This window comes from Lithobates pipiens, unplaced genomic scaffold (assembly GCF_037356315.1).
Source record: "Lithobates pipiens isolate NorthernLeopardFrog02 unplaced genomic scaffold, aLitPip1_a1.2 Scaffold_23, whole genome shotgun sequence".
Classification (NCBI taxonomy): Eukaryota; Metazoa; Chordata; class Amphibia; order Anura; family Ranidae; genus Lithobates; species Lithobates pipiens.
Genome location: NW_027507785.1, coordinates 119,476,546 through 119,547,133, shown reverse-complemented (window position 1 = coordinate 119,547,133; position 70,588 = coordinate 119,476,546). Strand labels below are relative to the sequence as shown.

General features: G+C 44.5%; 1 protein-coding gene across 2 annotated transcripts; it reads right to left on the bottom strand.

Moving 5' to 3' along the window:
• Nucleotides 1-10,709: 10,709 nt before the first annotated feature.
• EIF3D (eukaryotic translation initiation factor 3 subunit D) lies at nucleotides 10,710-54,030 on the bottom strand. Of its 2 annotated transcripts, XM_077452264.1 has the most exons (17): nucleotides 53,870-54,030; nucleotides 48,294-48,415; nucleotides 35,933-36,065; nucleotides 35,633-35,678; nucleotides 34,887-35,023; nucleotides 32,776-32,861; nucleotides 32,625-32,697; nucleotides 32,423-32,544; nucleotides 29,975-30,107; nucleotides 29,706-29,853; nucleotides 24,848-24,978; nucleotides 24,674-24,759; nucleotides 20,019-20,148; nucleotides 19,751-19,893; nucleotides 19,346-19,542; nucleotides 18,192-18,278; nucleotides 10,710-10,831 (listed from the first exon to the last, which is right to left on the bottom strand). In XM_077452264.1, coding segments are annotated over exons 2-17 (1,668 nt in total). In that variant the 5' UTR covers nucleotides 48,296-48,415; nucleotides 53,870-54,030; the 3' UTR covers nucleotides 10,710-10,817. The 2 variants fall into 2 exon arrangements, with proteins under 2 accessions (XP_077308390.1, XP_077308391.1); XM_077452265.1 differs by lacking the exon at nucleotides 48,294-48,415 and having other exon boundaries at nucleotides 53,870-54,007.
• Between the last annotated feature and the right edge of the window lie 16,558 nt (nucleotides 54,031-70,588).

Genomic DNA, 70,588 nt, shown 5'->3' with positions numbered 1-70,588 from the left:
TGGTAAAAAAAAATACACAGGGGCTGCAGTGTTGAAAAGAATTGTAAACATTTCATGCTCACTCTAACCAGTCACTCCTTCTCAGGGGAGGATGCTATTTGTAGAGTTGAGTAGGCTTACCAGAGCTAGAGGTGGACTCCTTTTAGCTCTATTTCTGGGGGTGTTTTAACCCCCCCTTCTGACCTTCGCCCGATGCACAAAGAGGAACCATCAGAAGAAATCACATGCACTGCTTGAGCAATAGTTCAGCTTCAACACCGCTATTAAGGCTCAGCCTGATGCAGCAGTAAATGTGTCAGAGGAAAAAACCTGTGCCACCAAATCTTAAATGCTACTTTTGCTCGTGTCACTCCATAGTTTTACAAAATACAAATGGAGGTTCTTTGAAAAACAAACCCTCCCACGCTGGACAACAATGCTGCACAAAACCCCGCCCCTGCTTCAACTACAGCCCTCCCTTTCACAAAGAGCCTTTTTCCCGTGTGAGATATCGATCCTGTGGGATCCCCTGGAGGAGGGAGAAATGGTGGGGGGTCCCTAAGCCGCGAGCGGCATGCCGTTCTGCTTTTTTGGGGGTTTTTGTGTTGTTGTTTTTTTTACAAAACAATTGCAGAGCTTCCTTCCCCAAAGTAGAGGGGAAGAAATTTTGGCACAGGGGGGCATCTGTAGAGAGAGACAACCCCCAGACTTACCAGAGGTCTGTCATTCAGCTGGAGGAAGAAGCATCTGCTTCAAAACACAGTGTGGCTCTGAGAAGCATGAAATGTGAGTACTCAATACAGCCCCCAGTGGTGACACAGGCATGACAGCATTTACTAAATTTAAAGGAGACATTTCATAAGAAATGTTTTTTTTTATTTCTTAGAAAACTCCACTTACCTTTCCCACCGCAGGGTTTTCTGTGGAAAACCAACAGACCTAATCTTCACCCTTCACGGTGGGCTCCGTTAAACCTTCAGGAGTAGGGGATCCTAAAAGGAAAACCCACAATCCTGGGTCTGCAATAGCACCTGGCCAGTAAAAACGTTATGGCCTTAATACCAAAAAGTACTGCATCTCAGGGTCCAGCTTCCCAAATGAGAGCATTCACAGGCAAAAACCTTGTTTCTTTGGATATGAGGCCTGGGTACCATTCAATGCAGCCAAGATTAGACACTCTGAATGGATCCGTCTGCATAGCAAGTCCCAGCAAGGATTGCTCCAGTGGAGCTCAGCACATCTTTATTTGTGACCAACACCTTAGACATAGTTACATAGTTAGTAAGGTTGAATATGGACACCAGTCCATCCAGTTCAACCTGAGTGAGTGATGGTGCGTGTCTACAATTGTCCCTATCCCTGTACATTGTGTATCATTAAGATGCTCATTTTTTTAATATATATATTTAAAGGTACCCATATAGCACTGAAGACACTGGCGGAAAAACTGAGGTGATCCCACCAGTGGGAGGGGTTATATAGTGAGTGCACTTTTTAATTTAGGGCGTGCCAGTGTCCATCACCTGAAGGTGGCCTATAATCCACATAGTAACTTCTATGGCTCTGTGTCCTCTTTTTTGTTTATTCTCTTTTTATTCATATACATTATTTAAGGTTTACAGCATTATCAAGTATACAGTGCCTTGCAAAAGTATTCGGGCCCCCTTGAACTTTTCAACCTTTTGCCACATTACAGGCTTCAAACATAAAGATATAAAAATTTTATTTTTTGTGAAGAATCACCAACAAGTGGGACACAATTGTGAAGTGGAACAAAATCTATTGGATTTTTGAAACTTTAACTAATAAAAAAATGAAAAGTGGGGCATGCAAAATTATTCGGCACCCTTGCGTTAATACTTTGTAGAGCCACCTTTTGCTGCGATTACAGCTGCAAGTCGCTTGGGGTATGTCTCTATCAGTTTTGCACATCGAGAGACTGAAATTCTTGCCCATTCTTCCTTGCAAAGCAGCTCAAGCTCAGTGAGGTTGGATGGAGAGCATTTGTGAACAGCAGTTTTCAGCTCTTTCCACAGATTCTCGATTGGATTCAGGTCTGGACTTTGACTTGGCCATTCTAACACCTGGATACGTTTATTTGTGAACCATTCCTTTGTAGATTTTGCTGTATGTTTGGGATCATTGTCTTGTTGGAAGATAAATCTCCGTCCCAGTTTCAGGTCTTTTGCAGACTCCAACAGGTTTTCATCCAGAATGGTCCTGTATTTGGCTGCATCCATCTTCCCCTCATCTTCCTGTCTGATCCACCTATCCATCCGCCATTGAGGGCCTTGAGATCCAGGATCGGACGGACCCCTTCCTTCTTTGGGACTACAAACAGATTGGAGTAGAATCCCTGAAACCTTTACGGCGTCCTCACAGGTACTATCACCCCGGGCAGCAGCAGTGCTGACCCCACCACCGTAAACATGGACCGGGCAACCGTCTCTGCCCTTCGGCAGGGTCCTTGAAAGCAGGGGCCCCTTCCACTGGAATCATGGTTAACCTGGATACCCGGGGGGGGGGGGCAGGGGGTCAATGGCCAAAGATTTAAATTTTTTCAGGAAACTATTCTCAAAAGGGGTAACGCACAGACATCAGTCTCTGGCCTGAAAAGGCACGCTGCAGGCTTCCACACTCCTTGTAAATAAACTTATCAAAAAAGTTAGGTAGGAAAACACCTTAGCAGTGTGGACTGGCTTGTGGGACCCAAAAGAGACAGACACCTCTGCAGATGCCCCCGCCGTATCCTCTATCTTTAGGGTATCCCGCACCGCTGTGACCCAGACACGGAGTCATCCTCACTGTCCGAACGGTCCTGGTCCACATCTTCTGAACGGCATAACCAGGGCCGCCTGCCACAGCGGGACCAGAGTCTGAATCAGAGCCTTCCCCAGACGGTGGGGGGGGGCTTCCCCCCCCCCCCTGCACCCGAATGCCGCTTCCACCCTGGCAACCTGACTCCAGGACTACCGACAGAGCGTCCATAGGCACTGCAGGTGCAGGGGAACTGGTTGCAATAACAGGGATGTCTGGGGAAGAAGCTTCTGATGCCATGCTGACCCACTCTCGACTGTCACCACTAGGGATCTTAGGCAAGCCACATAAAATGCCCGCCCTCCTAGCTGCCACACACTGAGGGACCCCCCCCTCCCCCAGAATTCACCACTCTGACCCAGGTACTGCGCTGTACTGCCATCTGCTCTCCCTGTGCCAGCCATGAGGTGTTCTGTGTCAAAACTGAGGCTACTAAAAAACAGCTGCCAGCCACCTCAGCAAAAAACCTCAGAGCACCGGGAAAATGGCCACACGGCTACAAGAAAATGGCTGTGGCCATTTTCCCCACATGGCACGCATACGCAAAAAAATGGCCTAAAAACAGGGAGAAAAGAAAAAAGAGCGGACCACCAACGGCCCAGCGCAGCTCCCTGCTAGGACCCAGAGCCCCCCCCCCGGTCAGGTACGTACACCGCACCCCCTATGCCCAGTCACACAGAGGCCCCTTAGCATGGAGAGGGAAAGGGACAGGGAGGGAAGAAAGGGAAAAGGAGAGAGCCCCTAGTAGACCTCCCAGGGAATGCCCAGCTGCTCCATCCTGCCGAGACAGGTAGAACCATACTTACCCCTCCTGCAGGGACTGCTGGACGCGTTCCATGGACAGACCCATCACCTGAGCAGTATGAGGTGGCTGTCTGCCACGGCACACTGACACGGACAGCAGTAGCCCGGTCATATGTGTACCCTGGAGCATATAGCTCGCCAGCCACTCCTGGATCAGACGGTGCATGGCATGGCCGACTCAGCACGTAGCTAAAGTCTGCACACACTCGATAGCCAGGCTGGGGAGACTACCAGGATCTAGATTATCCAGCCTGTCTGTTGATTGTAGATCACAGGAATCAAAAAGCAGGAAAAAAAAAGAAAAAAGGGAAAAATTCCAAGGACCAATGGTCCCCAAAGGGAGTCCGGTCCTTCTCCTATACTAGGCAGGGGGAAAAAAAACAGAGCTGCTGGAGGCAGAGGGGGTTATAGACAGTAGGACCGCCCGCTGGTACTGTGCAGTTTTGCTGTTTTTACATGTTCTGCCTAGTCTTCTCCTGAAGGTGGCGATATAACCCTAAGGTCAAGATTAAAAGGTGCTGTGTCCATCAATGAACAAAAGAGAAAATGTCTGCCCCCTGTCTATTCCAGGATGGAAGACACTTATTAACAAAGCCATCCCGTTATACAAGGCTACATATGCATGAGGCATACCACAGAAGTTTAATAAAGTGTGGGATAATTGGATAAATAGTACACCCAAGTGATGCAATGTATAATATGTCCGGAGATACTGCCGGTCTTTCTTTGAGTGGGACTGTTGGTTTATTTGATGATCTGTGGTTCAAACTAGGTGGGTAAAGCCAGTATTTGCCCTTTTGTGACGTTTTATATACCATGTATATAGGCCATTGAATCCATTTGTACTATTCACATGTTCAGTTTCAGGGTTATACGGCGAGTCCAGTGCTGAAGAACTTTCATGTTTTAGTGTGTTATTTTCTGTTTACTTTGCAATTGTTGTTACAAAACTTAACATTCCCAAAACTTAACAGTCCAACTTTTATTTTAAGGTTAAAATGGTTGAAGAAAAAAAAAAAAAAACCTTCTTAGCAATATACACTTGCCCTGAATGAATGAAATACTTGTATAGCGCACAATGCAAACTGAATCGCCTCTAGGCGCTGTGGCGAGCTTTGATCATCTGCTAAAAGAGGAAGGTCTTGAGTTTTTTCCTAAAAGCCAGGCGATTTTCTTCCAGGCGGATGTTGATTGGTAGAGCATTCCATAGCCGAGGTCCTTGGACAGCGAATCTCTGATCCCCCTTGGATTTATACCGGGCTTTGGGCACGAGGAGGAGGTTTTTGTTGGCTGATCGAAGACTGCGGTTTGGTGTGTAATGCTTTATTTTCTCCATTAGGTATTGCGGAGCTTCTCTATGCACGCATTTGTGGGTGAGGCAAAGGGTCTTGAACGTGATCCGATTTTTTTATGGTTAGCCAATGTAAGCTCCTCAGCAAAGGAGAGATGGATTCCCAGGGTTTTTTTCCTGTTATCAGCCTTGCCGCCGTGTTTTGGATCAGTTGTAATCGCGCAAGTTGATATTGTGGTAATCCCATGTAAAGCGAGTTTGCGTAGTCCAGTTGTGAATTAATGATTGTTACAACTACCACTGCTTTGTCATTCTTTGGGATAAAAGGGATGAGTCTGCGAAGCATGCACAGCAGATGGTGAGATCCACTGACTACTGCTCCTATTTGCGCTTCCATTGACATTTGTGCGTCTAAAATAACCCCAAGACTCTTCGCTTTGGTCTTTGGGGAGATGGTCTGCCCAAAGACGGTTGGTGGAGACCAGGTTTTGGTTGCGGGCTTATGATTTGGGTGTAAGATAAGAAGCTCTGTCTTTGGTTGAGTTGGAGGGAGTTAGTAGTCATCCAGTCCTCTATTGATTTGAGGCAGTTTTCAAGTTGTTGTTGGTGATCTTTTTTTCCATTGACCCGGAAATAAAGTTGCGTGTCGTCAGTGTAAGGGTGGAAGCAGAGATCTGAGCATCTGATGATTTGAAGGAGTGGGCGAATGTAAATGTTGAAGAGAACGGGTGACAAAAGGAGAGCCTTGAGGGACTCCGCAGGTGACTGCCCGAGTTTCGGAGAGGAATGCTGCTTCGAGGGCATCGTCCCAAATTTTAAGGAGAACTGTTTCTGTTCCATGACCTGGGCGGAAGCCTGATTGCAGCGGGTCCAGGAGTTTGTGAATATCCAGGTGAAGTTGTAGCTGATGTACTACAGCTTTCTTCATGATCTTAGAAATGGTGTTGAGGCTTGTAATTGGCCTACGGTTGTTTGGCTCCTGAGGGTCCAGGTTTGGTTTCTTGAGTAGAGATTTGACGATGCCTTGTTTGAGGATGCTGGGAACAATCCCTTTGTGGAATGATCGGTTTATGAGGTGGGTTATGGTTGGAGCCACGATGTCAGAGCATTCTTTCAGTAGTTTTGTGGGGATGATGTCAATAGGTGAGGTACTAGCACGCAGTTTATTTATGTTTTTTGCGGTGTCTACGGTAATTGGGGATAGTGAAAATTTTGGCGGTTGCGGTATGTTGGTGCAGACATCCTCTTTATGCATTTGCTGGCTGAGGTCGGATGTTTTCCATGCCTGACAGTTCACCGTGACCAGTCATTACTCTCATGGGGAGGATGCCATCTTACTAAGAGACTCTAGAAGCCTAGATCCTTCTAGAGCCCTTTGAAGGGTTCCCCCCCCCTTAATACCATAGCAGAGGTCTTACAAGGAGGAATGCATATACTGCTTGAGCACAGTTGCTGCTATATGCCCAGCCTGATGCAGCAGTAAAACTGTGCCAAAGGAAATGCCTGTCACCAAACCTGTTAATGCCACCGATTTGATCGTGTCCCTCCACAGCCTGCAGTAACACAATGTTCTTTTAAAAACTTGCCTCCTCGTGTTTGGGTGTCAGAGAACACCGACGCTAAGCCCCCCTCAGTAACTACGCTGAAAAGGTTCAGCATGGTTACTTGCAGAGGGAAAAAAAAGAGGTCCCTGTGACAAAAGGTCTTATCTGCAGGGAAGTCTCAGAGGAGGCTGTTCTGTCCACTGCAGTAACACGAACCATGGTCTCTTGGGCCAAAACGGTGCTACTAAGATTAAACATGTCTCTTCCGCTAGAACTCTTGGGATGAGGTGAAGCAGAGGAAGCACATAAGCCAAGCTGAAGGTCCATAGAATCTGTAGGGAGTCTACTGCCAAAAGCTGATATCCTGAGCATAGCGAGCAAAAACTGGGAACTTTTGCATTCTCTGTTTGCAAATAGGTCCACTACTGGTTTTCACCAATGAGCTGCTATGTCAGGTGTCTTTAAACTATGGCCCTCCAGTTGTTCAGAAACTACAATTCCCATCATGCCTAGTCATGTCTGAATGTCAAAGTTTTACAATGCCTCATGGGATGCATAGTTCCACAACAGCTGGAAGGCCGTAGTTTGAGGATCCCTGCGCTATGTGGTTGTACACTTCCGGATGCAGAGACCATTCTTGATTTGAAACTAGTTGTCGACTCAAGAAGTCTGCAGTGTTGCTCAGCTCCCCTTTCAGGTGTATTGCAGAGATGCATTCTAGACTGGATTCTGCCCACTGAAATATGTGCCTGGCCACCAACATTAATCTGGTGCCTCCTTGCTTGTTTATATAGACTACAGCCCTCATATTTTCTGAGCAGACTTGTAGATGGTGACCCCGTAGAGTGTTCTAAAAGGCTAGTAGAGCTCTGAGGATAGCTGTTAACTCCTTCCAATTGGAGGTGAAATGTTTCTCCTCTGGCGTCCACCTGCCCTGATTGCTCCCCAACCCAAGCTGCTCCCATCTGTAGTCAGTGTGGTCCAGAGACCCACTTTGAGGTCCAAGATCCAGAGACCCCCTTTGTTTAAATTCTCTGCGTCTTTCCACCACCAGAGAGAGCATTTTACTTTGTTGGGGATCAGTACTTCTTCCAGATCCCTGTCTTAACTGTTCCAAAAAGAACCTCTGAAGGTCTCTTTGGTGGAACCTGGCCCATTGGAATTGCTGCAGTCATAAGCCCTAATACTGACATCACTTCCTTCACTGAACATTTGGGGCTGCTTTGAAGGAAACATTTTCTGCCACAGATTCAATATCTTTTTTCCGGCAGGACAATTCTCTGATCTACAGATAAAATATTCTGTATTTAGGTTACAGGATCCTGTGTTGGGGCAGTTTTGGACTTTTCCAGACTGATTACTGATCAGGCTGAGCGGAGTTAACCAAGTCCTGTAGTCGGGTAGGCCGAGAGGAGCAAATCATCTAGATATGGAATGATCGAGTGACTGAAGTCTTAACTGAACTAGTGCCTCCCGAAAACCTTGGTAAAGTTTCTCAGGGAGGATGACAGTCCGAAGGGAAGTGCTCTGCACTGAAAATAATAATTTTTTGTGTCCATCTGAATCGCCATCCGAAGAAATTTTGTGGCATGCCTTCCTTATTGGGATATGCAGTTAGGCATCCCTTAAATCCAGGGTAGCCATAAATGCCTCTTTTTGGAGAAGATTCCGCATAGAGCAAATGGACTACATCCGAATATTTTTTCTTTTTATTTTCTTTAAATCGGATAGAGGTTCGTGATTAGTCTGAACTTCCTGACGGCTTTCACCACAAAGATGTGCAAGTAAAAACCATCCCCCTGTTCTTGAATAGGGACTGGTGTCAATACCTCTTGATCCACCATCTGGCCTTTTCTGAGTGTCTTGGAAGTTTTGTCACAAGAAACTTTGGGGGTGGATCGCTGTGAAATTCCAGTGCATAACCTTATGTTTAGGACAAACTCGTTTGAGGTCATCTTTTCCCACTGTGGGAGAAAATTCTTTAACACCCTCCTCCCACAGGGACCCTTGCTGTCACTGGGGCTTAGGGTTTTGATTGGGCCGGTTAAAAATATGCCCCCCCATTTCCTTTTTGTCCTGTCCAGTATTTTTTGGGTTTGGACTTCTGACTTGGAGGGTTCCTTTGAGGGACAAAAAAAATTTCCTTTGAAATTTTTTTTCCCATCCACCGTCCCAAATTTCTGGCCATACCGGAAGCGGCTAGAGCTGGTTTCAAGCCCGCCATAGAAGCATCCCAGGCCCTCTAAGCCTACGTCTGTTCTCCTGTCCATTGGGTCTTTTAAATGACCCATATCCTAAAAAGAAAGGTCAGACTGTTTAGAGACTTTGGACAGAGGGGGATCTAGTTTAGGATTTTTTTTCCAGACCGTCTCTGGGCTCTCAAAGTGGAATCTCCTCTTAAGGGAATTGGGAAAGAAAAAAACGTTCTTATCCGGTTCCACCCAAGGTCAGAAAGCACGCTATGAATAGGAAATACTTTTGCTTTCTTTTTCCCCAGAGCCTCATACATCTTATGTCTGGTCAATTGAACTTCTTCCTCATCAATTTCCAGTGTATCATAAATGGCACTCAACAGCTCATCTACTTTGTCAAGAGACCGCTTGTATTTTGCGGCTTTGTTAGCTACAGCCTGATCCTCATCCTGGTCTGAGTCAGAGGATTCAGGGCTAATCAAGGCAGGGCTATGCTCCCTAGCTGTACAGGGCTCCCTGGAGCTGGGTGTTGTAAGGCCTGGTGAGGAGGGAATTGTAACTGCTCTACTGGTGGAAACAGACGTGTTTACATCTGCAGTTAACTCCCAGAGAGATTTAAAGGTTGATGCCATCTCATCTTTAAAGGATCCAAGGAATTTAGCCAAGGGAGAGTCTGCCTCCGATTTAAGTAAGCCTGCAATACACTGTCTGCATAAGGCTTTGGTAGAGCCTGAGGATAAATTTCCACAATTAGGGCACGTTTTGTGGCCCGACTTGTATTGCTTTGGAGCACCCTTAGCATCAAAATCTTTAAAAACACCCATGCTGCAACCACCATTGCATATACCCAGGACCGTGAGGTATCCATCACCATGGGGTACTACAAGTTCCAGCCTTTGCAACTAACCACATGCAAAAAAAAAAAAAAAAATAAAAAAAAAAAAAAAAAAAAAAAAGCAGTACAGGGCTTGCCCAGCAGCCTACCTGGGTTTGGCTGGTGCCTCCATCCGCCGGAGTATCCTGGGGATTAGCCTCCATGGCCACTCTCGAGCTCTGCATCCTGCCGCTAGTCCACTATAGCTGGACGCTGGTTGGAATTTGCAGGCTCAGCGTGGGCTTTCCCCTTTCTCCATGTGCCTCTAGAGACCCGGAACTCTTGGCACACAGAGATGACATGGTCCCGCCGGAAATTATGCAAATGGTGTCTCCAACCCCCACCGCCATTGCAGCAAGCAGCTGTGATGGACGAATCCACTACACCGCTCCTAGGGGGGAACCTGCGTCACCCTGCCACTGGCACACCTCAGCACTGGAAAGAGGGGGGTTAACGGGTCTGCTCTGTAACAGCTGGACGGTACACGAGCCCAAAAATCAAAAAGGCAAGGACAAACCTGGAGCCGCTGGACAGGACCTGGTCCTCCTGTGCAGCTCCGCTCCCTTCAGGCAGCCCCCGAGAGATGTAGTCCTTCTCCTGGTTCCTGGCAACATGTTCCTTGGGAGGAAACACAAATGACTTACCAGGGACCCGAGGGACCGCCCTTTTGAACTGTGACAATGTGTTTCCTGTGCCGATGGGAGGGACTCTCTCTCTCTCTCTCAAGGGCTGTACCAGAAGACAATTGTTGAAACCTTGTTTCTTCAGATACGAGGCCCGGGTACCATTCAACTTGGCCAAAAGAGGCACTTTGAATGGATCTGGTCAGCATGGCTCACCCCAGTGGAGCTCAGCACAGCACATCTTTACTCGTGACCAACACATTAGACACTGGCGAAAAAAACTGAGGTACTCCCACCTTTGGGAGGGGTTATATAGGGAGTGCACTTTATAATTTAGGACGTGCCAGTGTCCATCACCTGAAGGTGGCCTATAACCCACATAGTAACTACTTTGGCTATGTGTCCCGTGATGTACGATGAAAACAAAAAAACAAAATGATTAGCTTAAAGTTCCTATTAAAATTAAACCCAATAAACATACTTGTAGGTTTGTGGTTTCCTATTTCTGTCTGCTAGGACCACATGACACCACAAACAGGCTTTTATAAGTGGATACACTGAGAATAAGAAACACAAGACAAGTGATAAAGGTTTGGTCTGTGTATGATCTTTATTTCATTATAAGGTCTTCTTGAAGGTCCAAAGTAATATGAAGCATACTAAAGAGGGAACTGCTCAGATTCACCCATAAACTCAGCTCTCTTCCTCTGTAATGAGAAAGAAAAGGTTAGACATCAATGAAGTAGACCACATGTAATTTTTTTTCATAAAATCTACAAACACTTAACTGCTTAAAAGTGAACCTGTCACACCACACACTAAAAAAAAAAAAAAAAAATCCTGCAAAATAGCATAAATACTTGCAATGTCTAGTTACCCATTCCCTGAGATGTTGAACCACTTTTTTTTTTTTTTGAAAATGGCAACAGAGGCAAAATCTATGACATGGTAACAACACCTGGCTTAAAAAAAAACAAAAAAACCCCTGCAACATTTTTAAACAAAAAAGGAGATGGAGGCACAGAAGCTACTACAAAAAAAAGGACAAAATAGATTCTTGTATGTGTCGTAAAACTTTTTTGGAAGTTCATTGAGCAACACAGGATTTAGAGTCATAGAAGTCATACCACCACTTACAGAAGCATTTCTACACTGGCAAACCGTGACCAGCTGGTAAAATATTGACCGACCTTGCTACTACCAGCATGCCTGCTTTGTAACAAAGCAGCGCCAAGAAAATAACTACAGAGGGGCGAGGATTTTAAAGGTGAAAACAAATCCTATTTAGTTTTATCAAGGGATACAGGATTCAGAGACATCCAAAAGCAGTCCAACTAAAGAAAAGGCCCACAAAATGCCGCTGAATATCAACTATGAGTCTCTGGCTCAAAGAGCTGCCTGAAGGACCCATTGCCTAAAGCTGGCATCAAATGAGGCCTGAACATCCACCCAGCAGAACTTAAGAAAATGTGTTAACAGAAGACTTGCTGACAGCATTACAAATCCAGAACAGTTGCCTGATGCTTAAAACCCCAGGATGGACTCTCAGATTTAGCAGGATATACTTTTGCAGGTAGAGGTGGAACCCTAATCCTAAGACTAAGTATGAACTAATCTACCTGAGCCACTTAGAAATGGTGGAATGAGAAGCTGGTTCCCCTTTGAAGTGGCTGCAAGATAGATGTGTACAGCACAAACTATACCAGACAATGAAGGGAACTCTTGATAAACTGAAGCGGGACAAAGATGGAAGGACTGAGGGGATGATACAATGTCCTGGTTGATTTGAAAGGCTCAAACCACCTGGCCCTCAAAACTGCTGAGCCTTTATACAAGATCAGAAATGGTTCTTTACAAGACAAGGCTACCAAGCTCAGACATGCACCTCGCAGAAAAACAACCTTGTGAGTAAGCGTAGAAAGGGGAATGTCCCCAACAGGTTCAAAAGGGTATTTTAATAAAGTGCTGAAAGTTTAAAAAATTCAAATGCCATGGAGTATGGGTGCAGAGAGAGTTACACCAGTAATCCCCAATAGAAAAAAAGTCTTAAAAGACTGGCAGGCAGGCAGTTTGTGGAAAAAGATCACAAGTGCCAATATTTGACCCTTGACAGTGCTCTGGGCCAAATGCTAAAAAAAGGTTAGGATATGCCCTACAGAATACTTAATTGAATGAAAACTTTTTTCCTTGTATCAAGCCAAGTATGTCAACCATGTGCAATAGAAGACCTTTCAGGAAGTTGGTTTACTAGCTCTTAGCACTGTTAGAACCACAGATTCAGAGGTCTCTATCCCCAATATAGACCTGTGCTTCAACAGCAGGCAAGCGACCATGCAGCAGGATGGTAAATCTGTTTTTGGAATAGAAAGTCCAGACGATCTGGAAGAGCCCACGGAGCATGTCCATGACTCCTATTAGGTCAAGTACCACATCTACCTGGGTCAATCAGGCGATATGAGGATAACATGAATGCCCACCATCTCGAAGTTTCGGTGGAGGAAAACTGAACATCAGCATGTACTAATCCCAGAGCACACACTGCTTCCACTAGAGAATCTCTATACTTGGCACAAATCTGTCTAGTTTGTTGTTGAACCTGGGAGGTCCATATGCAGGCATTCCCCTGAGAAATAGGTCCTGAAACACATACATGTTTAGGGCCCATACCTCTGGATCCAGGCGCTGTTGACCAAGACAGTCTACCTGCCAATTGTCCATTCCTAGAATATAAAATGGCAAAGCTGGAATGTGAAAGCTGCATTAAACCCAAAAGCAAACCTGTATCATATTGCAGCTTACCAATTAGATGTGATGGCTGCATTAGCTTCTTTTTTAGGCTTTTGAATTTCACCTGTTATCTGTAGATGTAGCAGTTAGAGCAAAAAATAAATAAATAAAAATGTTACACTGACAGGGGTGCTTACAATTGCTCAGTCTGTATGTAAAACCTTTAACCACTTTCAGACCGGACCATTTTGCTGGTAAATGACCAGAGGTCTTTTTACACTTTGGCACTGCGCTGCTTTAACTGGTAATTGCGCGGTCATGCAATGTTGTACCCAAACAAAATTTGCGTCCTTTTCTTCCCACAAATAGAGCTTTCTTTTGATGGTATTTGATTGCCTCTGCGATTTTTATTTTTTGCGATATAAACGTAAAAAGACCGCAAATTTTGAAAAAAAATGATATTTTCTACTTTTTGTTATTAGAAAAATCCAATAAACTCAATTTTAGTCATACATTTAGGCCAAAATGTATTCAGCCACATGTCTTTGGTAAAAAAAAAGTCAATAATTGTATATTTATTGGTTTGCGCAAAAGTTGTCACATCTACAAACTAAGGTACGTTTTCTGGAATTTACGCAGCTTTTAGTTTACGACTGCCTATCTCATTTCTTGAGGTGCTAAAATGGCAGGGCAGTACAAAACCCCCCCAAATGACCCCATTTTGGAAAGTAGACCCCCTAAGGAAATTGATAAGAGGCATGTTGAGCCCATTGAATATTTTATTTTTTTGCCTCAAGCGATTGAATAATGACAAAAAAAAAAATTTTTTTTTTTTTTTTACACAAAGTTGTCACTAAATGATATATTGCTCATGCATGCCATGGGCATATGTGAAATGACACCCCAAAATAAATTCTGCTGCTTCTCCTGAGTATGGGGATACCACATATGTGGGACTTTTTGGGAGCCTAGCCGCGTACGGGGCCCCGAAAACCAAGCACCGCCTTCAGGCTTTCTAAGGGCGTAATTTTTTGATTTTACTCCTCACTACCTATTACAGTTTTGAAGGCCATAAAATGCCAAGATGGCACAAAACCCCCACAAATGACCCCATTTTAGAAAGTAGACACCCCAAGCTATTTGCTGAGAGGCATGTTGAGTCCATGGAATATTTTATATTTTGCCACAAGTTGCGGGAAAATTACAAACTTTTTTTTTTTTTTTTTTTTTCACAAAGTTGTCACTAAATGATATATTGCTCACGCATGCCATGGGCATATGTGAAATGACACCCCAAAATAAATTCTGCTGCTTCTCCTGAGTATGGGGATACCACATATGTGGGACTTTTTGGGAGCCTAGCCGCGTACGGGGCCCCGAAAACCAAGCACCGCCTTCAGGCTTTCTAAGGGCGTTACAGTTTTGAAGGCCATAAAATGCCAAGATGGCACAAACCCCCCCCAAATGACCCCATTTTGGAAAGTAGACACCCCTAAATTTAGGGGTACACTAGTGAGACTAGGTAATAAATGGCGGGTGCCCTGAAACTATAAAAAAATAACTAACCAACCAGCGTCACCTGTAACAGTTATATGGTGATCACTGGTGAAAGGGTTAACTAGGGGGCAATTAGGGGGCTTTATGCGGTAGTATATGGGGGTCCCTGGCGCTATAAAAAGCTGCAGCGAACCTAAATACCTACCTGCCTAACTAGCGTCACCTGTGACACTAATACAGCGATCAGAAAAACGATCGCTTATTAGGCTGGGTTCACACTGGAGCGATGCGGGAACGCCACGAATGCGCGGCGGGTTCCCGCATCGCATGCCTCCCGGCGGCAGTTCACACTGCCCTATGCGAACTGCTGGGAGTGTCAGTGAAATGTTACTGACACCCCCAGATCAGTTCGCATATCGCAGTGCGATCTGCAAACTCGGATCGCATGGTGTGAACACCCATGCGATCCGATTCTGCTGCGGGCCAAAAAAAGGGTCCCGTGCGAATTTGCGGCGGGTGCGGCGAATGGCTGAACTCGAATCGCACAGAGATCGGATGTGATTTGCACTGCAGTGCGGTGCGAATCACATCCGTTCTCATAAACCGCTGCAATGTGAACCCAGCCTTAGTGACACTGGCGACGGGGGGTGATCACGGGGTTAAACCTTTATTGGGGGGGTTAGGGGGGTACCTTAGAACTAAAGGGGGCTAACCCTAACTGCCCTAACAGTTATTAGTCACAAATGACACCCGCCGGGTGATCAGGGGGTTAAACCTTTATTAGGTAATAAATGGCGGGTGCCCTGAAACTATAAAAAAATAACTAACCAACCAGCGTCACCTGTAACAGTTATATGGTGATCACTGGTGAAAGGGTTAACTAGGGGGCAATCAGGGGGCTTTATGCGGTAGTATATGGGGGTCCCTGGCGCTATAAAAAGCTGCGGCGAACCTAAATACCTACCTGCCTAACTAGCGTCACCTGTGACACTAATACGGCGATCAGAAAAATGATCGCTTATTAGGCTGGGTTCACACTGGAGCGATGCGGAAACGCCGCGAATCCGCGGCGGGTTCCCGCATCGCATGCCTCCCGGCGGCAGTTCACACTGCCCTATGCGAACTGCTGGGAGTGTCAGTGAAATGTTACTGACACCCCCAGATCAGTTCGCATATCGCAGTGCGATCTGCAAACTCGGATCGCATGGTGTGAACACCCATGCGATCCGATTCTGCTGCGGGCCAAAAAAAGGGTCCCGTGCGAATTTGCGGCGGGTGCGGCGGGTGTGGCGGGTGCGGCGGGTGCGGCGAATGGCTGAACTCGAATCGCACAGAGATCGGATGTGATTTGCACTGCAGTGCGGTGCGAATCACATTCGTTCTCATAAACCGCTGCAATGTGAACCCAGCCTTAGTGACACTGGCGACGGGGGGTGATCACGGGGTTAAACCTTTATTGGGGGGGTTAGGGGGGTACATTAGAACTAAAGGGGGCTAACTCTAACTGCCCTAACAGTTATTACAGTCACAAATGACACCAATGCAAAAAAAAAAAAAAAAAAAAAAAAAAAAAAATGACATTGGTGTCACTGTGACTGGGGGGCAGGGGTAATTGGGGGGGTGATCGGGGGGTAAAGGGGGGGTGTGAGTGTGCCTGGCATGTTCTACTGTGTGTGTGAGTGTTGGTGCAACTTACTGATCCGCTCTCCTCCGTGTCGGAATGAAAAATACCGACACGGAGGAGAGAATACATCACTTCCTCTCCTGTGTTTACATTACAGGAGAGGAAGTGATGTCACCGGGGATTTCTATTCGTCGGGAGCGATCGCGAGGGGGTGGCCATGAATGAATGGCCGTCCCCTCGTCCGGGATCGCTCCCGTACGAATACCGACCGCCGCAGGCACCGGGCGGGGGCCCGATCGGGCCCCCGACCCGCGGGAGGCAAGGGACGTACATGTATGTCCTTATGCCTGCCCGTGCCATTGTACCGACGTACATCGGCGTGCGGCGGTCGGCAACTGGTTAAACCAAAAAGGAAAAAAAAAAATAAAAAATTAAACTGCTGTAACTGCTTATAAAAGTGTTAACTGGAGTTTGGCTTCAATATGTCAGTTCTTTGTTAATAATGCTTGAAATTCCACCTAGGACGCAATCCTTCCTTTCTCTCCTGCCACTGATAGACGTCTGGTTTCTCTCAATTGGTATATGCACCACTACTGTGGCATTATGAAACTAGATCCTGAACAGATGACCCAACAGTCGGGATGTGCAGTGCTGCAGAAACTGACTTGGAGCTCCAAAAATGTTGACTGACCAACTGAATTCCTCCCATGTCCAAGAGCAAGGTGCCCAGGACTTCTACCCAGCCTGATAGGTTGGCATCTGTTATGAGGATCTTCCTTCAATAGATCAGAAAGATTTTACCAACTTCCCTCAGCACTGGATTTGCAAGCCACCAGGCCCAGACAACATGGACCTTGATGACAGACAAAAAAATTGTCCAGAGACAACCAAATATGTCCCAAGATCACGGTATGTTCAGCTAGGAGGGAACCAAGCAGATGGGAATGCCTTGAATGAGGCTACCCTCAGTCCAATCATTCTCTTGCAAAACCAAACAGTTGGTCAACTACTGGATAGAAGAGTTTGGAAGCAGAGTCTAAAGCAGAGCCATGGCTTGAATAACACCCAGACACTCCAAGCAATAAGTAACGAGGCAAGAACAGGGGCTAACCTTTGTGATCACACAGGGTATGGAAGAGAAAAAAAATGACAGGGCCACAAACTGAAAGTGTTGGTGAGCCCAGAGCAAAGCAATCTCTGATGTGCTGGAAAAATAGGGACATGCAAGTGTGCCTATTTGATTTCTACACAGGCAAGAAAGTCTTGAGGGCTCTAAGGGTTCCCAGGAGGGGATACATACAAAAAGGAATACTTGGCTCAGAATATCAGGTAAAACCTTCAGTATTTAGGAACCAGCTGCTAAAAGCACAAAAAGGTGCAGAAGTCTGTAGGTGGCCAGGCTACTTTAGCTAGGACTAACCAAGGTGGAACTGCATCTCTTGTAATTAAGACCACTAGTCGCAAGGTGTTACTTCACACCGAATTACAAGATATAGTGCTGTGCGCAACATTCCACCTAGTGGCACAGCACTCAGCATTTTAACTCTCTGTGGAAACGGGAAAAAACAAACAAACAATAAATATGGGATAACGGTGGCTCCCAATGGTTCTAATAAAATAAAGGGCTTCTATTGCTCACTCTATGAGGACCTATATAAAAATGAGTTTTCAGAGAGTCATACCAGAGGTTGTGCACCACAGCTGTAGACCTAGAACCGTGGCTACACAATAGTCTGGAAAGTGCCAGAATGGAAAGCCAAATGGCAAAAAAAAAAAAAAAAAAAAAAAAACAACATTACAGGCAGGCCTAGCTAATGTCCATTCCTGCAGGGTCTGGGTACAGCCTCAAACTGTTGCTGAGGATATACCAATCCACATAGCTGCAAAAAGAGATTAGCCCGAGCAGCATGTGAAATAAAAAAATATATAAAAAAAGGGGGGGGGGGGTGGGTTACTTTTGTCAGTAAAGATGTCGATCCTCCTGTGACACGGGAAAAAAAAAAAAAAACCAAACACATTCTGGGGATTGGGATGGGTTATACTATGCTGGTCACTGTTTTTTGTCTGCCAGTGTCCACATCCCCCTGCAGGCAGCAGAACCCAAATGTCTATGAATCTTGTGACCCAGAAGAAGAAAAATAGTATGCAGTGCAGCTTACGCTTTCCAGGCCTACTCACAAGAATCCTGGTTTTAATAAATCACACTTCTCAGTACTCACCTTCTACTTCCTCCTCCTCTTCCTCATCATCGTCATCATCATCATCAGAACTGAAAGTACCATCAGGCAGGCTGTATACTCTAATAACTTGCTGTAAAAGGAGAGAGGGGAAAATAAGAATAGAGTCCCCCCAATCTTTATATAAAACCACACCCAATAATGTAGCTATTACAGCTAAATAAATACATACAAGTATTATTTATTGCCTCATTTGTGTTCCCAAATTTTCTGTGCCAGCCCGCAGATGACATCAGCACTAGATCATGCCCTATATGAAATCTGGCAGTGTGTGTTATGGGGGGTTATTTACTAAAGGAAAATCCACTTTGCACTGCAAGTGCACTTGGAAGTAAAGTCGCTGTAGATCCAAGGGAGACATACAAGGGGAAAAAAAAAAAAAAAAAAAAAAAAAAACAGCATTTTAGCTTGCACATGATTGGATGATAAAATCAGCAGAGCGTCTACTCATTTCAGATCTACCCCTTAGATTTAGAGTGACTGCACTTCCAAGTGCACTGCAAAGTGGATTTGCCTTTAGTAAATAACCCCCATGGTGTCTGCATTTCCAGGGCTACAGCAACGTAAGTGGCATTTTGCTACCCAACCATAACCCCTTACAACAGAACATACAATGTGAGCTGCATATTTTTTTTATATTAGCGTACAATATAAAAGCCTTAAAGTTAAACAAAATAAAAATAACTTTAGTAAGCAAAAGCGAATTAAGCAGTTAGTCAAGTAAGGGATATATGTTGAAGCTGCTACATTTTTTCACATCTAGGCTTTAATGCCCTCTGTAAAATTACATAAAATGAAAAGTATACGATGTTCTAAGCAACTTAAATTTTTTTAATCATTTTTTTTCCTTCAGTTCTAATGAAAGAGTTGCACTATATTTATAGCAACCCAGCAAAAAAATAAAAAAAATAAATAAAAAAAAAACTACACAGTGCCGCTCTAAAAAGGAGCACCAATATGTAATGCTGGCAACATACTTCAGCCCTTAGAGCATTTTTGCCTATACCACCACCTTAATACAGTTATATTACAGCTAATAGACCAGAAACCACATTAAACATCAGCTCCGTGTTAGAAACAGGATTAGCAAACAATGAAGCATAGCAAGAATAATACAGCTGTGCTAGAATCTATACTTGCCTTGTTGGGGTCCTTCAGGATGAGATATTTGCCTTCATCAAGCTTCATGCAAATGTCCACCACACACCGTAAGATACCCCAGGCATTCTCCATGCTCAAGTTAATCTGGTTGGCAAACTCATTGGGCTTAAACTGCTGAGTACCAAGAACAACATGACGAGAGGAATCCTTGACATGATAACGGGACACATATCTAGGGGGTAGAAAACCAAAAAAACAGTGTTTACCCATCAGCCTGACAGTTTCAGGGAATCTAAAAAAAAAAAAAAGTTTGCAGCAGCTAGCAACCAGATCCGGGGATGGTTGTTACGCCACGTTAGCTATAAAAACAAACCACTTGTTCCTTGTAATTTTATAAATATATGGTAGTAGAAAAATCAAATATAAATGCATATACATACCCCAGTTTAAGGTATTCTGATCCTGCCAGTAGAGCACAGCAAGTCCACCTTGCAAGCTTGTAGCTATTATTCTTCAGTTCGGTGGCAATCACAGCCCCTCTTTGAGAGTCCAGCTTCTGTCTCCAGTCTACACCATTACAATGCTAAAGATATTAGGGAAAAATGTTAAAATCGAACCACAATGACACCGTTTTCCGTAAATCATGCAGTTTTCACAGCTGGCAGACAAAAAAAAAAAAAAAAAAGTTTAAAATGTGGCTTTGCTTACCCTAGAGTCCCACTCATTCAAGGTCTTTACGTTTACAAATGACACTTCTCCGTTTGCCCCTGTCATCACTCCATCGTGTTCACACCGCACCACCAGATCAATATCATCTCCAAGTTTCCAGCGTCGATACCTGTTTACATAAAGTCAATCAATGAACCAGTTTCCTGCAGAAGAGACAATGCATTGTTCACACTGGAGAATGCAGCGGCTCACAGCAGGAGTCCGATGCATCTCCATTCACCGTTTCAGGTCTGATTTCAGCTCAAACTTTCGGATGAATTCAGGCCTGAAATTGACCAAAAGACGCACAGGGCTCCTGTGCAATTTGTTCCTCACCCGCTGCAGAGATGTGTGAACCGGCTCCACAGACAGCCAGTCACAATCTTCTGCTATGCGAATTGGATGGGGAATCCCACATCTAATTCGCAATAGTGTGAACCAAGCCTAAAAAAAGCTGCCTTTTTAACAGACTGACAAAATCAAACACCAGAGCCAGCTATGATCTGCCAGAGAATGAAACCTGCTGCCTCTGTTTTCAGATGAGCAGAATTAGAAACAAATGTCACCTCCCATTGCTTGTAAAAGCAATCCAGCTCCTAGTTAGCCTATAGGTTATCCCAGTATAACCACTTGAAGTCCAGTGATGTACCAGGTACATGGCTGGTTGGCAAGTGGTTAACTAACATATCAAAAGCCTTCTAGCAGTGAGGTGGACCAACAGAATATCCAACTCAAATAATTTTCTGAAAGTTACATGTACCGTGGGTATAGAAAAGAATCAACTTCCTTTAAAATAATCAAATTTTGTTGCTTTGCAGCCTGAAATAAAGAGACAATTTTTGTTTTAGCCAGCTGTATTTACTAATGCAACTTATATGCCAGTCTTTTGTTGGACATTTTGCTTTAATTACTGCATGTCAGTCCTGACTTTGGGGGCAATTTCAGAGACATCTGTGCTGGTTGCTGCACAGATGCCTATGGAAATCGTCCCCCCTCCCCCGAAGTTGCCAAAAATAGTACAGAAACTACTTTTGGGAATCTTTACGGCATAGCACTGATACGGATGGTGCCATTGCCAGCAATTGCCACTGATTTGGCATGCGATTTGACATGTCAAAATGCTCCGATGTGAACCAGGGCGGAGTCTGTTGGGATAGGTCTTTACTTACTTTGTATATCTAGACTTTGCAATTTGTCCACTCTTCTTTGCATAACTGCTCAAGTTTAGTTAAATTTGATGGTGACTGACTGAACTGCAGCCTTCAAGTCATTCCACAGATTTTCAATGTGGTTTAAGTCTGGGCTCTGACTAGGCCATGCAAGGACAGTCACCTTTTTCTCCTTCCACCACTGTGTGCTCATTTCACTGTGTGCTTTAGGCCATTGTCCTGTTGGAAGATAAACCTTTCCATTGACAACTTTTTGGCAGAGGGCAGCAGAACATCCTCATTCTGCATTTTGCAAAAATGCCCACAACAGGATATTACATCCTTTGTGCTTTACTGTAGGAATGGTGAGCTGTATTGGATTTCTGCCAGACATAGTTTGGTGTTGAGGCCAAATAATTCAATTTTAGTCTCATCTGACCAGAACACCCTTTTCCATGTGGCCTCAGGAGCTTCAAGGTGCATTTAAGGTGGTCAGACGAGACTAAAATTGAGTTATTTGGCCTCAACACCAAACAATGTCTGGCAGAAATCCAATACAGCTCCCCATCCAAAATACACCATTCATACAGTAAAGCATAGAGGTGGTAATATCCTGTTATGGGGGTATTTCACTGCAGCAGGGACTGGAGCACTTGCCAGGATAGAAAAAAAATGGATGGGACAAAACACCATCAAATTCTTGAGGAAAATCTGCTGCAATGTGCCAGAAAACTTGTCAATTGGAAGGTTTGTCTTCCAACAGGACAATGGCCCAAAGCGCACAGTGAAAATGACCACACAGCTGTTGAAGAAAAAAAAATGTATTACTTATTTTTATTATATTGTACATCATGGGACACAGATCCTTAATTACTTAATGGGACGTCCCATAGCAATGCTACTTGAGAGGAGGGAGAAACAACCCGTAGGGTACCCACAGACTTGAGGGCTTATACTGCTGCCTGCAGTACACTGCGCCCAAAGACGATATACTCATAACTCCTTACATCCACCTGATAAAATTTTTGTGAATGTATGCACCGAAGACAAAGTTGTGGCGTTACAGATCTGAGCCATGGAGGCCGCCTGCCCAAGAAGCACTAACCGCTCTGGTAGAGTGCGCCTTAACTTGAAAAGGGGGAATCTTACCCCTTAAATCATAAGTTTGAATTATAACTTGCCGAATCCACTTAGAAGCAGTGGATTTCAACGTTGCTTGTCTTTGGGACCCTCTGGCATCAATCTTACGAATCTGAGCAGTTGCCTTTAAATAGATTTTCACTGCTCTCACATCAAGACAATGTAGGGACTTCTCTTCCCTGGAACATGTTTTTTTATTTTATTTTTTCAAAAACCAATGGCAGGACAATATCTTGGTTCAGGTGAAAACCTGAAACTGCTTTTGGCAAAAACGCCTGGACGAGGGCGTACCACCACTCTGTCCTGATGAATAATCAAAATATGGCTCTTTTTATAAGGAAGAGCAGCCAATTCCGAAACCCTCCTTGCTGAGCAACCAAATACAGCATATTCCCTTAGTACTTCTGACAAGGAAGCCGGTATATCGGTTCAAATGGCTGTTTTTGTAAGACTGAAAACAAAATTCAGGTCCCAAGGGCTTAAAGGTGATTTAACAGGTGGATTAATCCGCATCACCCCTTGCATCAGACCCTGGACACCAAGAAAGCGGTTTTTAAATAAAAAATAATAAAATTAGATAAGGCCGAGACTTGGCTCTTAATAGTACTCAATGCCAACTTCATCTCTACGCCCAATTGTAGAAAGGCAAGAATTCTGCCTATGATATAGCTCCAAGGGTGCTAACCTTTGGATTCACAGCAGGAAACCTAAGCCTTCCAGACTCTAATGTTTAGTTGTGGAAGCTGGTTCCCTTGCATTAATCAAAGTAGAGATAACTGACCCGGAAAGCCCACGTTTCTTCAGAATGTGGGTTTTAATAGCCAGGCCGTTAAATTTAGCGCTCGTAAAGTAGTACTTGAGGGCTTATAATGTAGGCCCCTGTGAGAACAGGTCTGGCCTTAGTGGAAGGGACCATGGATCCTCCACTGACATCTTTATGATTTCTGTATACCATGCCCTTCTGGGCTATGCTGGTGCTGCCAGAATTACTGGTTTTCTTTCCAGATTGATCCTGCAAAGAAGTCGAGGCAGCAACTGAATAGGGGAAAATGCATAGATCAGTGAAAACTGATCCACAGTATCACCAACGCATCTATTCTGCATGCGAATGGATCCTTACTTGTGGACGCAAAGTTTACTAACTTTATGTTAAACTGGACCTTGGAAGATCTACGTCCAGAAGTCCCCCATCTTTGACACAAAGCCTGAAAATATGTCGGGGTGAAGAAATCATTCCCCTGGGAAAAACCGCTGGCGATTTGTTTGCCAACTTCCTCCGATGCTGCCTTTTCTTACAGAAAGCTGACCTACAAACTATTACATTTATTGCGCTACAGGAAGAGATACATGCCGGCTTCAGATACCCACACAGCAGATGGCCACGGTCTGCTGGGTCTTTATAAAGTAAGAACAATGCTGCAAAACTACAAAAAAAACTGACCTTTACAGCATACATTTACTAAAATACATTAAGCATGAGTTTGATAGGGGTATTTGCAAAAATTCGGCCAGAACACAGCTTTAACTGAACTTGGGCAGTTCTGCAAAGAAGACTGGGCAAAGTTAGTAGAGACATATCCCAACAGACTAAAGGCTGTAATTAAAGCAAAAAAGGTGGTCCAACTAAATAATGACATAGTGATGTCTGTTTTTGAAGTTTTTTTTTTTTCTGACATGTTGGTGTTATATCTTTCACGTGGATGTTATAAGTTGCACTAGTAAATACTGCTGGATAAAAGCAAAAAAAAAAAACTGTCTATTTCAGGCAGCAAAGCAACAAAAATTGTTTTTAAAAGGGGCAATTCTTTTCTATAACCACTGTATAGGTTCCGCCACACCCCACGTTGATTTTACTAGGGCTTGGCAACAAAACACTATGGTAAGAAGAACCAACTGCAAAATACGGAGGGGACTGCCTACTTTCTGCATACTACAGAAGTTTGGTTATTATGGAAGGTGCAGGCATGAGGTACAATCAGACAATTATGGCGATTACTCAGGCCTGTGTAAATTATGTGTGCTACAGACACTGGTTTACTTTCAAAAACAACATTTTGCATGTTTGACTTACATTTTTAAACTCTGGGTTAACATAGCTGGAGGTCCGGGTGTTTAGGCATTTTGGGCAGAGTCATGAATGAGATTCAAACCCACCTGCTGAATAATTTTACTTCTTGCCTGAAACTGCCAACACCCTACCAGCCAAGGAAACGCAGTCTGTAAATCATTTGCATCTCTCGCTATGAGTTCAGAAGTAACTATGTATAATAAGCATATACTCCATTTAAGCATTTGAAGTTTATTAACTAGAACATACATGGAGTTTCCTAATTTCTAGTAGAGTGGAGGGAAGGAAGAATCACTAACCTGTAACCTACAGATGCTACCTCATTTTTATCCACATCATCCTCCATAAAGGGGTTGGGATTGGGGAATTTGTACTTTTCCTTGCCCTGTTGGATGAATTGAATTTACAGTCAGAATGTTGGTCTTCCAACAATAAGCTGTTAAAAAAAGCGATGAGCACACAACTTTACTCACCATCTGCAAACATTGCTGGGAGAAGTTGTGGTTGATATATGTGGCCTCCATGGCCAAATTCCTTGGACAGTTCAGGGAATTCACATCATCTTGAGGAGGTTCATTGGCTGTTTCACTGACTGTCAGAAGATCTATACAGGAAAATTAAAACAGCTGTTATGACAAAGAGGGTGGGCCTGGGAGTTTCAGGAATGGGAAGAGCGGAACTTCCCTTTTGGGTGTAGTTCCGCTTTAAATCCTAAAAAGGTAGACTTCTTATAGGTTTTATGGATACAGAATTAGCTTTTGAATCAGTCTTTCAGTTCTCAAAAGCATTTCAAAGAAGCACTCACATTGGGAAAGGGGGGGAGTTGATTTGGATTAAGTTAGTGTAGTTACCCGTAATTATTATACAGGATTTATATAGTTCCAACAGTTTACATAGCGCTTAACATAAGGGCAGACAGTACAATTAAAATACATTAGGAATCAGAGGGCCCTACTTGTTAAAGCTTACAATCCAAGGCCTCATTCACATAAAGCAGATCCGCTCAGCACTGGGACTTCCCCACTGGCATAGAGCAGGACATTAACACCGCTTCTCTAGATGCACACCCTGCTAGTGATGAGCTGGCTTCTGAGCACACATTGAAGCTGATGCTTCTTTCTCTACACAAAGACATCCGCAATGAGCTATGCTCATCCACGTTGTACTTCAGAATTGATCATCTGGAAACCCAAACAGATAATATAGAAAGGATCACAACAGATCATAACACTACTGCATACAATGATATGGCTGACGCCTTTGACCACCATACGGCGGAAACTCTTTCTGCAGGCCAAAGTAGCTAATTTAATGGATCGTTCCAGGCGGAACATTAAGTTCAGGGGCATCCCGGAGACCATTAATCCCCCCAACCTAGTTCCAAGTCTTTCTTAACCTGCTCCCTTAGTTAAGTCAAGCTGACATCGCACACAGCATTGCTAAGCTCAATTTCCTCCCTGCTTCTGTCCCGCGAGACGTTTTGGGGCGCATCCATTTCAAGTGAAAAAGCGGATCATGGCTGCAGCACACTATACCCTCACTACTGGATCCTTTCCTTAGTCTTCGGTAACCTTGCAGCTGAGATATCTGTGTACAACTGCCCGAAAACGCAGGAAATTTGCCCAAGTCACTACAGCTCTCAGAAAACACATCACCTATAAATGCGGTTTGGTAAAAGATGGTAGCAAATCTACAAGCACATAACAACTACCCAGTAATACTAAAGTAGTATTACAGGTCTGTTTTTTTCTGGACTTTTACCACCATCTGTCTTTCATCTATTTCTCATATGCCAGTCATATTACAAACTGACAGGAGCGCTGCTCTAGTATTACTGGGTACTTTTATGTTAGATTTGATTATCATGATTATTATCTTTTACCAATTTATAATTTTTCAGAAGCTGCTTGCCATTTGAACTGTATGGTTTATGTGTATATGGATTGTTTTTAAACTTAAATTTCATAGCGCCATGGAAGTAGGCCTATATTACACTTGGATTATAAAATAGGGCTTCCCAACCAAACTTACCAGATCCAAACCAACACCTTCTTTATGCCTAAAGAAGGCATTAAGTGGCTGCTAAACTGCAGCCTCCTTACCTCACCTCTACCTGGCCCCCACCTACACACGCTGGCAAGATAATAGAAGCTCTATATCCAATAACTCCAAGCTGTGATGACCTCTACCTCCACACCAGCTAAAGCTCACCAGTGCCTAGGGTGCCACCTTAAAATTACAGATTTCTTTTTGTTGTAGCTTCAAATGTGTTTCAGGCGAGCTTTACCTTTGGTACGCTTATACTCACACCCCCCCCCCCCCCCCCCCCCCCCCGAGAACAAGAGGGTGCTAAGAATCCCATCACCAGAATAATTTTTTTAATTTAATCATTTAGTACTTTATCTTGTAACCTTTACGCTTATTACATTACCGAAACTGTTGAAACACTCACAAGAGCTATCTGTTGCCTGCATATTGTAGTAGTTGCATTACTATCCTCCCTCCCTACCCTCACCAAGCCCAATAGCCATTATGTCTCTGGTCAGAACTTCCCCTAATGCTAAAGTTTTAAACTCTCCCTTTAAAAGAAACCAGTTCTCTCGAAGAAGGCGCTTACTTTTTTGTTAAAAAAAAATTAAAAAAATTGTGTACAGGAGACTTATTTCTCCACCCACACAACTCTCCAATGCATTTTTATAGCACTTATTGCCGTATAAATGACAATGATCCCAAAATAGCATCAAAAGTGGTCGATCAATCCGATAAAAAAAAAAAAAAAAATTCCATAAAACTATCCCCTATTTTGTAAACGCTATACATTTTGCACAAACCAATATACACTTATTGCATTTTTTATTTTTATTTACCAAAAATATGTAGAAGAATACACATCGTCCTAAACTGAGGAGAAAAAAATAGCTTTTATATATTTTTGGGGGATAATACTTATAGCAAAAAGTAAAAAAAAATTGTGTTTTTTTTTCAAAATTGTCACTCTTCGGTTATAGTGCAAAAAATAAAAACCAGTGTGGGAAAATATGACCAAACGAAAGCTGTGGCGAAAAAAAGGATGTCAATTTTGTTTGGGTACAACATCGCATGACCACGCAATTGTCAGTTAAAGTGACGCAGTGCTAAATCGCAAAAAGTGCTCTGATCAGGAAGGGGGTAGATGCTTCCAGGGCTGAAGTGGTTTAGGTTCCACAACTCTTGAATGGATTGGACCCCTTGGTTATCACACCCCAAAATGTATAACTGACCTGACCCCGCTAACCACACAGCTCTAGAACCCGATCCTTCTACTAAATATGGCCATGATCTGGAATAAACCCTTCCTTATCACTTTTTAAGGCTAATACTTAACTTTCTAACATGTCACACCTCAGCAGATATTTATCTGCCTCTGATAAATCACAACATAACAGTTTCTACTTTCTAGAGCTTGTCCGCACCATTTCCTTAATAGGTTTGGCTTTTTTCTCTTTATCCTGTTGTGCTACTTGTTCACACATAATGCATCTGTATGCTCAAACGTTTTTCCATTACCTACTCTATTGAAATTGACAATAAATCTTGAAGTGAGAAATATGAATAAACAAAAAACACATGTATAGTCACCTAGGTGGCTGCAGTACTGGTCAAATGCTATATCTCTCCCACCACCTGTAAGGCAGAGAACTGAGCAATCAAAGAACACTGATCACTCAGTTCTCGGGCTTAAGTGAGCTGGCGAATAAGTCAGCAGCTGTCTGCTCCTCCAGCACTTAATGGAGCGCCGGACTGTGGAGGGGGCAGGGGCAGCTGGCTTAGGCTTTCATCAGCACCCTGAAAGGCTGAGACAGTTGAATCTCAGGCACCTGGGTGGACCACAACATTACAGTTGGTAGCTCTCCAGAGTCTGGGCCAGCTAAGCAACGTTGCAGGCTTTAGTCCGCTGTTAGCTGAAACCTGGTCACAGGTGTGCATAACATAGTGCACTCCAGTGATCCCCAGGAGAAGTAGGGCCATTTGGCCCTACTTCTCATTTAAAAAGGAGGAGGTCCGCCCACCCATGTAAAAAATAAAAGCCTGCAGCTGACTTAATAGGACACTTACCTGTCCTGGAATCAAGCGATGTCGGCACCGCAGCTGATGTTTCCATCAGCTGTTGGGTGCTGCCGCCGTTATTGCCAGTAAGGGAACCTCAGCAGTGTAGCATTACAGCTTCATGCCAGGTCCCTACTGCACATGTGTGAGGCAACTCTGCACTCTCCTACTGGCCTGGCAGCAAGGGAAGGAGAGAGGAGAAGGGATCCAAGGTGCTTATATAATTCTCCAGGGCTGGTCTCCCGGAAAGTGGTATCCGCTGCTCTCCATTCCCCCAAAAAGGTGCCAAATGTGGCACTGTAGGGGGGAGGAGACAAATGAGCAGAAGTCCCAATTTTAGGTGAAACTCCACTTTAGGTAATAAGGCTTCACTAATCCTACACAAAAACTTAAATTTTCTGCAGCAGACAGCCAAGTTCAAACATTGTCATATGCCAGTATAGGTGTTAGACTGACTCTTGTGGACATGCATGGGATAAATCTGGCTCCTGGTTTGTCCATCTAACTATGCTATACAGTGGACGGATCAAACTAGGAGATGCGAGTCATTTCATATACGCACAGTCCTGCCCACATTGCCACCCATTCAGACGCTAAATCCCATGGAATGATGGGATTTGTAGTCCTAGTATGTGGTGACAAACACTAACAGGAAACAATGTTGCCACTTCCAAGATCCCTCCTCCCAGAGCCGAGGAATAAAGAAAATTCTGTGCAAAGAGATGACGTCATTGATTTTGAGTTTTGTACACAGAGCGGGATTTTAAGCCAAAATCACATTAGTAGTTTTCCTTAACTAACTACACATGGCTAATGTGCAAATGACTATCCTGGAGTTCTTCTTTGCAGCTACAAAAATCAACCACACAGAATTAACCGCTCTTTTAGGTCCAGGGGACATGGAAAAGTAGATTTAGTTATCCAATCCTCCTCTGCACTACTAGACGGCTCCTTGCAGCGTCTTCTCCCTTGTGCTCCAGTGGATTAAGGTCCAAACGTCATCAAGACCAACACAGGCCTCATAGCTCTGCATTAGATGGGGGAAATGAGGGACAGTCCAATGGGAAAGCATAGCAGAGGAACGGGTAAGTAAAAACGCTTTTACAGTTCCTTGGACTAAACCAGCAGTTAACCCCTGCAGGGGAGAATTTCATTTTCCTGAAGTTCAGCATCAAAATAAACTTCCATCAGGCTTTTATTGCAATTACATTTGGAAATAAAAAAAAAAAAAAGCTAAATGCTTACCAAAGTCAGAGTTGTCTCTTTTGTCAAAAAATATCTTGGATCCTACTCTTTGAACCACAATGTCCCAAGAATTGACAGATCGAGTGCAGCACATAAGGGTTGCCAGAATAGCATCTGTTGCAAAGACATTGCCTTGTGTTTTAGCCAGCTGTGGACAAACAAGAACGTCATCAGATTACAGCTCATCTATTAGCCATAAAGTGGCAGTAAATAAGATTTGGACGGTTTACAACTACTAGCAAGTTTGAAATGTATATGCCAAGCATCACCTTTCGGATAACAGGGTCATCTGTGGTAGTTACAGTGTGGAAGATCCTTTTAATACTCTTTAAGGGTCTCTCATTCCTTGTGGTGATCCGATCAAAGGCTTTGTCATAAAACTCCAGGCTACCACAGCACTCTCTGGTACAGAAAAAAAAAAAAAAAAAAAAATTAAGCATTACCAACACCACATTGAGATGCAAGATGACAGTTTAAAAAACAAAAATGATAAAAGGAAGCATACTAAAATTTGGGCTTAAAGTCCAACTGCATGAAAACAAAATTCCCTTTCCAAATAATAAATGCTTGTTGGGATTGTAGTACAGGCTCCATCACTTTTGCCCAATTACTTGCTTCAGCACTCTACCATGCCCAAAGCTCCAGACATTAACTCTGGATTGTACATAAAGCTGGAGTGCGTCTGGAGATAGTTGCAGCTTACAGAGCAGCTGTGGGGAACCAGTAAGTTACAGAATTGGAGGGAGCCTGCTAGAGCAAGGAGTAAAGTATTTTCTCCTTAATCATTGCTCTTTATTTATAGAAAGCTCTGACAAAGTTCCCTTCCACCTTCCAGGTCTAAATAGCACTCCTCAAATGTAGATGAGGAATCTATAAACTCAGATTACCGTTAAGTTTCTGCTATACTTTAGTCATAACATGGATGTATCTGCATTTTAGAGGAGGAAAAAAATAAATAAAAAAAAAGCATACATTGATTGGTTTGCACAAAAGTTAGTCTACAAAATAAGTCAATTTATGACTTTTTTTTCTTTTCTTTTACCACTAGTAATGGTGGCCATCTGCGATTTTTTTTGTCAGGACTGCGATATTGAGGCAGACATATAGGACACTTGACCAATGACAATCATACAGCGTTCAATGCTATAAAAAAATGCACCGAGTACTGTGTAAATGTCACTGCCAGGGAAGGGGTTAACACTAGGGGACGATCAAGGGGTTAAATGTGTTATCTTGGGAGCGATTATAACTGTGGGGGAGGGGACTGATCGAAGAACACACGATCTGTCTTCTCTCCCAACAGGATGTGGATCTGTGAGTTTACACACACAGATCCACTTTCCTGTTCTGCGACTGGCAACCGTGGGTGCCCGACGGCCATCAGGCACACGCATAGGCTCCCGGGTGACGCAAGAAGGAGCACGTGCCACATAGACCACCGGGAAGCCGAGGACGTCATATGACAGTCACCCAGGATGGGCGGCCGTCATAGGTCTATACATGGGATGGGAAGTGGTTAAGTATTCATATATTATTGGATTCCACAAAAGTAGTCACAATTGCCCTAGTTTTTTCTTAGGATACTTATTGCTTTAATGTAGCATTTGTGAATATTCCATTGCTGCATTTTTATTTACCATACCATTTCTTACATCTCTGCTTCTTGCAATTGTTTGGTCTCATACTTTTCCAAACACTCATATTTCCGTGTGTACTTTTACATATATTCAAATAAAAGGTTTATAGGAGTTCAAAGAGGTTTTTTTCTGTTGCTGGATTTGCAATCTAATTGTATACACATTTATATAGGGTTTTTATTTTGTTGTTATGTAATAATTTTTCTATCGCTCTCCTACAAATCGATATATATGTTCTCAGTACCGGTTTAACTAACCAATTAATGTATACATTTTAAATTCACTTTGTTTTATTCTTGAATTTCTCTAGGTACTTTTGGGAGTCATTATATATACATACATATACACACTTCTCCTCATGCTGTACTCTTCGTTCCATCTTCATTATGTCATATTTTTCAAGTTTAGTTTTTACACACTTTGTGATTCATTGATTTTATCTGGTGTGTTTAATTGCTATACATGTTGGTCAGCCAATCAAACTAGGCCAAACCAATGTTCCTGTAATGTCCGGTCTACGTCCTTTGGCACCTTGACAATAAAGTAACTACGCTAAAGAAGCTCTTCCTTCCATGGTGTGTGGACAATCTTCTTTTTCTTCAATTACTATCGACGGTGATGAGCCCTGGCTAGCACCCACGAGGAAATCTTTATCCAGTCTAAGCAGTGACACTCTTTCTACACTTGGCACTACAAGAGATATCTAATGTAGTGCTACATCCCATTCTTAGTCATTAAAACGTCAGCCACAGTGATGGTGGACAAAAGGTTTCTTTAGGATAATATAACAAGCTGTATTTTTCATTGTTTATCCTTGTCCAACCCTTTGTTAAACAAAATCAAGAGAATGTGTGAGCACTGGAAATATATGGGGCCACATGCAAGGCTATGCATTTGAATCAGATTGCTAGATATAAGTATGCCCAACCAAATTTTAGGGATCCGATGTAAACTTGCCTCCAGAATACAGTATATTCAAATTAAGGCATATCAATTAACTGAGCATATATTCTGTCTATTGTAAACATTTATGGATGGAGATATATATATATATATATATATAAAAAAAGTGTAGCTCACATGTCCGTTGGATCAGAAACCTCCATATAACGCATTTTCATGAGGCGAGGAAAATCCATCTCTTCTTTTACTTCCCAGTCACTGCGCACCTCCACAGAGGAGTCTCTTGGTTTAAGTTGTGCCTATAAGCATAAAACAGGTAGCAATTTAGCACAAGCAATACAAGTAAAAAAATAAATACAATTAAATGCAAAATGGTTACCTGAGATTTTTGGTCCCACTTTTGGCGTACACCAAATTGTTTCTGGAATTTTTTCTGCAGTCGCAGACGATCCCTGTAATGACAAATTAAGTGTTATGGCTAAACTTCTTTCCCAGAATACCAATCCAATTTTGCTACCATTTGCACTCACCTCTCCTTTTGCTTGGCACTCTTGGGTAAGGTCTGCATGTTGAATTGGAGCATATTCCTTCTGTCTTTATCTCGACGCAAATTTCTCTGTAAATGCAAGGTGTGAAAATGACTCTCTGAATAGAGGTTACATGTTTATACTAGCCTCACTATCTCCTAATGACAGGTGCCGGTGTTTGATTTTTTTATTTTTTTTATAAAAGAGCCATATATATACCCAATTTTGGAGTGCCGAACTTGTGAACAGCCAGATCTCTCCTCTCCCCATCTGACAGCGAGAGTGGGTGGGGCCGAGGATGCCCCGCTGACGTCAGAGGGGAGGGTAGAAACTGGCAGGATCAGCCAGGTTTTTAGGCATTACAGGGGTCCAAATAACACAGCACAAGCACTGTATAACACGCTTTAAAAAGAAGGATAAATTTTTTTTTTAGGTTAACAATTGCTTTAATCCATTTCCAGCCCAGCATCCCTTTAAAAAGCTCTGAACATCCAAGGGTGGGAAGAATTGGTGAACACTGCTACAATTGTCACATGATTGGTTCTGCCGGCTACTGATCTTTAGCCCAGACAGATCTTTGACAGCTGTCTTTGTGCTGGAAGCAAACTCAGCACAAATATCAGCCGTCCCAGCAACGTATGTGTGTCATGTGGGCATTAACCTCCCTAGCGGTAATCGGGATCGCATCGCTGGATACAGGGAGAAGTTACTTACCTTGTCCCCTGGATCCAGCGATGTCCTCCGCGCTGTGTGATCGAGCTGTCCTCCGCTTGATTCACACAGTGCCCAAATGCCGCCGAGCTCCGTCCCCTGCGACGTTACGGCGCACGGGAGCGGAGATCTGCGCCAAATTCAAAAAAGTAAAAAACACAGTACTGTAATCTTACAGATTACAGTACTGTATAAAAAAAAAAAAATTACACACCCCCTTTGTTCCTAGTGGTCTGTGCAGTGCCCTGCATGCACTTTTATATTATAAATACTGTTTTTTTCTGCCTGGAATTTGGAGATTGCCCATAGCAACCAAAAAGTGTCCCTTTATGTCAAAAGTGATTTTAGACCAACTAGAAAATTATAAATTATAATCACTTGCAGAATTGAGCGATAGCGATTTGTGGGGAAATTTGTCATCAAACACTAAATCTAATGACAGCGACAATTCTGCAAATGAGCAAATTTCTGTGTTTTTGGATTTGATCACATTACTGAATAATTTTTATTATAATTATAAACTTCATCATACCCGGGATGTCTGCTAGTCAGTCTGACACCCCACAACTATGATCTTGGTAAAGAGTCTCCAACGGAGACCCTTTACCACGTGATCAGCCGTGTCCAATCACGGCTGATCACAGTGTAAATAGGAAGAGCCAGTGATCAGCTTTTCCCCACTCGCGTCTGTCAGATGCGAGTAGAAGAGAGCCGATCGGCTGCTCCTCTGACAGAGGATGCCCACACTGGACCAACAGGGACACCACCAGGGATGCCCAGCACCAGGTATGCCCCCCTAGACCACCAGGGATTTCAATCAGTGCCCACAACGGATGCCAATCAGTGCCCACAATGGGCATCACTGATTGGCATGCATTGTTTGGCATCCGTCAGTACAGTATAATACAATCTAATGTCACCTATTAGTGCCCATCCATGCCAATTTGTGTCGCCCATCAGTGCCGCCCTATCAGTGCAATCAGTAAAGGAGAAAACTTACTTATTTACAAAGTTTTGAAACTGAAACAAAAAAAAAAACGTTTTTTTTTAATTTTCTGTATTTTTTTAATTTATTTGTTTAGCAAAAAATAAAAATCGTAGAGGTGATCAAATACCACCAAAAGAAAGCTCTATTTGTGGGGGGAAAAAAATATGATTAAAAATATGTATTTGGATACAGTGTAGCATGACTGCGCAATTGTCATTCAAAGTGCAACAGCACTGAAAGCTCAAAATTGGTCTGGGCAGGAAGGTGTTTAGTTGAAGTGGTTAAACCATAATATAATATAAAAAAAAAAAAAAAAAAAGTGAATATCCTTTAAAAGACTTAAAAATGCTTGGACAATGAGTGACATTAAGCCCCCCCCCCCCCCCCCCCCCGAACACTTTTCCTGCTCAATTACCTGGGCAAATCGCAGCCTATTCCTCTGGTATGCAGTCTTCTGCATCTTTGTTGTGTCCACCAGCTGGAAGCTGGTTTCATCCTCTTCATGGAAATATGCATACTGACTACCACCGCCAAACTGAGAAGAATATTTATCTGTAAAGACGGATATTACCTTGAATTTTAGTTATTCAAACAAAACATTCACTATCACCCCAGCAGTACAAGCACAAAAAACAATTAGAACAAAGCTGGCAAGCCTGCAATTGGTGGAGTATCACAAATATCACAGGCTATAGGTTGAGAGGAGTTCTTCAGCTCTAAAAAAAATGCTGCAACGCAAAAAAAAAACCCTGAAAAATTTGGCTATTTGATGCAAAGGAGTGCGTTTGAGTGATAAGCTTTAGTGGGAGTATAGTTTTGAAAAAAAAAAAACCCTGAAAAGCGCTATTGCAAAAACACGCAAAAAACTAATTTCACAGCCAATGCTAGTGTTTATTTTTTACAACATCCAGTGTGCATAAAGCCGAGAAGAATACTTATCTGTGAAGACAGATATTACTCTATATTTTAGATCTCAAACATTCAATACCCCAGCAGTACAAGCACAAAAAAACAAAAAAAACAAAAACAAAAAAAAAAACAACATTTATAACAAAGCTGGCAAACCTGCAATTGGTGCAGTATCAATTATCACAGGTTACAGTCATTGCAAACAGCAAACACCTACACAATAAGAAAACTGATAAGAAAGAATATACTTACTGGTGTATCTCTTGTCCTGATAGGTGGCTCCTGTCCAGTCTGCAACCTTATCAATAAAAAACAAAAAATGTAAACTCCCTATTGAAGTTCAAATAGCTGCAAAACATTGTAATATACAGTTTCAAGTAACAGTTAATAGAGCATGAAGAGAACAGGCAAGTTCTCGCATTGTTCATGTACTTGTCCTGCATGCTTTTAATGAAATAGGGTGAGCACTGCTTTATAGCCATCACAGACATCACAATATAATTGTTCTAACTCATATAAGGCAAACAAACAGGAGGATAAAATGAAAAGTACCTTTCCTAGACGATCTCCTTTGCTGAAGGGTTGATAAGGCATGTCTTTAAATTGATCAGGTACAGCACAGGGACCCCAGCCCAAGGCATTATCATTGATTACTGGAGCCTGAAATTTAGCCATTGTGTGAGACCTGAAAAAGTTAATCAAAATACATTAACATATCGTGAAACATTAAATGAATGAACACACCAAACTTGCATTATTGTGCTACTCAAAAGTAAAGAGGATCTCTAGTTTGAAGAAAAACAAAGTCAGCAGTTACAAATAGGTACAGTACATGTTACCAGAAAAGCTTCCACTAGTTGTAAACCCTTACAAACCACTTTGACCTACAGGTAAGCCTAGATTAAGGCTTACCGGTAGGTCCAAGAAATATCTCCTAAACCTATATGGTTTAGGAGATATTTGCCCGAAAACAGGCACCGCTGTCTACGGCGCATGCGCCGTAGACAGCGGCGCGCAGGCGCACTGAGCGCGGCATTCTCAACGTCGGAGCTGCCGCGCGTGTCGGCTCCAGTGCGCATGCGCGGGAGTGACGTCATGGCGGCTTTGCCGAATGACAGCGGCGGAGCTGCGAGACCCCACCAAGAAGATGGATGCGGCAGACTACAGGGGACAGCGGCGACTTCGCTGGCTCCTGTGTCAGGTAAGTGACACATAATGGACTACTATGCGATGCATAGTAGTCCATTATGCTTTGCAGGGAATGAAAGAGGAAGTAAACTCATCAGGGTTTACTTCCTCTTTAACACCTTCTACCAGTAGTTATTCAGCCCTGGTTATACATTGGCAATTTATTTGTTCTGCATGACTAATCACCTTTCAAGTGACCGGTAAACTGGCCATCCTGCTCCCCAAGCTTTTAGGGCTCATTTAATAGTGCGACTGTGCCACCCCTCAAAAAAGTGATCCAATGCCAATCACATTTGACAGGTGACTCAGGGAGATATATCATCTCACCACTGAAAGCCCACAGCACCATGCTGCAACTGCGTGCAATACACCCAGTTGCAGCAAGTCCCCATTCACTTGAATCACGAGTTACGAGAGTGGTACTACTGTTAACACGGCCAGCAACTATGTTAGTACACACTGCAGTGCAGAAAAACCATGGCTGTCTTTATACTATTCACCTGCCCCTGTGGCACCGAGGCATAATGCCTGGTACACACAATGAGATTACCGATGAATGATCTTTTTTTAGCATGCTAGTCTCATATCGAAAAAGTGGTTACAATATTTCTTGTAAGACAGAATAAAAATTTGTAAGCGATGTAATGTATTTGTATTTTCAGATGACAAATTGTACAGATTAAACAAAAATCGTAGAAGAAAAATGTGTTTGTACCTTCGGATAATAATAATAATAATAATAATAATATCGGACAAACTGTCGTAATCGGGTCTCAAAAGCTGCGTATCAACAATCAGATTATCATACGATCACTTGAAAAGTAGCATTTTTTTGTACAGGCCTTAAGCCCAATTAAGGATCTAATTCTTCCCCCATCTTGCTTAAAATTTTAATTGCGATGTGTACCTGCTGGGTAGATCTACCCTTATTACTCTGCCAAGCAGAAACCAAAAGAGAAATCTTTTAAGCCATGGTTTGTTCCCATGTTTTGAAACAATTTAGTGTTTTTTTTCCCCCTTTCTTTTAAATATAAAACACACAAATCTGGAGAGCGTTAAAGTGTTACTAAACCCCATTCACTATATGATCTCCCCCCCCAGTACACAGAACCTGGAAATGCAAATATTTTAGTAACTATAAAAATGACCCACGATCGTTCAGGAGGAAGGCAGACCGCTGTTCTGAGAGAGGGGAATGTACTAATCCTGAGTTTCTGCCAAGCAGGAACACAAATCTTTACATTGCTCCAGTCAAAGCACCTCTCCCAGTTGCAGTCTCTTATTGTCTCCTGCAGTATCTGTCCAACTGTTAAGCATGGGGGTGGAGCAATCATGCTTTGGGGTTGTATTGCAGCCAGTGGCACAGGGAACGTTTCACGAGTAGAAGGAAAATGGATTCAATAAAAATTTCAGCAAATTTTGGATGGTAACTTGATGCCATCTGTGAAAAAGCTGAAGTTAAAGAGAGGATGGCTTCTACAAATGGATAATGATCCTAAACACACCTCAAAGTCCACAGGGGATTACATCAAGAGGCGTAAACTGAAGGTTTTGCCATGGCCTTCACAATCTCCTGACCTCAACATTATTGAAAATCTATGGATAGACCTTAAAAGAGCAGTGCGTGACAGACAGCCCAGAAATCTCAAAGAACTGGAACACTTTTGTAAGGAAGAATGGGCAAAGATACCTCAAACAAGAATTGAAATTCTCTTGGCTGGCTACAAAAAGCATTTACAAGCTCTGATACTTGCCAAAAGGCAAGATATTAACTCTGCAGGGTGCCCAAACTTTTGCAGACGCCATTTTTTGTTTTCTGTAATTTTGAAAGTGTAAAATGATGGAAATAAAAAACTTTTTTTGACATATTATAAGAATGTCTAATCTGTAATTTGATGCCATTGGGAGATTTTTCCATCTTTCCTTGGCTTCGTTATGCACATTAATACACATTTTTACCTGGGGTGCCCAAACTTTCGATCCCCACTGTAATCACTCCTTAGGAACATTTAACCATTTAAATCGCCCTTGATGTTAACCCCTTCCCTGTCAGTGTCATGAGTACAGTGACAGTGCATATTTTTAAGCACTGATGACTATTGTCACTGGTCCCCAAAGTGTCAGGTGTTCGATTTGTGCGCCGCAAGTCGCTGATCGCCATTACGGATAAGAAAAATAAATATAAATATTACAGTTTATATATTCTATAACTTTAGCACGAATCAATATACACTTATTGGGATTTTTTTACCAAAAATATTTAGAATACATATTGGCCTTAACTGATGAAGAAATTAGATGTTAAATTTTATAGCAGAAAGTATAAAATAAATAAATAAGTACATTAATCCAGTGCAAACACCTCTGGAAGCAACAGGTTGTAAACATGCATTAAAGTACAAATGCGGCGCCCTAATGAACTTTGCTTAGCCGACAAATATATTTTGGTGTACTTTGATTAACCGGCAAAGATTTAGAAAGAATTCTATTTTATAGCCTTTAGTAATGATCACAGCTTGGTGTTTGTTTTTCCTAATGCTGCCTTCTATTACTATAACACACACACACACACACACACACACACTGAACAAAACACCACCAAAGAGGAAACAGACCCTCTAAACAGCAAAACCTTGCGGCCAAAATAAGCACCCGCAAAGGCCAAAACATCCACTTTGTAGAATTTTGAAAGAGTGCATCAACAACCAGGTGGTTGCCGTCTTGTAAAACTGCGCCATCGATGCCCGATGACAGAAAGCCCAAACAGCACTAAGCACCTGAGTAGAGTGTGCCATCACAGGGGAGGGAGGGGATCCCACCTCTTGATAGAATAGGCCTGAATCACCATCTGTCTGATCCACCTGGAAACGGTAGCAGAAAGAGCAGACAACTCTTTCTGTGATCACAAAAATTGTTTGACTTCAGAAAAGACTCCGTGGCTGCCAGATACACCCAAACCACATCCAGGGCATGCAACACAATGTCTTCATTCAAATGGAAGTCAGAGACCACCTTATCTTTGTGGACCACCAAGTAGGGAGTACAAGATAACGCCAACAGTTCCAAAACCCTACGAGCATGATAGCCACCAAAAATAAAGTTCCATTCTGTGACAGCGTAAGCAGCGGAATCTCCCAAATATTCTCAAAAAGGAGGTTTCTGCAGAACCGAGAACATCAAGTTCAAATCCCAGGGTGGTAAAAAGAGACTGCACTGGCAGAGTCAGGTGTCAAACCCCTTGAATGAAAGTACGCACCACGCAATGTGTGGCCAAGGGTCGCTGAAAAGATAGGATTTGTATAACAGCTTACCTGCAAAATCCTTTTCTTCGAGTAAATCACAGGACACAGAGCCACAGTATTTACTGATGGGTATTATATAGGCACCACTAGGTGATGGACACTGGCACACGCTAAACAGGAAGTTTAGCCCCCTATATAACCCCTCCCCTTACTGGGAGTACCTCAGTTTTGTAGCAAAGCAATATATCTGCATTAGAAGAGGGGAGGGACCTCCGTGTCCCATGATGTACTCGAAGAAAAGGATTTTAAAAGGTAAGCCGTTATAAAAATCCTATTTTCTTTTTCGTACATCATGGGACACAGAGCCACAGTATTTACTGATGGGATGTCCCAGAGCAATGCCATCTGAGGGGACGGAGACACAACAAAAGTAGGGTGCAATCAGACCTGAGGACCTTGTACTGCTGCCTGCAGCACACTGCGCCCAAAGGCAATATCCTCATGTCTTCTCAGATCCACCTGATAAGAATCTGGTGAATGTATGGACTGAAGACCTCTGCGGTCTTGCAGATTTGAGCCATGAAGGCCTGGTGATGCACTGCCCATGAAGCACCAACTGCCCTGGTGGCGTGCGCTTTGATTTGAAAAGGTGGATCTTTCCTCTTCAAACCATAAGCTTGAACAATTACCTGCCTAATCCACTTAGCAATGGTAGATTTCAAAGCGGCCTGTCTTTTTTTTTTTAGGACCTTCAGGCAACACAAAACAAAACATCCATTTTGTAAACCTAAGCAGTCGCTTCCAAATAGGTTTTGACCACTCTCACTACATCCAGAGAATGTAGTGACTTTTCTTCCGTAGAACAGGGATCTGGAAAAAATGAAGGCAGAATGATATCCTGGTTTAGATGAAAACCTGAAACCATCTTTGGTAGAAAGCTAGGATGAGGACGCAATACTACTCTATCCTTATGAATAATTAAATATGACTTTACAAGAAAGTCGCCAATTCTGATACCCTTCTTGCAGAAGAAAAGGCTACCGGAAAATCTAGCTTCCATGTGAAAAGGACCCAGGGAATATATCGTATCGGCACAAAAGGCTGTTTCTGTAATGCCGACAGAACTAAATTCAAGTCAGGTTACCCCCCTGTATAAAAGCTTCAGACCAAAGAATGCAAAGCAAGCGGACGTTGAAACAATATCGACAAGGCTGAGACCTGGCCCTTGATAGTACTCAAGGAAAGGTTCATATCTAACCCCATTTGTAGAAAAGCAAAGATTCTCCCTATGACATACTTTCTGGGATGTCAACCCCTGGATTCATACCAGGAGACATATGACTTCCAGACTCTATAATAAAATAACTCTGGAAGCTTGCGTCTTTGCATTAATCAAGGTAGAAATTAGTGGGCCTGAAAGCCCACGACTCTTCAGAATGTGGGTTTCAATAGCCAAACCGTTAAATTTAGCGTTTGTAAGGTAGGATGGAACACCGGTCCCTGCGATAGCAGGTCTGGACGTGGTGGTAGGGTCCATGGGGACCCAAACGCCATCTTCACAAATTTCTGCATACCAAGATCTTCTGGGCCACTAGAAGCACCGACTTCTTTTCCTGCTTGATCCTGCAAAGAAGTTGTGGTAGCAACAAAATACGAGGGAATGCATAAATCAGTGTGAATTGATGCCACAGGGTCACCAACACATTTGTCCCGCATGCAAGTGAATCCCTTGTTCTTGACAAAGTTGTCGATCTGGTTGTTGAACCTGGACGCAAACAGATCTACATCCGGGATCCCCCATCTTTGGCATATAGACAGTAAGATGTCGGGGGGAGAGATCATTCCCCTGGGAACAACTGCTGGTGACTTTAGTCCACCTGCCAGTTCTTTACCCCTGGAATGAAGATTACCGATATGCATGGCACGTTTTTCTGCTCAGATTAGGATCTGGTTTACCTCTCCTTGGGCTGCATGACTCCTGGTGCCCCCTTGGTGATTGATATAAGCCACTGCTGTGGCACTGTCAGATTGGATCCTGACAGAAAAACCGTGCAACCTGAATGTCCAGGCCTTTGGGGCTAGGTACAGCGCCTGAATCTCTAGACCGTTGATGGGCAAGGTCCTCTCGGTTTTGGACCATTTCCCTTGGACAGTCATCTCTTCCAGAACTGCTCCCCAACCCAAAAGGGATGGCATCTGTTACCACCTTCCAAGTAACTGGTAAAAAGGATTTCCTTTTCCGCAGATTCTTGGGTACCAACCACCAACTGAAAATGTGACGCACTCTTGGTGACAAGCGCATTCGAAAATCTAGTGACTGGACTTTGTTCCGGGCAGACAGTATATGGTTTTGCAGCAGTCTCAAATGAAACTGAGCACAAGGAACTGTTTCGAATGAAGCCACTATCTTTCCCAACAACCTCATGCAAAGGCGAATAGAAGAACCCTTCTATGCCCCGACTACCTGAACCAGCTCCTTTATGCCACCGATTTTTGCCTGGAGTAAAGACACCCTCTTCTGGGTTGCGTCTATGACCAGACCCAAGTACTCTAGTCTTCTTACTGGTTTTAAAGAAGACTTCTCTAGGTTGAGGACCCAACCTAGGTATTCCAGGTAGTTGACTGTGGTGACCAAGTTTTGGTCTAAGCAGGCTACCGACCGGTCTATTAAGAGCAGGTCGTCTAGGTACGCTGTAACAGTTATAGCCTCGGCCCTTAATCTGGCCAGAGGAGGAGCCAGGACCTCTGTGAATACCCGAGGTGCAGTAGACTGAAACGCAGAGCTACAAACTGAAAAATAGGATTTTTATAACAGCTTACCTATAAAAATCCTTTTCATTTGGAGGTACATCACGGACACAGAACCTCGGTAATTACTGATGGGTTATAGGGATATCACTAGGTGATTGGACACTGGCAACCCTAGACAGGAAGTTTACCCCCTATATAACCCCTCCCACTACTGGGAGTACCTCAGTTTTGTAACAAAGCAGTATAAAAAAGTGTGTTAGAAGATGGGAGGGACCTCTGTGTCCCGTGATGTACCTCAAAAGAAAAGGCTTTTACAGGTAAAGCCATTATAAAAATCCTATTTTCTTTCTCGTACATCATGGGAGACACAGTCTCAGTAATTACTGATGGGATGTCCCTGAGCAATACTATCAGAAGGGAGGGGAACAAGTAGGGAGTAATCAGATCTGAGCACCCTGTACCGCTGTCTGCAGCACACTGCGCCCAAAGGCAATATCCTCATGCCTCTTCACATCCACCTGATAAAATCGGGTGAATGTATGGACTGAAGACCAGGTTGCGGATTTATAGACTTGAGCCATAGAGGCCTGGTGATGCACTACCCATGAAGCACTAATAGCCCTCGTGGAGTGCACCTTGATTTGAACAAGCAGAACCTTCTGGTTCACACCATAAGCTTGAATAACAACTTGTCAAATCCATTTAGCAATGGTAGATTTTGACGCTGCCTGTCCTCTATTAGGACCTTCTGGCAACACAAACAAAACATCAGTTTTACGAGTCTGAGCTGTTGCTTCCAGATAGTCTTTGACTGCTCTTACTACATACAAAGAATGTAGTGGCCTTTCTTCCGTAGAACAGGGATCTGGAAAGAAGGAAGGCAGAACAATATCTTGGTTTAGATGAAAACCTGAAACCACTTTCGGTAGAAAGCTAGGATGAGGGCTTAAAACCACTCTATCCTTGTGAATAAATTAAATAAGGCTCTTTACAGGAAAGAGCTGCTAATTCTGATACTCTTCTAGCAGAAGAGATGGCTACCAGAAAAATTTACTTCGTCAACAAGACAAAGGGAGTTTGACCCATCGGTTCAAATGGTCGTTTCTGTAAAATTGACAGAACCAAAAATTCAAGTCCCATGGGGTTTAGGGGCGCCCTAACCAGAGGATTAAGGGACGTTACCCCCTGTATAAAGCTTCGGACCAAAGAATGTGAAGCAAGCGGACGTTGAAATAATATTGATGAGGCCGAAATCTGGCCCTCGATGGTACTCAAGCCCAGCATCATTTCCTAACCCATTTGCAAAAAAAGTCAAGGATTCTACCTATGACATTTTCTGGGATGCCAACCGCTGGATTCACACCAGGAGACATATGCCTTCCAGACTCTATAATAAACTAACATTTGATCTGAGAGGGAAATTCTCGGAACTCTAGTTTGTAACCTAGAGTTATTGTGGGGTTGACTCTGAAATTTAGTTCTTGAACCCAATGGAGGAGGCCGTCGCGACTGCCTGGAGGCTGATACTCCTGGCACTGGGGACAGAGCACGTTTAAGAGAGGGACGTTTACTCCCTTTCTTAACTGGCAAGATGGTACTTTGCCCACTAGAGATCCTTTGGATATAATTGTCCAAATCCTCTCCGAACAGCTTTGCACCATGAAAGGGAAATCCAGCGAGAATTCTTACATGGCGATTCAGCTGACCAATTTTTCAACCATAAGACTACGCATATGCACCAACTAGGGCTGGGCGAAAAAAAAAAATAGTTTATCTGGGTTATTCCACTCAGAATAAATAAGCTTTTCCAGCAAGAAATTAACAGGAAAAGCATGCGCAGGTTGAGGAGGCTTCAGTGAACCCAAACAGGATGTGGGTTTTTTTTTTTTCAACCAACTCAGGTACGGATAACTTAAATGTGGTGCAGACCATTTCAACAGATTGCACCAACAATTTCACAGCCTGTGAAGCTGAAGAGGGTCCCTCCTCACTTGATTCCTCAGGAGAGGAATTCTCAGTCTCACCTCAGTCCTCTGAGGGGGATTCATCTCCCCTTTCCCAGGAGTTTCTCTGTTTGAGGGTCCTGGGTGGTAGACGGAGACCTAAAGCGTTTTCTTCCACTTTGATAAGATGCGATTAAGGCCAATAATATTTCCACTTATGGTTGAGGAAAAAAAACCTCCCGAGTAATATATATATATATACAGTGGCTGAAATGCCAGAAGCAGTTGCACTGTGACCAACTAGCCTCCCTGGGTCCTTCAGGGGGAGATGGTGCTGTGGGGGGGGCCCTCAGAGCCTGAGGGAGATCCCTTTGAGCCCCTATTTCTCGGGGTATTTGTACCTCCCCTTCTGCCCATAGTGCCAAGCACAAATGCAGAGGTACTACCAGAAATGAACCCACTGCTCAGCAAAATAGTCGAGCAACTGCCGCTGCTATCAAGGCTCAGTCTGAAGTAAATGTTGCCTGTATCACCCACACTCACATGCCCCCGTCTGCTCTGTGTCCCTCCTTGAGCTATGTGCACCTGCAAAAAAATAAATAAAAAATAGCCGTGTATAGCCTGCGTTGTAGGCGCTAACCACGCCGGCGACGCGCTAATGCTCCGCCCGCCCATCCTTTGACCCCCCCCTTTTTTTTTAAAAAAAATACGAGACCGCTTTTCTCGTGTGAGCCAGGGGCTCTGATCCTGATCGGATCGCACATGGAGGGAATGCTGGGGCGGAGGAGAGCCGATTAAGAGCCACCATAATGGCGGTGGTGCAGCATACCGCCGACTGCCCTATGGTCTCTAGCCTGAAGGAAGGAAGGGGGGGGGTGTGTGTGTGTGTCCCCAGTGGCGACTTTAGGCTAGACATGACAACATTTAAAGCAGAATGGAAGGTCGACCGACCCCGAGAGGCAGCCTCCAATGGACATCAGCGGTCCGGACATCAGCGACAGGCTGGCATCCTACATCCACTGTCCAATACAAGGGGAGGAAAGACTTGCACTGCCAAAGGTTCAGAGAACGAAGCCACCAGACCAGGGAACCCCTGGTTTCCCAGCTCAGACAAATCTGATTGTCCAGAGACTTTGGACACTTGTCCCATTTTACCAGGATCTCCCTCTGAAGGAACCTTGCATGGAACTGTGCAAACAGGACCGCCTTCGAAGGTAGACACCATCAGGCCCAGCAATCACATGCAAGTCCAGAGAGAAGAACACCTGTGGGTTAGCAACAGGTGGGATCGCAGAATGCAACTGTCAGCATTTGTTTTTTCTCTGGACACTCTGGCCAGAGCAGAATCCAGAGTCAAACCCAGATAATCCAATTTCCTGGACGGCATCAAGGCAGACTTCAGGAAGTTCAGAAGCCAACGTTCTGGTTTGTGATCTCTACATTGTCCGTCAATGCAGATGAGGACTCTGCTCACAAGAGGAGGTCGTCCAAGTAGCCCAGCACAGCTATCCCCTGCTGACGTAGCAAAGCCAAGACCGGGGTCAACACTTTTGTGAAGACCCAGGAGCGGAGGCAAGACCAAAGGGTAACGCCATGGACTGATAGTGCTCCTCCCCCACAGCAAAGCAGAGGAAACCCTGGTGTCCGGCACATATTGGAATGTGCAAGTAAGCATTTTTGATGTTGATAGAGGCTAAGAAATCCCCCTGACATAGGGATGCACAAAACAGTTCAGGCCTTGAGGTCCCGAATCGGACAGAGCTTGCGCCCCTTTTTTGGCACCATAAACAGGTTTGAATAAAAACCTTGAAACTGTTCAGATACTGGAACCATCACTCCCTGAAGCAACAGGTCCTCCACTGCCCCAAAAAGAGCTTGCAGCCAATCCAGACAGATGTACATTAGAAGGAAAGAATTAAACTATCATAACGGTACAGAATTACTTTGTGAACCCATTTTGTCGTTCACCAAGAAAGCCCTGATGGATGAAAAACAAAACAAAAAAACTGTGTGCTGAGAAGGAAGGGCCACATCGTCAACGAGGCTCCTGTCCTTTCCCAGACTGGAAGGAAAGTACAGCCCCCCCCCCCCCCCCCCGGTGAGACTCTTAATGATGTCATCCAGGGTAGCCCCAAGCAAGTGATCACCTTGAAAGGGCAAATCACTGAGAGCCTTCTTGGAGGTTTGATCATGGAAAGAGAGCTTCACCCAGAGAAGAATCACACACAAATTGCAGACCCTGTACCAACTGATCCGCTAACTCAACGTAGCAAGGGGAACCTGCTCAATACCCAGACCATGGCAAAACAGATTTGCCCATTCAGTTAAAGTCTGGGACACCAGGGCAGTGGCAAGGACCAGTCGCAATGCCAAACTAGTATGGTAAACATGTTGCGTGCCACCGACTCCACTTTTCTGTCACCTAGCAAAAGTGTGTGTGTGTCGCTCAGGCTCAATAGGGAAGGGGTATGTAGACAGTGCATCTGCTGCCAGCGTGAGGACAGGTTGTGGAGCCCATCCCGGCTCCTGCAAAGGTTCAAGGAAGGAAGGGTGGCCCCTGGAAGTCGCACATCTATGATGTCCTGCTGTAATGAATGAAGTGGCAACCTCAGCCTGGACTCTGACCAGGCTAAGCCCCCGATGCAGTTTACTCTGCCCCTGGAGCTTAGTCACAACTAAAGGGGTCGTGTAAACCCTTGATTTTTAGTAACAAATGTCATACTTACCGACACTGTGCAGTTCTTTATGCACAGAGTGGCCACAAACCACCTCCTCTGGGGTCACGCAGTGGTTCCCCCCGCAAGCAGCTTTCTGTGGGTGCACCAGAGCAGAGTCACAGCTCCGTGTGTCCAATCAGACACAGAGCTGCAGCCTGCCCCCTCTCTCCTGATTGACAGCAACCAATGGCATCGCTGCTGTGTCTCAGGCAATCAGGAGGGAGAATCTCAGAAGGCTGAGACAATCGTGGACAGCACTGGACAGAGATGGGGCTCAGGCAGGTATTAGGAGGGGGGGGGGGGGCTGCGGCAGCTGTTGCACACAGAAGGCTTTTTATCTTAATACACAGAATGCATTAGGATAAAAAAAATAAAAAAAACTTCTGCCTTTACAACTTCTTTATGCATTAAGGAAAATAAACTGCAGCTCCACCTTATATTTACCAAAGTCCTGTCTCGATCCAGCAATATAATATGCATGAGACCAGCAGCTATCCCGGTTCGCTTTCTCCTCATTGGCTCACACAGCAGCCATTAGCTCCGATCAATAACAGCCAGTAAGCGAGGAAAGAGTGGAGGTGGGGCTGAGCTATACTCTGTATGAATGGACACAGCACAGCTCAGGAGCAAGCACCCCCATAGCAACAGACTCAGGGGGGCCAGGGCGCACATAAAGAAAAGGATCAGGGTTGCTCTGTGCAAAACCATTGTACAGAGCAGGTAAATATAACATGTTCGTCATAAAAAAAACTAACAAAAAAAAAAACTTAAAAAAAAATAAAAACAATTTCTTTGCTTTAGAATAATTTTAAGGCTACATGTACACTAGCCTGTCCTGACCGCAGCTGTGGGAAAAAGCAAACTACGATTTTGGCACGGTGTGTTTTTCCGTGGCCGCCAGTCAAAACGTTCCTGTCCTGAATGCAATTCTTCCGCATTCAGGAGAAGGAGGTTAACCTCGCCTAAACATGGCAACTCCTAAATGCTGCTAGAAGCCTATGTGTACATGGACATAAGCTTTTATGGTGTTGAGTTTAGGAGCTTTGACAAAAAAAATAAAAAACTGACATACATGGTGAATGAAGGATGGTTGCACACGGGTGAATGAAGGACGACAGCACACGGGTGAATGAAGGACGACAGCACACGGGCGTAATGGATTACGGTTTTCTCAGGAACTTGTTGACAGAAAGCCTGTGAGACAAAAAATAAAGAAATGTGTAAAGACCTGGATAATGTTGAGTATAGGCAAGTAAAGGTGCTGCGCAAGGCGGCGCAAACAGACGCACCTGTATGTCGGTCTGTGACTGTGGTATTTGGGTGTGCGCCCGCCGATTCAGGGGACTCTGTCTGCCGGCCACCTGCAATCACGGTACAGAGAGGCAGAATGGGGATCTGCCTATGTAAACAAGGCGGATCTCCATTCTGACAGGACAATACTGAGATATGCTGTTCCTAGTGATCAGGAACAACAATCTTTGTTGTCTCAGTAAGCCCATCCCCCACACACAGAACACAGTTAACCCCTTGATTGTCCCCTAGTGTTAACCCCCTTCCCTGCCAGTGTCATTTATACATCGATCAGTGCATTTATTTAGCACTGGATCACTGTACATGCGCAGTACACAGCAGACACTATCCGATGGAGGACGTTATTAGACAAGACACCGGCACTCCCGGCCCCTCCTCCCTTCTGAGTGCCTCCATAGCAAGCAGCTTGCTATGGGGGCACCGGAGCTGAGCCGTAGCTCCGTGTACTCATTCCGCAAATCGGCCCCACCCTCTCTCACTACGATTGGTTAACTGAGTGACAGCAGCGGGAGTTAATGGTGCCGCTGCTGTGTCTCAGCCAATCAGGACAGAGAGTCCCAGACAGCCAAGACACTTGTGCACAGGATAGAGATGGGGCCCAGGTAAGTATTAGGGGGGCTGCACACGGAAGTTTTTTTTTATTTTAGAATGCATTAAGATAAAAAAATAAAATCTGCCTTTACAGCCACTTTAAAAGTGGTAGTAAACTCTGTTACACCACTTGTACCTGGTGGTAAGCCTATAGCAAGGCTTACCTCTAGGTACTGTGAAGATCTCCTAACTTTACAGTTAAAGCGGAGTTCCACCCAAAAATTGAACTTACGCTTTTCCAGTTTCTCCCCCCCCTCCGGTGTCACATTTGGCACCTTTCAGGGGGGGAGCAAATACCTAACACTAGGTATTTTGCTCCCACTTCGGGGCATAGATACCTGTGCCACCCGCGAGTATCTATACCACTCTCACCCCCTCCCCCCACTGTATTCTGGTAGACACACGGGTCCCAGAAAACAACAGGGACCAGTGGGATAGTGCAGCACGAGTCTTGCATGAGCAGTGGGGAACCAGGAAGTGAAGCAGATTCCCTTACTGAGGATGGCAGCGGCAGCACCCGACAGCCGAGGGACAGATCGGCTTTGGGTGCAGACATTGCAGCCGCCCTGGACAGTAAGTGTCCACATTTTAAAAGTCAGCAGCTGCAGTATTTGTAGCTGCTGACTTGGGGGGGGGGAGGTCGCAGCACTGGAGGGGCTTCGTTCCAAGGTAAGTCTATCATAATGTGCTAGTATACAACGCAGACTAGCACATTATAAAACATTGCTTTGCTGGGATTTATTTTTTTTAACCACCTGTGGTTTACTACCGCCTTCGGGGTATAGATGAGTGTATGTTGTAATAAAACATTTACGCTCACATAAACATGCTTTAAGTTTTTTAAACATACGTATGCAAATCGATTATGCAAGATTTTACTGCTGTCTGGCACTCTGTTAGAGAGATTTCACCCACTTAAGCCCCATACACACTATCTGATTTTTTTCCTTCAGATTTACCAAAACCATATAGTGCAAGGGCCTGCCTGATTGCATACAAATTTAAACTCCTAAGGTTTGACCTCATATTATATGGTTTTGGTAAATCTGAAGGAAACAAAATATAAAAAAAAAAATCAGCAGAAAATCTGATGGGGCTTTAGTCCCCTCTCGGGTGGCTCTGTCACCAAAGCAAGGGAATCCCTCCAACGGGAGATGCAGAAGAAGTCTCTATAAATGGGATTGTATGGGTTTTTATTTTTTATTGGTGGAACTAGATGGACTTGTGGCTTTTTTCAACCTATGTGTCATCATGGGCAATGACTACCTTAACCAAAACCGCACTCCATTTGAGGATTCTGTATGCTTCTGGGTCTAATATTTTGCTAGACAACTCTCTAAGCCACGGCCTCTTGATGACCGGGCCACACAGCAGGAGAGAAGCAGTGATCGCGGTCCGCACAGTGCTATCAGTCCACGGTTGCCACTCACCTCCTACTGTGCGGTTATGCCTGTGTCCCCTCTCCCAGTTCTTCCACCCTCCTGCCCAACAAGCTCAATTAATCAGCAGGGCATGGAGTGGGAGGAGCTGCAGATTAGATAAGACATATCGGCCAGGCGGGTGGGGGAGCCGGGAGAGGACACATGGGCTGATCACAGCCTCTGCAAGAGGAAAGGGGGAATTGGGGGCAGACTGCAGGGGCATTGTGATGGAGGAGGCTGTGATTGCTACTGGCAATGTAATATAAAGGGGACTGTAGTCCCCTTTATATCACACCATCACAGTGCCCCCTTTTACAACAGCGGACCGAATTGGGTCCGCCTGACAATTTTTTCAGGCAAAACCGATCAGATCACACATTTTTCTCTATGGGGTGGAAGGCATGTGTCCGCTGACACCCGACATCCGATCCACTCTGCTAAAAACCGACGAATGTGGATACATTTGCCATGCTTCAGAGGTGGAAGAGATGGCAATCGGTTATGCAGTCCGATTCCAATTGACCGCCCCATAGAGGACCCGTCATCCACCTGCTTAGCAGATAGATCCCCCGCTGAGCAGGCGGATCCGCTCTGTCTGAAAAGGGGCCTTACAGATCAGTCCCCTTTACATCACAGCCCCCCCTGTTCTGAAAAGGGGCCTTACAGTGCAGTCCCCTTTACATCACAGCCCCCCCCCCCTCCCTTTTCATTAATGTAAAGGGTGGCTGTGATGTAAAGGGAGACTGTGGACACCGATATAAAGGGGAGACTGTGGGTTGATGACACGCCTCCACCAACCCCAGCCCACGCCCCCCGGGCAAAATTTACTGCTGCGAAACCAGTCCAAAAAGGTTGGGGACCGCTGCTCTAAGGTATATTAAAGAGGAAGCAAACCCTGGTGAGTTTTACTTCCACTTTATTTCCCTGCAAAGGTAAAGCATAATGGGCTACTATGAATGTAGCCCGTTATGTGTCGCTTACCTGAAACCGAAGCCCGCAATGTCACCGTTGCCCCCACTAGCAGGGAGCGTCCATCATCGCCCCTCTCCCTTTTCGGGGGCTGCAAAGTCATCAGCGCTTGGCTTTTTTGTAATTCTCTCCTAAACCGTGGAGGTTTAGGAGATATTTCGAGCACCTACAAGTAAGCCTTAATATAGGCTTCGGGTAGATAAAAGTGGTTGTAAAGGGTGTACAACCACTTTATAGGGATTGTAAAGCCTCAAGGTTTTTCACCTTAATGCATTCTATGCATTAAGGTGAAATAATAAATAAAATCTGATCAGTATAAGCACCCTTGCCAGCAGTAAATGGTTTGTCTAAACACCTATTGGCAGAGCAGCTTGTTCTGTTGAAAAACAGACTTTTTAGCCAGCTCACCAGGTGAAAAAAAAAAAAAAAAAGGGCCGGTTCACAACACAGAAACAGCCCGGATGTTTTTTTTTTTACATATGTATTCTTGGTGTTTTCAGTGCATCCCCCCCCCCCCCCCCTTTTCTTCCAAAGATTCCTGGTGTGTGTGTGTGTGTGTATATATATATATATACACACACACACACACACACACACACACACACACACACACACACACTTTACATTGTGTGAGCATTTTCATAGAGTTCACGTGTGAACTGGCCTTACAAGTGATCACCGATGCAGCCTCTGGCTTTGTGGCAAACTTCCAGCTAAGAGCCCAATCTGCACGTCTTTGAAAGTCTCTCTGCCCATCTCCCCTCTTCCTCAGGGCTGCACATCCCATGATACCGAACACCACTGAGCCTGTCCACCCCATCCAGCCTACTCTGCACATCAGGAGTGCGCACACACACAGGGGTCACCACAGGAGCATGCTGGGGGACAGTGTACCGACAAAATATCGAACCTGGCAGAATGAGCACCCCACGTCACTTCAGTTTTCTTTAAACCATCATGAATTGCAGATTTTTTGCAAATTGCTTTTTATTCTCACGAATTGCTGTTTGCACACAACGCCGGCAACTTGGGGTGCAACAGATCGTCACCGAACCATGATCTGAACGGTCACCCCGTTCGGATCGGCACACACCGCGATCGGAGCGCTCCGCAGTCTCAGCCTTAGGAAAGGCCGCGGCTTCGGCCTAGTTCCGGAGTGGCGGCCATCTTGGTGCACCCGCCGGCCGTTTACAATGTGATCACTGCGTCAAATGACGGAGCAAACATTTGTAAACAAACCGGCGTCGTGATGATGCCGGTTCCTCTCTCTCTCCTCTGTGTACAGATCTGTACAGTGGAGGGAAGAGATCGGATTGCAGCAGCACTGTGGGCTGCATCTGTAGTGCCCACAGCGCTGCTCTGTGACAATTGCAGTCACAGCCATCCCTCCATGCCCAGCCAATATTACAGTGGGGGAGATGATGTGGATATTACAGTGGGGACTATATGGTGGTGGAATTTTCACAGGTTTTTACAAATTCAATTATCATTTGCTGATCTGAAAAATTATCCGATCTGTGACTCTGATCCGAGGAACGATCAGTTAGTTTTTTGATCTGTTGCACCCCTTCCCGGCAACTAAATAGTCTGGTGCACGCTATTATAAGTGGAGATTGTTACTCCGCTCCGAAACTAACCAAGAAAATGGCCTCTTCCAAGGCGGTGACAACTTTGTCCTTCTTAGCCGCTGTGCTAACAGCAAAGTCTTCTTTTACTGGACTGTATTCGGTAGCCAGTGTTATGTCCAAACACCAATTTGTCCAAATCGGCAATTACTGATGGTTTAACCCCCTTGCCGACCAGCAATTTTGTTTGGGTACGTAATTGTCAGTTAAAGCAACACAGTGCCAAATTGCAAAAAATGGCCTGGTCATACAGCAGCCAAATCTTCCAGGGCTGAAGAGATTAAAGAAAGCGGAAGTGACGTGGTTCGAGTTTCTGGCGAGTTGCCTATTTTGTCAGGACACGGCCTGTGCAGGACAAGCAGCACAGAATATAAAATCACATTCACCGGCAGTGAGGCCTTTCATCCCTAAAGTGCACAATTCCTATACAGATAATGAGTGAGCGGATCAAGTCCTTGTCACCTGGACACAACGCAGTCCATCCGATCACTAGTCCTGTCCCTAGAATGGGGCCTACACCGTATAGACGAGACTGGTCCTCTCACAGAGCGGCCTCCTTCCCTCACACCTCCACCCCAAATCTCACATCTGTTACTTCGGAGGAACATGGCTGCTGTGAAGAGGACTAGCCCCTCGTCATCCCTATTTCCCCTCAGAACACACACATCACACTAATAACCAGTCAGAGCACAAAGCCGGACTCTCCCACCATTCCCTTCCGCCGCCTTTACCTATTCCCGCCGTCCTCCGCCCGGGATGGCTGTAGATTCTTGTTAGGCCGGTCCCCGATACCGGCGCTTTACACATGAAGACGAAAGAGGCCGCTCTACGTCGGCAAACGTGCCAGTACTGTCGCAAAATTGGCAAACGTGCCAGGAGTGTCGTGAGAAAGCGTTACGCTCGACGTTACGTGCCAACTATAGACAGCGTATCTCTATGCTAGAGCGGCCTGAGGAAACCATCGAGTTTGAGGATCGTGAGGAGGAGGAGCTGGTGTGATGTCAACTAAGAATTGTGTGGAAGGAGATCAGTTACAATGTATTTCATGAGCCTGGACTGGACGAGAACCATGGATTGTGGAAGTGTAAAGGAGATCGGCCATAGACAATAATGAACTAGGAGGCCCCATTCACATTGGTGCGTTCTAGGATACACATAGAAATACATGAAAGGGTGTTCTGTACTTGCAATAACATTATTTAATGGTGCTGCCGACCCAGGAAGTGAAATTTACTGGCAGGACGCCAAAATTTAAAAATGGCGCAAATTTATATGAAATTTACTGACACTGCAAAGAAGTACCTAAAATGGCCGTATTCAGTGCTGAGCAGTACAAATATCAATATTTAAACTATAGTCATGCTGATAGTGCTATTGGCAATGTGTTTAGGTTAAACAAAAGTCAAATAACATATTTCTCCATTTACATGGTACAGGAGGGGGTCCGAAGCTGCACTTACATGGTACAGGAGGGGCTCAGAGGCTGTGCTTACATGGTACAGGAAGGGGTCCGAAGCTGTGCTTACATGGTACAGGAGGGGGTCAGAGGTTGTGTGGGCATGGTACAGGAGGGGCTCAGAGGTTGTGTGGGCATGGTACAGGAGGGGGTCAGAGGTTGTGTGGGCATGGTACAGGAGGGGCTCAGAGGTTGTGTGGGCATGGTACAGGAAGGGGTCAGAGGTTGTGTGGGCATGGTACAGGAGGGGGTCAGAGGTTGTGTGGGCATTGTACAGGCAGGGGTCAGAGGCTGTGTGCACATGGTACAGGAGGGGGTCTGAAGCTGTGCTTACATGGTACAGGAGGGGCTCAGAGGCTGTGCTTACATGGTACAGGAAGGGGTCCGAAGCTGTGCTTACATGGTACAGGAGGGGGTCAGAGGTTGTGTGGGCATGGTACAGTAGGGGCTCAGAGGTTGTGTGGGCATGGTACAGGAGGGGGTCAGAGGTTGTGTGGGCATGGTACAGGAGGGGCTCAGAGGTTGTGTGGGCATGGTACAGGAAGGGGTCAGAGGTTGTGTGGGCATGGTACAGGAAGGGGTCAGAGGTTGTGTGGGCATGGTACAGGAGGGGGTCAGAGGTTGTGTGGGCATTGTACAGGCAGGGGTCAGAGGCTGTGTGCACATGGTACAGGAGGGGGTCCGAAGCTGTGCTTACATGGTACAGGAGGGGCTCAGAGGTTGTGTGGGCATGGTACAGGAGGGGCTCAGTGGTTGTGTGGGCATGGTACAGGAGGGGGTCAGAGGTTGTGTGGGCATGGTACAGGAGGGGGTCAGAGGTTGTGTGGGCAGGTACAGGAGGGGGTTAGAGGTTATGTGGACATAGTACAGGAGGGGGTCAGAGGTTGTGTGGGCATGGTACAGGAGGGGGTCAGAGGTTGTGTGGGCAGGTACAGGAGGGGGTTAGAGGTTATGTGGACATAATACAGGAGGGGGTCAGAGGTTGTGTGGACATGGTACAGGAGGGGGTCAGAGGTTGTGTAGACATGGTACAGGAGGGGGTCAGAGGTTGTGTGGACATGGTACAGGAGGGGGTCAGAGGTTGTGTGGATATGGTACAGGAGGGGGTCAGAGGTTGTGTGGACATGGTACAGGAGGGGGTCAGAGGTTGTGTGGACATGGTACAGGAGGGGGTCAGAGGTTGTGTGGACATGGTACAGGAGGGGGTCAGAGGTTGTGTGGACATGGTACAGGAGGGGGTCAGAGGTTGTGTGGACATGGTACAGGAGGTGGTTGGAGGTTGTGTGGGCATGGTAAAGGAGGGGGTCAGAGGTTGTGTGGGCATAGTACAGGAGGGGTCAGAGGCTGTGTGGACATGGTACAGGAAGGGGTCGGATTCTGCATGGAAATGTTACAGGAGGGGGCAGAGGCTGTACGGACGTGGTACAGGAGGGGGTTAGAGGCTGTGCGGACATGGTGCAGGGGGCCAGAGGCTGCGCGGACATGGTACAGGAGGGGTCCAGAGGCTGCGCGGACATGGTGCAGGGGGCCAGAGGCTGCGCGGACATGGTACAGGAGGAGGCCAGAGGCTGCGCGGACATGGTACAGGAGGGGGCCAGAGGCTGCGCGGACATGGTACAGGAGGGGGCCAGAGGCTGCGCGGACATGGTACAGGAGGGGGCCAGAGGCTGCGCGGACATGGTACAGGAGGGGGCCAGAGGCTGCGCGGACATGGTACAGGAGGGGGCCAGAGGCTGCGCGGACATGGTACAGGAGGGGGCCAGAGGCTGCGCGGACATGGTACAGGAGGGGGCCAGAGGCTGCGCGGACATGGTACAGGAGGGGGCCAGAGGCTGCACGGACATGGTACAGGAGGGGGCCAGAGGCTGCACGGACATGGTACAGGGGGCCAGAGGCTGTGTGAACATGGTAGTGTTCTCACTCCCTCACAGGGAGCTGTCCTCCCTCCTTCTCCATACTTGAATCAGTATAGGGGAGGCTGATCAGTACACAACACTTTCACCCTGGATGGTCAGTCAGCGCTCTGTTCCAGGCAGAGACCGACGTCCTCTGCTGTGGCAAGGTGCCGACTACCAAGAACGAGTGCCTGCCATTTAAAATAGCGCCAGCTTGTACGGGCTTTCCGGAGCCCGGCAGGTTTCGGAACGGCACATGCGCAGTTGCACTGTCGGCCCACAAGCCATATTTTTTAATGGGCATTTACGGGCAGCCCAAAAATGGGCTGAAATTTTACGGGCTGCACGTAAATTACTGGGCGGTTGGCAACACTGGGTACTGCAAACATGAGAAAATGTGTGTTTTGTTGTTTTACAAGCATGTGAAGCTCATCTCCAGAAAAGGTGTTGGAGCTTCATTAGGCAGGTGTAGTGCAGGCCACTCAAGTAAATGGGCTGTCCTATGTTGTCATGCAAAGAACTTGCGTTAGTATGCCACACAGAATTGAATAGGGCCTTAGGCTGCGTTCACACCTAAGCTTTCCTAGAAGGTGGGCAGAAATATGTGTTTCTGGCCATGTTTTCTGGAACACCCATTTTGCTTGTGGTGCCATATTGCCTTGGCAAATGACACACAGAGTGCCCGCTGTGCCTTCCGGTGTATGCATGTCACATATCGCCGAAGGCATAGTTTTTTATTTATGAAAGGTGGAGGGGGTTGGCTCATCGGCGTGTCATGGAGAGACCCACCCGCTGGAGTCAGAGGGCCTCTCAATTACGTCCAGAACATGGTGGCACGGGGGCAGGTCAAGAGTGGATCTTAGTGGTAGAATGCTGAATGGGCGAGTATCTGAAATGTGCAGATACCACCTTCAGGTAAGCAAGGGGGAAAAAAATAAGGAGGGGGAGTCATGATGAGATCTGCTGTAATGGCACCCCAAATGCAGGTATAAGCCACTCGTTTTGTGGCACAAAAAAATTCCTAAAATGTCCCTCGCAAAACGCGCTTGGCTCACTGCCGAAACAAAGGTGCAGGAGCTACTTTGGTGCATTTGTCTCATATATGGCATCTTATTCAAGTGAATGGGCTGTTGTATGACAAACACGCAAAAAAAAAAAAAAAAAAGCGATGTGTTGCAAAAGTATGAATGCGGCCTTATTGTAAATGGCATGCCAAATGTAGCTCGGAAATGTGTGCTCTGTCGAACGGCGCTCACTGCCTGAAAAGGTGCAGGAGCTTCTTTTGGCGTGTTTGTGCACAAGACAGCTCGTTCAAGTGAACCTTGAAAAAACACATGATGTGCAGGTGGGAATGATGCCTAATTGTTAATGGCACCCCAAACGTGACAAAACATGTGAAACTCACAGCCTGAAAAGGCGCAGGAGCTTCTTTTGGTGCTTTGGTCACGCATAAGTGAATGAGCTGCCATACGCTGTTACATGAAAAACACGCCAAAAAAAAAACATGCAGGTGTGAATGGGGCCTGAGAATAAATATCACCATGTGCTCAGTAATGTTATGCTATTAAAGTGCACAACATTTTGCCTATAAAGACAAGAATAACAGCATAATCCTACAATTATTTGCTCTTTCAATTATCTTTTCAGCTACGTGATGGCAGTTTATATTCACTATGCATATACAGATCCCATTACTATCGAATGTTATATATATAGTTTTTATCAATGTACAAAAGTTTATATTTATGTGTGTTTTGCTTGGCTCAAGTCTTGAAAAGATGAAAGCAGAAGAAAATTCACATATTTTTTTTAATTTTGGATATTGTAAGGGAGGTTTATAGCCCCTTCAATTGGGAAGATTTCCTGTCCCATAGCCAAAACTGGACATGAAAGGAAATGCTACTAAAGTGAGGGAATCCTTGGTTGTCACCAGAACTAATGTCCCCATTGAAAGATTTTCCCTCTTTGTCTACTCTGGTACTTTCTTTCACTTTCAGTAGAGAGGATGAATCCCTCTAATGGGGAGCACATAAAGCAATAAAAACAGTTTTAATCCCTCTCCACTGTATCCAAAACGAAAGAAAAAAAAGTTTAGCCTTTAGTTATACTTTATTTTAAAATAGCAAAGCAGCTCTGGCTGCAGTACTCATCACTAGAGATGGGCCGAACACCCCCCTGATTTGAACCTGAACGGTGAACCCCATTGAAGTCTGTGGGAGCAGAACAAGAAAAATCAAAAGTGCCCATTTTGAAGACTTATATGCAAGTAGTTGGCCATAAAAGGGATATGGAGGTCTGGGCAGCCTCCCTGCCCCAAAGCACTTACCCCCCCCCCCCCCATGTTGAGGGCATGTGGCCTGGTATGATTCAGGAGCCAGGCTGCGTGCCCAGATAGGGGTCTGGTATGAAAACCTTAAACATGGGACCCCCATGCTGATTTTTGTCTTTCACTTTCTAACCAGCAATTTCAAAAACAATTTTTTTTTATTTAGCTGTCAGCGGGAAACCCATTGACAGCTTATGACTCATCGGTTGTTAAGGATGCCACGATCAGCTTCCCAGCCCTGCTCCTTAACAACCAGCTTATACTGTGCCTTGATTGGGAAAAGCTTTGGCTAATCAGGGAGCAAAATGCACTGTGTATTATGCAATGCATTGCAGGGCAATCGGCGGGGTGAATACCCACCGAACACCATGCAAATTTGGGTGTTGGACGAATGGGACGAACAGCCAATGTTCGGCCCGAGCATGAGCTCACCCAACACTACTCATCACCTCTTCTGCACTGTCCCCAGCAGTAACTCCTTTCTACCATTAGGTGTCTTCTGGGTTAAATGATGTGTCCTTCAGCCCAGAAGGGTGTGCTCACACTTCTGATCTGCTTATCTGCATTCCCAGGCATGCTTATATCATCAGCTCTGCCAGCCAGACCACAGTAATTCTGTTTCTGTACTCAGGGATCTATGCTCAGGCATAGTTTGTACTCACACTGACGCGAACAGTATTGATCTACAAGTAAACTGTGCCCCAGACACCTCTTTCAAGGAGTCACAGTACACTTAACTGTACCCAGGCACAGTTGAAGCACTCACACTACAGAAATAGACCCAAATGGGGGTGGGGGAGGTGTAAATCAGACTTGGTATGGTTATAGCTGCCAATGTAAGTACATCTTAAGGGACATCATATGAGTGCAGAGCCTCATAAACCTGTCACCATGGTACCTTGCACTCCCATCACATACAATGATTGGGGAATCTGTCCAGGGGGGATGACTGAGGGCAGGAGGGGGAGACCAGATGTGTAGCACCCTTCCCCTCTGTTTAGACAAAATAGGCTCTTGGGTCACCAAAGAAAAAGTGGGCGTAAAATAAGTACCACCAGCGATGTAAGAATTAGCATAATATATCATTGGAGTCACTGGGAGTAAACTAAGCCCATCATTCTTATCAATGGGAGCAAAATATTGGTGGCACTGAAAGTAAAATAAGCACCATTCTGGCATTGGTGTTCGTCTCAACTATGCTGTCATTGTCAGGAAGGACACCACTCTGCCAGATGTACCAGTATAATTGCAATTGCAGTTGCTGCAACACATAGTGGGGTTGATTTACTAAAACTGGAGCACTCAGTATCTGATGCAGCTGTGCATAGTAGCCAGTCAGCTTCTAAGTTCAGCTTGTTATGTGACAGCTAATAAAACCTGAACGCTAATTGTTTTCTATGCAGAGCTGCACCAGTGTTTTTACTGTCCAGTTTTAGTAAATACTCCCAGTGTTCCAGCACTTAACACCCGACTGCCCCTCTACAGTGTTTCCTGGTTCCTGTTGGACACAAACACTGTGGAACCATGTGCAAAATCCCAAGACTGTTCTGCTTGATCCAGTACATTTGGCAACCATGCTTTTGCTACACACACCATCTTTCATTTTACCTTAAATGGCTGATTAGTTTTTGCCAAAGTAAGAATTTGCCAAAAAATCTCCAAACAGATTTCAGTTTTCACTTAAACTGGTGTCTCTGTTGGCAGATTTACCCTTTACATCTGTTCTGGTAGCAGCCTTAAAAAAAATTCTCTATCATGGTGACAACTATCACCAGGGTAGTAAGCATGAGTAAACTGCCCAAATGGAGATACAGACAGGACTTAAGTCTTCCCTAATTCACCAAGATCTTCCCAATATACCCAGGCAAAAAAAAATGTTTGCTCGAAATTCCACTTTCCTGACAGCTCCTTGTCAGAATACTGATGGGTAGTCTCTGCCCCATCTACCTTCATAGGACTCAACTGTTTATCCATGAATTTGTCCCCACCCCCAACCACAGCATTCCTATTTTTACCTTCTCCTATAGTGCTTCTATTTGTGGTAAACTCTCCCCCATACTGCTTCTATTTAAACCTCTAATAGTCCAATAATTGGTTGGTAAAGTCCCCCCAGATGAACTGCTAAATGTAGTTTTGGTAAGGGAATCTCATCACTGGTCTCTTGGACTTGTTTCTCTATACTTCTTTGCTAATTCATAGTAAAGCTGAAAAAACTAGGATAATACCAGAAGGAATCCAAATGGGATTAGAGAAAATGCTTCACTCTAGCTTCTGTTAGAGCTGGTTACTGTTCCGCTTTTTGGACACTGGTTGTAACTTGTAGGCTTTTCTGCCATTGTGTCTTATTTTTGCTTACACTTTTTTATGCAATTATACTAACAGCATGCCTTTCATTATTCTGTTCACAGTAAGCGTATGAATGAATACAGCCATGTCATACCCTCCAAAGACTAACCAGTGCAGAGAAGTTAGGTGAAGGCCCCCACTATACCTTTTGTCATACAGGGGTTGATTTACTAGAACTGGAGAGTGCAAAATCTGGTGCAGCTCTGCATAGAAACCAATCAACATCCAGTTTTTTTGGCCAAAGCTTAATTGAACTAGCTGAAGTTAGAAGCAGATTGGCTAACATGCACAGGTGCACCAGATTTAGCATTCTCCAGTTCTAGTAAATCAATTCCACAGAGTTTCTTTGCTATATATTAGCGCCCATTGTTTCTGTGGATCCACAACACACAACCCTTCCAAATCAGCACATAGGTCTTCCAGGAGCTGACTGCAAGCCTTGAACACTGCTAGATGTACTGTAAATATTCATCCAGAGAGAGAGAGAGAGAGAGAGACCTCTGTAGCCACCACAGAGACTGAATGGAATGATCCTCTTCGAGACACTATTGTTCCCCAACAAAAATGTATGAAGGATATTCTCACCCTCAGCCTGTACCTGATGGGTATTGGGCCAGTTCTAACGTGGCTTTACCAAGGAAAACTGATTGCGAAAACTGTTTTACAGAAGGAACCAGAGACAATTAAGCCTAGTACACATGATCAGAATATCCTACAAAAAATACAGTGTTTGAAGCGATAATCTGATCTTTCGTACACAGCTTTCTTCCAAAATTATCCGAAGGGACAAACACAAAAGTTTTTTTTGTATGATACTAGATCATGCAATTTTCATTTAACCAGTTCAGTTTTCATCCAAAAATACAATACAAATACATTACATCACTTTGCCTTGGCCTTGGTACAACCCTCTGTTAATTGGTCAGGCAGATGAGCCTCAGAAGAAGCGCACATAAAAAAAAAAAAAAGGGTTTCCAGTTTATTGATTAAATTGATGACAACTTTTCGAAGGAAGACATTTAAATAGACAGTCTTCATTACAGATTTGCTGATGTGAAAACCCTTGACAAAACTTCGGTAGATGTTGCCTTAATAAGGTTTACAGGGCACATTACACTCCCCTTGGATTTTTATAGGGATGTCCTAGACAGACATATAGATATGAACTTCAAGAAAATATATCTGACAGCTGGAGGACCATCTTTAGCTTCTGTTTCAAGGACTCTTGAAGTCTGAGATTAAAATGTTTAATAAATGGTCTCCAACAACCTTGATAAAGATGAGATCATTTTGGCAAAGCGATACAAAAAGCTTATTTCTGGATTTATCATAGAAGCATCAATCAACATAATCAAATCAGAGACAAGAGTAAAACTTTGGCTGGTTACAGGGAAGAAATCATTTTGTCTCAGGCCTTATGTGGCATACCCTGCCCTAAAGCAATGGTGATGCAAAATTCCCATTGAAGGCCAACCACTGTTCGGCAACAAATGCGGCAATTACCAAGGTGATGTGTAGTAGATCCAGATTTATACTTCAGGATAGACACCTGGTGAGACAGAAGAGGTCTCTTTAGCTGCCTATTGGTGTCAGGACTGCTCACTAAGGAGTTGTTGACATAAAGGTCCTGACCACCTTGGCAGTTATGGGGTTTTCCACCGAAAATACATGTATTTTTTGTTTAGGTTAGATATGCTTGTTTAAGAAGGAGGCCCTTCCTCCTTCGCTTATGCTGTATATGTATAGTACACTGTTCTCTATGTCCTCTATGTCACCAGTCATATCCCCTATTTTTTTAGCGGACTAGGTGCGTTTGTATTATTGTACATTTTTTTTATACACTTACAATAAAAACGATTAAACAAGAAAGAGGTCTGTACTTACAGGCCGGACAACGAATTTTGGAGACCTTGGAAAAATACTCAGTCCACCTTTTCGTACTGCTCCTCTGTCCAGTCACAGGCTGGGGGCAGGGAGGAGACCAGGCTTTGTTGCCTAAAGTTTTACTAAAATTTTACCTTTAGTTCTACTTTAAAGCGGAGTTCCACCTAAAAGTGGAACTTCTGCTTATCTGATTCCTCCCCCCCTCCGATGCCACATTTTGCACCTTTCAGGGAGAGGGGAAAGCGATTACCTTTTTTCTACAGGTAGCCTGTGCCCACTTCTGTGAGACCGGGCCGCAGGGAATTACGTCACAGCTCGGCCTCCCTCTTCCTCCCTCCCCCTCCCCTTCTTCCGGACCAGTGAGAGAGTGCAGCGCTCTTTGCGCATGCGCAGTAGGGACCCGGGCCGACGGGGGTGAAGCCAAAAGGCTACACTGCCAGGTTCAATGTGTATATATAAATTACACGTAAGAAAATAATACACTTGGAATAAATCAAAAAAAGTCCTTCTATATATTGTCCGTGAAAGGAATGAACAACTGCGACTTCTTTTTTACATGAAAAGTGAATGAAAAGAGTCCATCAAGGAATCCAAAAAAGTGCACAATCCACCATTATGTGAATACCACCACCATGAAAAAAATTCAAGGCTTACCAGATGCCTTGGACCCAAACAGGCATATGCCTGAAGGATCGACAAAGCTTTATTGTAAATGGATTGGATGGTCTCCAGAAAATCGTGAGGTATAGACCGGGTTAATACAAAAACTCCTCCAAACCATACGCGATGTCAGACTATCCTCCAAAGAGCAGACCACACTCCACCAAACACGATCATACGGGATAGAAAAATGGAACCAACATAGTGTAATTCCGTAAAACTCGTAATTTTATTAATTAAATAATATCACACTTACATTCCTGTAGTAGATATAGCTCTTTTGTCAAAATGGTTACAGCAGTGAGGTTCTCCTGACACGTTTCGTCGCCCTGGACGTCGTGGTGGTAATCACATAATGGTGGATTGTGCACTTTTTTGGATTCCTTGATGGACTCTTTTCATTCACTTTTCACGTAAAAAAGAAAAAAAGTCGCAGTTGTTCATTCCTTTCACGGACAATATATAGAAGGACTTTTTTTTGATTTATTCCAAGTGTATTATTTTCTTACGTGTAATTTATATATACACATTGAACTATTATAGATGTCATATATGAATTCACAAGTTTTGCATAGATGTTTGTATGATTATCATATTTAGCGCGGCACTTTTCTTTACTATTGATCCCACTAAGATTTCCACGTTTAGTGTGTCAGCGGCTGATTAACTGGAGATAGCGCAGTGTTTTTTTGTGTAATTTGTATATTACACTGCCAGGTTCCTTTACCTGCAATGGCAGCGGCAGCACCCGACCAGCTAACGTAAAATTGGCTACGGTGCCGACATTGCTGGACTCCAGGACAGGTAAGTGTCCTAATGTTAAAAGTCAGCAGCTACAGTATGTGTATTTTTAAAGGGACAGGCGGAACTCCGCTTTAACTGTGGAGGAAAAAAGTTAGGCAGGCCATACATTGTACATTTTATTTTCGTTCAAACACTGGCTGGAAAGAAAACAAATGTGCCAATTCTCCCATCCACACATTGAAGGTGGATGGGGGAATCAATCCTGCTGTGTTATTCTGTTCTCGTGGCGGGAAGCCTTCCCCACTGCCAAAACACAATGATCAGTGTTGTCTGTACAACCAGGGTGCCCATACATGGATCGAAATTTTACTTGTTCCCTGTTGAACTTGCCAAATTTCAATCCATGCGTTCCTCCCAACTTTTTGAGATGGGAATGAGGGACACCTATTAGCCTAAGTATGTAGGCATAGAATACACCCCTTGCCACACCCCTTTAAGGAAAATGATTAAAAAAAAGATTAGTTAAAGTAAGTACTTTTTTTTTAAACCACTACTGTTCATTTATACTGGCTTTTGACATTTACAAATGCAGCAATTTAGAAATTGAATGAAAGGTTTAGCACTGGGAAACATTTTTTGAAAGATAAAAAGTGCATTTTATATACAATTATATAGATCAGACCAAAATGAGGGACAAATGAGGAGGAAAGAGGGACAGTGGGACTTTGTTCAAATTCAAGAACAGTCCCTCAAAATCTTTAGACCAGCGACCTGGTTGTGCTATCTGACAGAGCTGAGCAAATCTTAGGACTAGATGGCCAAAAATATACCTGATCTGCATTTTTTTTCCGGGTCAGTAAACTAGAATATAATAAATAAACATGACAGCCAGACAACCCAACCTTTATCCTTAGTTTATGTGTGATTTGGGATCACTAGTTATTTTTAGTTCTACATACTTTTTTTTTCCACCCATACACTTTTATGTATACTTAGGGGAATTGGGTATATTATTCTCTGGTGCCAGCTGTTTCCTTTGTCCACTAAGAGCTGGCTCAAGCAGATTGTCTAGGTTCAAACATATGTGGGTTAAGGGAACGTGTGCTAATTGCAGTGTCCCCTGACCCACAGAAAAAATGCTTTCTTTAACAAACGAGCACAGGTGCCATTAACCACTTGCCGCCCGCCCTATTACAAATTGACGGCGGCAAAGTGGTTTCATTATCCTAACCGGACGTCATATGACGTGATTAGGATAATGAGCCGCTGCGCGCCCCCGGGGGCGCGCATCGCGGCGATCGTTGTTGCGGGGTGTTAGTCTGACACCCGGCAACTACGATCTCGGTAAAGAGTCTCCGACGGAGACTCTTTACCATGTGATCAGCCGTGTCCAATCACGGCTGATCACAGTGTAAATGGGAAGAGCCGGTGATCGGCTTTCCCTCACTCGCGTCTGTCAGACGCGAGTAGAGGAGAGCCGATCGGCTGCTCCTCTGACAGGGGGGGTCTGTGCTGATCGATTATCAGCACAGCCCCCCCGAGGATGCCCACACTGGACCACCAGGGACACCACTAGACCACCAGGGAAAAGGTAATAAAAATCCATAATCCTCCCTAGACCACCAGGGTGCCAGTCAGCACAATGGGTGCCAATCAGTGCCCATAATGGATGCCAATCAGTGGCCACAATGGGCATCACTGATTGGCATGCATTATTGTTTGGCACTGATTGGCATCCATTACTATAACACCGATGCCGCCTATGAGTGCCCACCTGTGCCGCCTATGAGTGCCCACCTGTGCCGCCTATGAGTGCCCACCTGTGCCGCCTGAGTGCCAACCTGTGCCGCCTATCCGTGCCCACCTGTGCCGCCTATCCGTGCCCACCTGTGCCGCCTATCCGTGCCCACCTGTGCCGCCTATCCATGCCCACCTGTGCCGCCTATCCATGCCCACCCGTGCCGCCCATCCGTGCCAGCTATCAGTGCCAATTTGTGCCACCTATCAGTGTCCGTCCGTGTCGCCCATCCGTGTCGCTCATCAGTGCCGCCTATCAGTGCCACATTGGTGCCCATCAGTGCCCATCAGTGTAGCCCCATCAGTGCCCATCAGTGAAGGAGAAAACATACTTATTTACAAAGTTTTGAAACTGAAACAAAAAAAATCATTTTTTTTTTCAAAATTTTTGGTATTTTTTTATTTGTAGCGCAAAAAATAAAAACCGTAGAGGTGATCAAATACCACCAAAAGAAAGCTCTATTTGTGGGGAAAAAAATGATAAAAATTTCATTTGGGTACAGTGTAGCATGACCGCGCAATTGTCATTCAAAGTGCGACAGCGCTGAAAGCTCAAAATTGGTCTGGGCAGGAAGGTGTTTAAGTGCCCTGTATTGAAGTGGTTAATTCTTAGTGGCACCCCATGCATCAGAAAGAGTGGGGGGGATTTGGGTATGCAAAACCACATGGTGCCACAGCACTATGTGGCTCCATGCAGCCATGTTTTGAAAAAAGGGCTGGGGACTGTTTTTCCCACGTTTCCCCCGGTACAGCAGCCCATTTAAATTAATGGGCTGCTGTGCCCAAGCAAATGCGTCACACAGGACACGCCTATGTGTGATCCTAGCCTTAGGCTGCTTGCTTTCAAAATTAAAACTAATCTAAAAGTGCACTTGAAGACTTTTTTTATTTTGCTACATTTTCTCTGTCGGCTTCCAATATCACCATTCATATTCAGATTTCCAGTACGGTACAAATTTGATTGTTTACTGTGAGAATCCTCTTATAACTAATATTTCCTATTTGCTTTAGGCTTTTTGTGTGTGAGAGCTAGCAAGCATAGTGTTGCTGGCCAAGATCATCTGCTTACAAGCAAATTAAATTTTACACATTTTGTCATGTTACAACCAAAAATGCAAATGTATTTTATTGGGATTTTATGTGCAACACAAAGTAGCACATAATTGTGAAGTGGAAAGAAAATGATAAATGGTGTTGGGGTGTACAGTGGTCTAGGGGTGAGTGGACCCTCGGTTAAGGTATCTGCCTAGAGTATCCTTCAAACCCAGCAGGCCTGGAGACCACTCTGATAAGGAAGTACACACACACACACACACACACACACACACACACACACACGTACATGATCTCACTCATGATCTCCCTTCATAGCAGAACGATCAGCTTGCTTCTGATAATACATGCTAAGATAAACTTTATTGTGAAGTGAGGGATATATAATGCAAGTGGCTCTCCTGATAAGGCACATAATAAGCTTGTATATAAGATAAAGAAGAGTATGATTATCATTACTGCAATATATCCAAGAGAATACTCCCCCAAATCCTATCTCAGCATTTCCAAAGGGGCATTTTTATATCAGTATCTTGATCTACTGCAGTGGCTACTACTAAAACCTGAAACAATGTTTGCAAAGCCTTTTTACTCCTATTTTTAGAGGCAAGAGTTTTATTCAACTCCATCCTCACTCCAGTCTTGTTTGGATGTGTCTGGTGTAAAGAACAAGATTCTGCACTAGGGGCATAACAATCAGAAATATTCTAAAATATCCCTTCAAATGGGTTTCAAAATTTGTTACAAATAAATCTGAAAAGTTTGGCATGCATTTTTATTCAGCCCCCCTGAATCAATATTTTGTAGAATCACCTTTTGCTTCAATTACAGCTGCAAGTCTTTTTGGGGATGTTTCTAACATCTTTGCACATCTGGGGAGTGATATTTTTGCACATTCTTCTTTGCAAAATAGCTCAAGCTCTGTCAGATTGGATGGAGAGTATCTGTTTCAAGTCTTGCCACAGATTCTCAATTGGATTTAAGTCTGGACTTTAACTGGGCCATTCTAACACATGAATATGCTTTGATCTAAAGTAAACCATCCCATTGTAGCTCTGGCTGTATGTTTATGGTCATTGTCCTGCTGAAAGGTGAGCCTCAGCCCCAGTCTCAAGTCTTTTTCAGGTTTTCTTTTAAGTTTGCCTTGTATTTGGCTCCATCCATCTTTCCATCAACTCTGACATGCTTCCTTGTCCCTGCTGAAGAAAAGCATCCCCAAAGCATGATGCTGCCACCACCATGTTTTACGGTGAGGATGGTGTGTTCTGGGAGATGTGCAGTGTTAGTTTTCCTCCACACATAGCATTTTGCTTTTAGACCAAAAAGTCCAATTTTGGTTTCATCTGACCAGAGAACCTTCTTCCACATGTTTGTTGTGTCCCCCACATGGCTTCTCGCAAACTGCAAACAGTTATGACTTTCTTTCAACAATGGCTTTCTTCTTGCCACTCTTCCATAAAAGCCAGATTTGTAGAGTGCACGACTAATAGTTGTCCTGTGGACAGATTCTCCCACCTGAGTTTTGCTTCTCCAGAGTTACCATGGGCCTCTTGGCTGTTTCTCTGATTAATGCTCTCCTTGCCCGGCCTGTCAGTTTAGGTGGACAGCCATATCTTGTTAGGTTTGCAGTTGTGCCATACTCTTTCAATTTTCAGATGATGGATTGAATAGTGCTCTGTGAGATAGGGTATTTTTTTTATAACCATTATGTTTGGCTGTGGCAGCTCAGATTGACAGGCTGACAGCGGCTGCAACTGTCCATGACTGTTCACATGTCCCTGCCCATGTTGCGATAACATGCAGTTAGGGACAGATTGGCACCAAACTCAAACTGTCTCTGTTCAGGACCACTCATCTGTCCCAAACTGTCCCATAAACACCTGGCCATGCCCACCCCAGAAATACACTTAACTGAGTAATATATAGCACAGCACGCCTGTGTGAATGAACATGTATACAGTCATTTTTTTGCAGGAGTGACAAAAATCACAGTATGTCACGATATAAAAAGAATGATGTTTATTATTATTGTGATCTTAATTGTTTTTTTTTATTGACTACTGCCCCACCTCTTTCAGCACTTGTTTGCTGTGGTGGTGGAAGGGGAACAGAATTAGAATTTACACTTAGGTTACAAAAGACTGGGGGCTAGCTGGAAAATGAATATCAATTAAATAATTTACTAATATCCCCCTTTTCTCTCTTTTAATGTAGTGTCCACAGCACCCATCCTTATGAATGTACTTTCCATTCAGGCAGCTCTCCTGCTACCTGCCCCTGACTTATGTTAGGATCAGTGACAATGGGAAGGGCCTGATCAAAATTTTGCTATGGGGGCCTGCAGTTATTAGTTGTCATGCACTTGGTAATAGTCACTGTAGTTCATTTTTTTTTTTTTTACTCATAGGTCTGCAGTACCTTGTATTAACCTCTAGGTGCTGCCAAATACTTTGCTGTGTAGAAAGTGCATTCTCTGGCTGCTGGCAAGACAACTTTAGTTAACTTCACAACTGCAGACTATAGGATATGACCATTTTGCTGAATGTATTCGGTATGAAAAATGAGTGCTATTTTCCACATCTAGCGGTACCCTCTTGAGGGCTGCTGAGTGTTGTAGTCTGTCTGTCACCCTGCCCAGCCCGGCACACAGTTCTCATTCACCCTGAGGCAGAAAACCAGTCCTTGAACTTCGTTTTTATTTTTATTGAGGGGAATAAACTTGGATGGGGATGGGATTTTCATGAGATGCCCAAACTGATTTGTAGAACAATATTTATGGAACCGACTATATACACCTCCTGTGCTTGCACACTATCTCTCCCTCAACACTTCCAGCACATCACTTGCTTGCACTTCCCAGATCAGCTAGCACTGATTAGGAAGCATGACACTGGCTCAGCCAGGCCTAGGGTGAATGCCTTTTGCAGGCAGGGACCGTGGTCCTCTTTAGTGTAGCAAAAATATGAGTGCTAGCTGTCCATGTGTCTACTGAGCCCAGTACCACATCTTCAGGCCCTGCAAGCCCTCATGGCTGCAGCTGCCTCTCTCTACTGCCCATGATACCACAGTCCACTCCTCTGGCTTTGCACTCATCTCAGACTGCACTCTCCCAGTCCTCTCAGGTGTGCTTCCCCAGTCCACCCGACTGTGTGTCACTCACTAGCCTACTTAGCTGCTACCTGTTATTCCTCTACTGGAGAATTTGCCTGGCAGTGCTCTCCCGCTGTTCTCTCTTGCTCTCGTGCCACCTGTCCAGGACACCTCCATGTGTCATGAGAAGGGCCCTGTC

Excerpts from the sequence above, each read along its gene's own strand:
- EIF3D (XM_077452264.1), bottom strand. Across the intron at positions 35,024-35,632 it reads TCAGGACAAGAGATACACCA|ATAAATATTCTTCTCAGTTT; the intron begins GTAAGTATATTC and ends CCGTCTTTACAG. Across the intron at positions 20,149-24,673 it reads GTAGCATCTGTAGGTTACAG|GTATCGACGCTGGAAACTTG; the intron begins GTTAGTGATTCT and ends TTATGTAAACAG.